The sequence below is a fragment of the Rhinolophus sinicus genome, chromosome 14 (assembly GCF_057876585.1).
Source record: "Rhinolophus sinicus isolate RSI-liver-muscle chromosome 14, RSI-T2T, whole genome shotgun sequence".
Classification (NCBI taxonomy): domain Eukaryota; kingdom Metazoa; phylum Chordata; class Mammalia; order Chiroptera; family Rhinolophidae; genus Rhinolophus; species Rhinolophus sinicus.
The window spans coordinates 65,830,107-65,902,195 of NC_142514.1; the positions used below are offsets into that span (position 1 = coordinate 65,830,107).

Here is a 72,089-nt window from a genome sequence, read left to right on the forward strand (position 1 = left end):
ATTTGAAAGAAGGAATGTTAATGAGTGACGGAAATTTGCAGCTTAATCCAAAAGCAAAGCAAGATCATCCCATAAAAATAGCTATAATAATAATCTGTTGACTCAATAGTTCATCCTTGTTTTTATTTTTCATGCATCAATCTGTAATACCAAATGACATTTTAAAAAATGCCACCATTCCATCTCCTCCTCTCACAGCTGTTACATGCTTGCCTATTTAGAAAGAGCTCATCCGCATTTTTTGATAGCTTTCTGAGTCTTATTATTGTAATAACAATAAAATTAAACAAAACACAAGTACTTCTCATCTTTATATCCATCTCCTGCCACACCACCATGCATACACACAGTGCCTAAGTATTGCTTCTTCGCACATAGGAGGCACTCAGTAAATGCTGTTTGAGTTAATGCAATGAATCAGCACTACAATCTGCTGATAAAAGATCACTCTTCCACCTGAAGTAGAACCTGGCAGTTAAAGTCAATATTTAATTAAAGAACTAACAGTTGTGTTAAACCTAATGAATTGTTGTATCTACAAATGTCATAACGTTTCTCTCTTAAGAGAGCACAGAGGAACTTTGATGGCCAAAGAAGTACATGGATGAGTAAAGTATTTGATGAATGATAAAAATCTTAGTGTGAGTTAGATGAATAAAACACTTTATAAAGTAATAAATGGCTGTAGCCATATTCTTCCACGAAAAATATTCCATTTCATAAATACATTGGGAGGAAAACAATATGATTGTGATAATTCAAATATATTCAAGACAACAATGTGTTCATTTCTTTAGTTTTCTTAGGTGACAAAGTATTCACCAAAATCACTTGTTAGTATACTTAAAACATTGAAATGATAATATTTAAAATATTTACATTACTTATGAACATTTTCCAGAGGAAATATTTTGAGAATTTAGATTTTTTGATCAGGTTTTCTACTTGGATACTTTAGCTCTAGGCCAATTCCACAAAACAGGAAAAGTAAAATAAACCTTTTATATTTTTTTATGAGACAAACAAGCCTGGTTACAAAATGAATAAAACTCATAAAAGAAAATAAAACAACCAAATATCAAATTGAACAAGATAAGAACTATGATGTTATTTCACCTTTTATCATCTTAGATATGAAAATTTAAAAATCCTCCAATTTTCTTTTGAAAGAAAAATAAGCATATAAAATGTCAACAAGGCTTCTCTTAAATTTTTAACAGACTCATAAAAAGTAAACTGCAAAAAAACTTGAAAAACATTTTGCATATGATTTCCATAAAGTTGTTTCACTTCCGGAAAACTCAGAATAGTACCGCACATGTTCTGTACAACACAGTGTAGGGAAGAGTGCCAGTGAAAAGAATTGCAGATTTCAGAGTTCTCTATCAAAAATAATGTGCTTTATATCATTATAATTGAGTAACTCCTTAAATTTTCAAATCACAAGTTTTGTGAACCCCACCACTACATCCTAAAAGAGAATGTGGCATTTTCTAAAACATTTCATGTTCAATTTCCTCTAACGGTTTATCTGTTGTTAACTTCTCTGGTGTCTGAGACACTGGCTGACCCATCAATTTTCCATCTGAAGGAGGAGTGGCACTCAGGCTGACATCACCGACATTATTTTATTCTGGTACAAATGCAATCAATTGATCAAGAGGGAGCAGAATCCCTGGTTTAAAATTATTGTAAGAGGCTGGGGGCTTTTGTTAGACATCTGCAGTAGCCTGTTATTGTATCTAACCCACTCCTAAAAAGCTATTCAGGAATATCTATTTTCACTTTTCTGAGTAGAACAATGAGTGAACAGAGGCAAATGATACGTTTAAAGGCAAAATCAAAGGAAAATACCTTTTCACCCCAGGAAACACTCAATTAACATCCTTTCCTCTCGTCAGGCCCCCCAAATATCTTCACTATGCAGATTAACATGCACCTTTCTTACAAATATTTTGGCTGTGTTGTGCCACTTATCCGTAAATGACTGAAATGGCCACCATGTATTTTGTAAATCTCATGCAATTCACCATAGTTTTAATAAACGTTAAGTATCATTAATCCACCAATAAGGAAATTCTTATGTTTTGGAATAATTATTACAGTTATTTCATCTGCAATTATTTTACTTCTGAAAGTCCAACACAGTGTTATTTCCTTGTGCTGAAAACCAGAATTTTGCTGTGGAAAAATGGCTCCCCCATCTTCTTTGCCCTGCCACCCATTCAGGCTGTGTGATATCTGTTATTCAATGTAAGCTATGTGTCATGTAGGGTGACAGGCGGGGTCTCTTCTGGGGTCTCTAGTCCCGCTCCCCGCATAAGAACACAGGATATGGTGAAGCCAAAAAGGAACACCCACAGGGCCATAGATAGGGGAGTCATATCACTATATTCTCGCTGGAGGCTGGGTTGGAGACACAGAAATCAGGAGCCACATGATCCGTAACCTGCCATCCACTTCTCTGCAATCCGCAACCTGCACTCCACCGCTTGCTAGCTCAGCCACCATCTTCTTGCTAGCCCCTCCCACCCTCCACCCCCCCAACCCCACTCCCACCCCCACCCCCACCCATTTGCTGCTAGCGTAGCCACAGCAGTTATATTAGTGGCCAATGGCTCACTGGTTACAGCTGATGGCTGACTAGCCATAGCTGATGGCCATGCATTCACAGTTGATGGCCATTTACTACCTGAGTGAGCACCTTTCCACGTGAGGGCGAGAGCCTGGAAACTGCACTCCTGGCTCTGTCTCCACACTATGTCTCAGGGATACACACAATCTCTTGGATGCCACTAGTGGGTGAGCATGAATCTATTCAGAGTTCTGAGGGGAGCTATTAAGAGCTATTAATAAACTACCTACTCTCAGATATGGAAAACTTAGAAAAATACAAGAAAATAGTAAAGTCAAGAAACAAGGTATTTTGGTGGAAATTATGGCTCTAGAGAAGAAATGGGATCCAGGATATAAAAACTATTAAAGTAACAGTCTTTGGTAAAACAGGCAAGAGACAGAAGTGGCTGTGAATAACATGACTGGCTATCTCCCTAATGATGACCTCGAATATTAACACTGTAAGAACAATGCTCACCGGTATAGCACATTACATATACAGTACCTACAGCCAATTACTTACTCAGAGCACAATGCCTTTCACATGTGAACTCATGGGTTATGAATCATTTGTTTCCCATTAATGGAGCTCATCTTTGAACAAATCATGGCAAGACGAACACCTGTGTTTCTTACCTCAGAGGTACGACTCTTCATCTCGGTCTCTCGTCTTGAACAGAATCCTATTAGAATAATTTGTTTTTAGTAAGAAGACTACTTTAAAAATTATATGTTCCATAAAGATAAATATAAACCACATTAGCATCCATCCTGCTTTCCCCCATGCAGGCAGAAGATGAAAATAACAGAGCTAAAAGGGTAATGAAAAGTGTATGCTGTATTATTTAAAAATCTGGTTCATATTTCATAATTGGCATCCTCTTTGCATTTATATTTATCATTTTATGGAAACAATCTTTGAGTCTTCCAGCCAATACGGCATGAAAAGGTAATTCTTAAAACTACCTTGGACAATGAGTTCACAGCGGCACTCAGACGTGGGAGCCTCTTTAAACCTTCTGAAATAGTTAAGGTTCATGGCATTGGACTATCATCCTGAGAGAACCTATATATTGTGCAGTATGGGTGGTTTTTTAAAGAAATAGTCATGGCATGAGAGGCAAATTAGTGTGCTCCAGGAACACAGCCTCCAAAAAAATAAAACCAAGGCATGGTTGGAGGAGGAAAGCGCAGGAATTGACACTACCTTCCAACTTCACAACCTTACAATGAGTTGGACCTTAAGTCAAATAAAAAAGGGGGCTCCCACCTGAGATGAGGACAGCTAAAGGGCACCTCTAAAGGAAGCTACATATGTGAACATTTGCAATAGTAGGGGAGTACGATTTTTCTTCTTGGAGAAATATGTTCTTTATATTTCAGTGGAGAAGTTTGAATCATCATAATTTTTTTAAAGTGTATATAAAACCTATCACTTTTTTTTTGGAAATTAAATGTAGTCAAGAGATAAACTTTAGTATTACAAACCATCCTGTGTCATGTAAAGTAGCTATTTTTATTGTAGATATCTTCAAGTCACAATTTATTTTACAATTTAGTTTTTTTGATGATCTTTGAGAACTAAAATTTGTCTTATGAATAGTATTTTTGAATGAGTATTACTGGTTATTATTATGGTTTTTAAATTGAATAATTAAATATTTTGAACCAAACAGCTATATTTTACCTTTGAACATCTGCACATACATGTATGCATACATAAACAAAAGACAAGTTATCCTAGAATGTTTAGAGCCTTTTATAGCACCCCAATAGAAAAGATATCTCCCTCCAGAAATGCTACAATATTAATAGTTTGAGTTCTCATGACTTTGAGCCCACAGTTTTCCATCAGTATATATGTGCACATGACTGGTTGTCACATTAAATCATAACACCTCAGAAGTCTCTTTCTGATGGCCTCTACAGTTTTTAGACCTAAACCACAGAACAGCAATTAATAATGTGTGATGAATGAATAAATAAATGTGGATAATTTTTTTCTTCTTCTAAGAGGTACCGGACTTTTCTCTCATAATTTCCTTAAGTGGCATTTAATTTCAGGATACTAAATTGAGAGTTTCTTTCTTTTTTTTTTTTTTTTTTTTTTAATTAACAGTAGCCAAAATAACCACAGCTGAAATACAGAGGGCTGGTATAACTAAAATCATCACACCAAATGTGAGGCACTTCCAAACTATGTTGAGACTCACTGCTAATTTAAATTTTAGTTATATTTCTATTAAAAACAATAGAACCTAGGTCAATGTCCAAGAACAAGAGAATTGTTCAGAGGATTAAATGTGCTTATATAATTAAATGTCTCACACTAACTAAACACTTTCTTTTGTGGAAGTTTTATTGACCTGGGGAGAAAGTTATCTTAATCCTTGGGAAGAAAAACACAGAATGCAAAATTGATTATATAGCTCAATTTTGTTACAAAGAAGAAGAAATAGAAGGAGAAAGGGGAGAAAACACGTATAATTGAAATCATTGTGGGAGCTTTTGGGGTGGGTTTTATTCTTTATGTATTTCTGTACTTTCTAAAATATCTATAATAAGCATATGATAATTTTATAATTGAAAAGTTACAAAATTGTGGAAGAGAGGGTGAATTTGAATGATAAAGAGAGTAAAAGAAAAATAACAACACATCTAAAAATATCTACTAATTTTATTAGGGAAACTGCAAAGGAGCTAAAATAGTAAATGTCAAGACCACAGCAGTACAGATGTTACAAAAGGTTGAAAATATCATAACTTTTTAATTTTCTCTCTCAAAATCAGCACCATACATTCTCTAGTCTAAGAGGCACATTTTAGCATTCCCATTAAAATCTAAAATTGGAATGTCCTACATTTCTTTTTAAAAATTTAATAGCTATTAGTAAACCTTACAATAGACTCTTATAAAAGATATTATACATCTGAATTACCAGATATAACTCTCAATTCTCTCTTTGCTCACCTGACCAATCACTTTCTTCTTTTCCTTCTTTCCTTTCTCCTTTCCTTCCTTCCTTCCTTCCTTCCTTCCTTCCTTCCTTCCTTCCTTCCTTCCTTCCTTCCTTCCTTCCTTCCCTCCTTGTAATGTGATTAAATACCTACTACGTACTAGGCACTATAGTATAATGTAATGTAATAGTATAATGTAAATGTGACATGGTCCCTTTCCTGCAGGAGCTAACAGTCTAGTGAGGAGCAGACACCATTGGAATGAGTGACTGTTTCAGTACAATGTGAGGAACATTGTATTGGGGTGGACAGACACTGGGTGCTGTGGGGGATATGTCAGAGGCACCAAACCCAGAGAAGTCTTCCCAGACTGACACTTAAGCAGAGAACTGTATTAACCAGGTGAGAGGCAGTAAGCTGAGAGTGTCCCAAGAGTGAGCAGTGAAACAGAAGACAGAGAGAGAGGGTAAGAGAGTCTGAGAAAGAAACAAAAAGAGAGATGGACAGTGACAGGATCACAGAAAAGAAGACACAGACACCAAGGCCTGAGGGAACTGGTGGTAGTTCAGCTTGACATAGGGTGTAAATTTTAAGCTGAAGAAAGTTAAGAGCAGGGGTCTGCAAAGGAAGCAAGGACCAGATTATGTTAATGGCTTAGGCCTTGTGTGCCACAGTAAGGATTTTGAGCTGAATCCTGAAGGGCTGAGGTAGAGAGTAAAAGTTTTAACAATGATGTGGTTTAGTTTCAGAAAGATTACAGTGGATCCTGTGTAAGAAATTAGTTTATGTCTCTAATCATCATGTACCTCTTTCAATTTCAGTCATCCCTTTGTCCTTTTATTCCAACCACGGGAACCCTACTCAGTCTTCCAGTCTACTCCAACTGTCCATCTTCCAGGGAGAATCCGTAATTTCTTTATACACGTCTCCAGGCACTTTGCCTGTCCATGGGGTGTGGCACAGCTTTGTTTTGTCTCTGTCATGGTTGTCTGTCTGACCTGGTGACATCACTATGCCGTAGCAGAGAAAGGACATGGGCTCAGGCAGAACAGACTGCATGCCTGTTCTGCCATCTACTTATTTTGTGACCTTGGGCAAATTCACTCATAAGATCCACTTCCTTCTCAGAATTAATACCCATTTCATATGGGTTTTTCAAGAAGAGGATGAAAAAAATCTACGTAAAATGTTTGCCCTGTGGTGAATGCTCAGGGCTCATGATGGCCCCTTTCCCCTGTGATTGATTGATCTTCACAGCATCTGGTAAAATGTCTGCCCATAATAAGTACTGAAGGCATGGCTGCTAAAAGAATGAAGGATAATGTTTAATGGACTAAAATCTCTCAAGTCAAATATTTGTCATTCATTAAGTTTGGACAAATGTTTGTCTGATTTTGTTTAAATTCTTTTTAATAGTGGAACCTACGAAGTACCTCCCAGGTTGACCTTCAGAATTGAAAGAATTATTTCTTCTGCTATTGGGAGTGCTGTCAGCTATGCCAGGAGATGGTCCTCAGCTGTGGCCTTCCTCTGGAATAGCCTTGATGGCAGGGATTTAGCTCACTCAGATCATGTCCATTCCCAGGGTCAGTCTGCATCCAATGATGGGTCCACCCAGAGGTAAAGGGTGTTTCCTCCCACCTCTGAAGGTTAGCCCAGTTCCAGAGCTCTCAGGAGCTTGGCTGAGGCCTTCTTTGAGACTGCATCATAGCCCAGCCTCTCTGTCTACCTACTCCTGCTTCCTGCCTCCCCTTCCTTCCAAAGTGCTGACCCCATCAATCACTCACATATCCTCGTCTCAGAAAAAACACCCTGGTCAAACATTATCAGTAACACCTCTGAAGTCAGATTTTCAAAATCTACATTTTCTTTTATGAAAATTCCTTCCAAACGCCTTAGAATGCTATGAGTATTTTTAAGTGATTGGCTATATTTATTAAGTGTCTTGTAAAATAGGAACATGTCTATGAATGTTTCATGGTATGCTCCTGTGAAACTGTAGTTTTTCAGTGGATCCCCTATTTCCCAGTTCCCCAGGGACAAATAAAACTTTCCTAGTCAGAGTTAGAAGTAAGCAGACTCCCAGGCAACAGTTTTCTGCTATATTTTAAAATAGTATAATTTATAGCATGAAATTAAAAACAACATAAATTAGTAATTCGATCCCAGCATTCCAATTTAATGAACTAGAGGTTTCATTGCATTATTGTTTTGTTCCACTAGACCAGTATTTTGGAGTATGAATAGAAAGTTCTTCTTTATTAATAAATAAGTATATATATATATATATATATATATATATATATATGTATATGTGTGTATGTGTGTGTGTGTGTATATACACAAAATCAAAGGTGTCCTCTTTGCAATTATGTTGATTATCTCATAGGAGTAAAAATTCAATAATTTAAAAGACTATTTTCTTAGCATATTCACAACCACAGTAGATAAGAAAGTGAAATTTTTGTCTTTTTAGTTTAAACTCCTTTAAAGCGCAGTGCAGCAAAGCAATTGCTCTCTTGTGGCATGTGAGAAGCACTTACCAGGAAAATTGTTATTGGATTACAGTTCTGGTAGCATAAAATGCGGAAAAAAAAAGGACATTTTTGACCTCTAAAAAGTGACCAACAATCAGAGATGTGTAACAACCACATAAGATTCAAGTTCAATGTGAGACTTCTTGTCTACCTTAAACAAACGTGACACCTGGGATCTTAGTTATAGTTCATTCATTGCTATTTTACAATACTTTATCCACTGTAATTTGGGAAACACAACAGATGCAAAAATCCTATTATAGATATTTAAAAACTCTGAAGACTTGGTAAAGGCATTTCCCTAAATGCTCATCCTTATCTAGATATCATGATCCCTTTAAAAGATCTTATTTGGACTTGAAGAATACAGGTGATGCATGGAATGTTACGGCAGTGTGCAAAACTGGTATTTCTTAAATGATTTCCTTAACCTTCTTTTTCTTGAACAGCCATCCCTCTTATAGTCTATGGCTTTCTTGTTAGCTCTCACCAGCTCTTATTTATGTATTAGGTTTTCTCCATTCAGACCCCTTCAGCTTGTCCTATGCACTTAGCCTACTTTGAGACAGACAGTAAACTCTGTGACAGCAGCATCCTGTCTGTCTTGTTCCTAGGTATACCTTTAGCACCTGCCCAATTTCTGACCTAGAGCAAGTACAGAATGTTTATCTATTGACTGGATGAATACATAGGTGAATACCTAGCTTCCACCTTTATTTCTCAGGTTAACCTGTGTTTCTCTTGTCTAACACTGAATATACGCAGACTAATACATTTACAAAGATTTTTTTTTTTTTTCTCATAGACACAGACAATAGTTTAGTGGTTACCAGAGGGTAAGGGGGTGCGGGGTGGGAGCTGAGGGTACAGGGGATCAAATATATGGTGATAGAAGGAGAACTGACTCTGGGTGGTGAACACACAATGGGATTTATAGATGATGTAATACAGAATTGTACACCTGAAATCTATGTAATTTTACTAACAATTGTCACCCCAATAAATTAAAAAAAAAAAAAAGATTATTTTTAATCCCACAATTCACTGACCCTCCCACATCTACAATCTCCTTTGGATAGTTCTTCCATGAATTAGAACTAAAGTTTTATATTTTGATGAACTTTTATATTTTTCAATATTCAAATATAATATAAATGTTTAAAAAAAGACAAGAAACAACTTCCAGATTGATTTAGCAATGTGAGAGATTAGATATCATAAACAATTATCCTGCTATAAGAATTCTACATAAATATATGATCATTTTTAAAAATATTTAACTTGGAAAGATGGTAGAGGAAATCATCAGGAACTAAACATGAGTGAGAGCAAGACTCCAGAGTAATAAAGGTTTTGAAGCCCCAAACATAAACAAACAAAACCAAAATAACAGAGGCAACTGCTCTTTCTTGGGGATCTGAAGTTCAGTCTTGATGAATTTGAAGGGCAAAGATAAGAGGTAAGCCTTAGAGACCACCTAACTGGGGGATTCTGGTAGGAGAACATCACATAAAGTCAAGACCATGAAGGTCTTTATCCATAGGGGTGGGTGATAAAAAGAAACTCAAAATGGATTAAAGACAAATGTAAGACTCAAAACCATAAAACTCCTAGATGAAAACATAGGCAGTAAACTCTCAGACATTTCCCTTAATAATATTTTTCCTGATATTTCTCCTTGGGCAAGGGAAACAAAAGAAAAAATAATCAAATGGGACTACATGAAACTGAAAGATTTTTCACAGCAAAGGAAACCATCAACAAAACAAAAAGACAACCTACTGAATGGGAGAGAAGATATTTGCCAATGATACATCAGATAAAAGGTTGATATCCAAAATTTATAAAGAATTCATACAAGTCTACACCAAACAAACAAGCAATCCAATTTTTAAAAAATGGGCAGAGGACCTGCACAGACATTTCTCCAAAGAGGACATACAGATGGCCAATAGACATGAAAAGATGTTCAGAGTCACTAATCATCAGGGAATTGCAAATTAAAACTACAATAAAATATCACCTCACTCCTATCACAATGTCTATCATCAGTAAATCAGAAAACAGCAAGTGTTGGTGAGGATGTTGAGAAAAGGGAACCTTCCTGCACTCTTGGTGGGATTGTAAATTGGTGCAGCTGCTATGGAAAACAGTTTAGAGGTTCCTCAAAAAATTAAAACTAGAACTACCTTACGACCCAGCAATCCCACTTCTGGGTACTTATCTGAAGAAATCCAAAACACTAATTTAAAAAAAAATGCACCCCATATGTTCACTGCAACACTATTTACAATAGCAAAGACACAGAAGCAACTGAAAGGCCCATCAGTAGATGACTGGATAAAGAAATTGTGGTACATATATACAATGGAACATTATTCTGTCATAAAAAATAATGAAATTTTACCATTTGTCACAACATGGATGGGTATTATGCTAAGTAAGGAAAGTAAGACTGATAAAGACAAATATCATATGATTTCACTTACTCGTATATGTGGAATATAAAGAACAAAATAAATGAACAAACAGAACAGAAACAAACTCATAGATACAGAGAACAAAGTGAGGGTTACCAGATAGGAGGGGGTTTGGGGGCTGAGTAAGAAAGATGAAGGGATCAAGAATCACAAATTGGTACTTACAAAATAGTCATGGGGATGTAAAGTACAGTATGGGGAATATAGTCAATAATATTGTGAAAACTACGTATAGTGTCAGGTGGGTACTAGACTTATTAGGGGGATCACTTTATATATTATATAAATGTCTAACCACTATGCTGTGCACCTGAAATTAATATACAATAATACTGAATGTCAACTATAATTAAAAAAAAGTTACTGGGATTGTAAAGTACACCACAGAGAATATAGTCAATAATATTGTAATAACTATGTACCATGTCAGATGGGTAATGGACTTATTGGGATTATCACTTTGTGAGGTATATAAATATCTAATCACTATGTTTTGTATACCTGAAACTAATATTGTATGTCAACAGTAATTGAAAAATAAAATTTTAAAAATTAAGAAAAGCTAGTTGCATTTCTCTATACCAGTAATAATTAAAAGTATAAATTTTAAAAAGATATTATTTATAATAACAGCACAAAATATAAGGGATCCAGGAACAAATCTAACAGAAGACATGCAAGGACTTCATGGAACAAAATATTCATATTTATTCAAAGATTTTAATCAAGGCAAAAAAAATTTTAGAGGTATATTATATTCAAGGATGGGAACACTCAATTTCATAAAGACATCGTTTGATTTATAGATTCAGTGCAATGCCAACCAAATTTCCAAGGTTGTTTTTGGCCAAGTGTAGAGGATGAGTATGATGATTTTGAAATTTATATGGGAATATAAGGGAACAAAAACAGCCCAAGATATTTCAAAGAATTTGGAGGGATTAGTATTGTCACATATATCGAGTCTTATTAGAACTAAAGTAATGAAGATATTATGGTATTAGTCTGAGTTAGACAAATAAACCAATGCATTCAATAGAAAGCCCAAATATGACCCAAGAATATATAAAATTTGAATTATAAAAAACTGATGATGTAATTCAATGAGAAAAACATGGGGAATTAAATAAATTTATATGGGACTAATGGTTATAGATAAACAAAAATCCAACCTCACAACATACACAATTCTTGGAGGTCTAATAGCTTACATGTGGAAAGAAGAACAAAAGCTTTGGGAAGAAATTTAGGAGAACATTTTTATGAGCTTGGGATAGGAAAGGCTTTCTTAAACTAGACCCTCAAAAGGGCAGATCATAAAAATAAAGATTGATAAATTTCTCTTTATTAAAATTTATAACCTTTCATCAAAAGTTAGCATAAAGAGAATAAAAAGGCAAGCCACAAAATGAGAGGAGATATTTGCAATATATATATATATAGGTTACAAAGGAATGCTATCCAGAACATAAAAACAACAAATCAATAAAAAAGATAAATAACTCAAAATTAAAATGGTCAAAAGATTTGATTAGCATATATAAGAGGAAACACTCACAGATCAGGATATTGACTCTTATTAGTCATCAGATAAATGAAATTAAAGCCATCATATGATACCACTTACTTTCCAACAGATTTTAAATGATATAAAAGTTTGACAATATTAAATGTCTTCAAGGCCATGGGCAATAAGAACTTGTATACACTACTGGTAGGAGTATAAATTGATACAACCACTTTTAAAAACAATTTGACATTATTATGGAAAGCAATTCAACTTCTAGGCAGTGGTTCTCAAAGTGTGATCTGAGAACTTTTTCAGGATGTCTGCCAGGTCTTCTCATTTCTAACGACATATTTGTGCGAGACCAGATGTTTCTTAAATATTTCAACCAAAACAACAAACCCAACAAATTGAATGCAGTGCAGAAATGAGAATTTAGTTTTTTTTTAAGCCAGACTTTAAAAGATTTTAAGAAAATTAAAATAATATAACTGTTCATCAATTTATTTTCATTTAAAAAATAGTTATTTTTTGGTAAAAATGTTAACATGTAATGGGATTATTGTTATTATTTTTAAATACATTAATAAACATTTAAAGTTTCCTGAAGCTTAATTTCTAATACTATAAAAATTGTGTATGTAGTCCACATAAACAAAAGCACTTAGGAGGCCTCAATAATTTCCAAGAGAGAAAAAGAGTAGTAAAACAAGAATGTTTGAGAATTGCTGCACTAAAAACTTTTGCAAACTAAATTAGGAGACATGCACAAAAATGTTCATAGCCATTTGTTTCCAACAGAAAATAAAACAAAAACAACCAAACAAAAAGCACTAGCCAAACTCCTGAGGTCCATTGACAAATGGATAAAAAATTACTCAGTAGAATGCTTATATATCATGAAACATACATATACAGAGGGTGCCAAAAAATGTTACATATTTTAAGAAAGGAAAAAACTGTATGAAAATTGTAGTACAATGAAACATGCTAGCATTCATTTGATTAACACCATCTTTTGAGTGAACATCATCCTACACATTGCTACTGTAATTGAACTTCAAAAAGTAATACATAGATAACATCTCTTAAAATGTGTCCATTTATTTGGCATCCCCAGTGTGTATGTGTATATACATACACACATATGTATATGCATGTATATGTATGTATGTACACAATGTATATATATACATATATATGCTAAAAGTACATAAAATTTATCTACAGGCACAAATACTGATGGGTTTCAGAACATGTTGAGAAAAGCAATTCATGTATATAGTATGAATTACTGAATCTAAACACTACAATACAATTCTTACATTATACAATACATTGTTAGGGAGAAATACATGTGTGGCAAACCTATGAAGAAAATAGGAAAAACAAAACATAAAATTTAGAATAGTGATTAATTCTAGGGAAACGAGTACAGAGGAGCTTAAAAAATGTGTTCTAATCTTTCAGCTGTGTGGTAGGTTACACGGAGTTTGTTGTATTTTTACTTTTTAAACCTCACCCATGTTACAAATATTCCTGTGTTTGATATTTAATTTAGAACATTTTTAATTTTAAAAAAAGGCATTTGCGTGAAGGAGAAAGGGTAACCCAGGAGGGGGGGAAGAAGAAAGAAAGAAGGACTAAGGAAGGCAGGCAATATTTCCTGACCTTTAATGAGAGCTAAGTAAATCTACTAAATCTACCTCCTCCAGTGTTAACCAACTTTTCTGTGCTGAGGGGAGATAACCTTTTAGGGAAAGATATCACCTCTTCAAGCCCTATATTTCCTAGAATGCTGTTAAAGCATCTATTTAAAACTCTTTCAGATAAAGAGACACATTTGTGATGAAAGCAACATTGAGCAGATTTCTCTCTAGGACTGGCCCAATCCCATATACAATTTATAAAGCTATACAGGTTATGGGGATCAAAAGAAATGGTCTCAAAACAAGTTTAGAGCTTTCATTTGAAATCACGGCGTCCTTTCCACAGGAGAGCCTACCTCCTGCCTCCTGACACTTGCTCAAGTCTGAGATGAAGTAAAAAGTCTTCAGCCTTTCACACTAAGCCCAGCGACCTTGCTGCCATATCCTGAAAATACTGACTGGGTGACGATGTCCTCTGAAGAGGAATGCAGGCCAGAGAGAAGAGCAGAGCCTGGGTTGTTGTTTTTTTTTTTTTCATTATTTCCTAATTGGAGCAAGTGAATTTTTTCACCACCCTTTACAAGGCTGCTTTGTACTCTTATAATTATATAATTAGCAACTTTGGCACCTATTTTGCCACATTTTAATTGTGTTCCTAAATATAATTGGAAAAACAAAGAAACACACCTAGGAAAAGGAAAATGGGCAAATAGGGGTGGTGGTGGGGGAGTTTTTACAAATTGCATGACTTCACTTATGCTTGTGCCAGCAGCTCTTCCTGAAAGTAACTCCAGGGACTAGCAGTGCTTCAGACACGCACTTCCCATTACAATGTCATCGTTTTGTATATTAGGAATCGAAGATTTAGTGAAACGCTAGGCCCCTTTCAGACCTTGTGAAATATCAGCAGAGCATCAGCTCACTGTCTGATCTACTTTTTCAAATACCTGTAACACAATGATTTATTGAAAATTTAATGTGGCAGAATAACCTCGCTGAAAATCAACTGTGCCTTATGGCTTTACCATGAAATATTCGAAATCTTTTTTCCAACACTTTTGAAAGAGGGTAGCCAAGGCCTTCCTGTTTGGTGGTTTTAGCTTCCCTTTCCTTGGGGGAGAGCTGAGAGCTCTTTGCTTTGCAAAACTTAAACTCTTGAAGGGTCTGAGAAGAAGGAGAAGAGGAGTAGCCAAATCATAGAGATTCCAACAATCTCAAAGTATAAAGACTGAAGACGGGACAGAAACAATCATGACAGAGGCCTTGGAAGTCAAGGAGAAGTACTCAGGGACAGAGTGTGAGAAAAGTAGAGGTAGAATCTATGAGTAAAGAATTTGCTAGCCTTGGACTGGCATGGATATTACGCACCGTGATGGACTGAAAGCAATGGACTTAAAATCTTGGATTGCATAAACTCCAGGATTCTTACACAATTCAGACACAGAAGGACACTGAACACTAACTGAGGTTGTTTTGAATGGGCAAGGTGGTAAGGAAGAGGGGCAAGTGTTAGATTTAATCTGATTTTAGAAATCACATTTGACAGAACTCACATGCCTTAGAGTCCAAACTGGCTGGGAGTCAGGGGGGTTGAGCTCATTCATTGTCCTAGAACCTTAGAGCCAAATGGGTAGGATTAGGATTATGGCCTTGGAGGCAGACAGTCTGGTCCTGGTTCTGCCTCTTGTCTACTCAATCTCTATAAATCAAAGTATCTTCACCTATAAAAAGGGGACTCTACCAATATGGGTTTCTACTAATAGGATTATTGGGAAGACACCATGTAATGGGTATATAAAATGCTCATTTTAGTGTGTCAAATATTAATGAATGCTCAATAAATATTAGCTGCCATTTTAATTATGATGCTCTATGTGGAAACTCGGTTTTCCTAACCTATAAAATGAAGACTACATAAATGGCCACTTTCCTGTCTGAGGTTCTAAAAAGGCTTATACAATTGAAAAATCGGGTTGTAGAAAAACAAATGTATAAAAGAAAGCGCCCCCCCCCCAATAATCCCAATGGCTACCATTTACTAAGCATTTAAAGTCACCCAGATCTATGTTAATTTCTTTCACACATATGATCCCACCAAATCCTTTTAACAACTTTCAAAAGTGGATTACACAGAATAGGAAATTGAAAGCTCAAAAAAATTTAGATATCTACCCATGTCCACAATGAGTAATGGTTAAGTCTGGCCTCTGAAACATGGTTACTTTGTGCTTCGATCATTTTAGAAGAGTTATAATCTTAAATATAATTCTTCTTCCCTGATTATATTGTTTCATTAATAATAGTTACCAAATAGCTTTTATGTGCCTGGCTCTCGATTGGAAATTTAAATTATATTTAATCATTTGCATCTCAAGAAAACCCAATGTGATAGATACTGTATCTCCATTTTACAGATAAAACAAAATTAAGACTTATTGAGGGAGACCCAGTGTAATGCAAGACTTATAGCTAAAACTGAGAAATGCCTGAATTCAAAGACTTTCCTACTTCCTCCCCCATTATAATTCACTGTCTCATATGACCCCGCTATTACACTCCTAGGTCTCTACCTAAGAGAAATGATAATATACATCTACTCAGACATTTACATTACTCACCATCTTGGTAGCAATAGTACTCATAATAGGCAAAATTGGAAACAACCTGAATCCCCATCGAATGGTAAATGGATACACAAATATAATATATCTACACAATAGAATACTACTCCATAGTAAAAAGGAAGAAACTATTGATGCCTGCTCTGACAGAGACAAACCTCAAAAGCATTATATGAAGTAAAAGAAGTCAACACTGGAAGCTACAAATTATGTAACTCATTTATATCAAATGTCCAAAAGAGTTACATATATAGAGACAGAAAGTACATTCTGATTGCCTGTGGAAGGGGGTGCAAATGGAGATTAACAGGAAATGGGCATGACATATATTACTGGAGTGATGAAAATGTTCTAAAATTGATTGATGGTGATGATTATACAACTTGGTTAATTAGATAAGTCTCATTGTAATTGTGTACTTGGGATAGGTGAACTATATATGTAAAATATGTCTCTTTAAGGTGGTTAAAAATTATGAAAAACATAGAGCATTTAACAGCCCTTAAAATACTTTGCATTTTAGAGTGCTTTTTTCATGTTATTATAGCCTGCTATAGTATTAAATATGTGCAATATTATTTTTAATGCCTTATGAGTTACTTCAATTAATACATTAAAATGTTTTTGGAAGTTATGTGTTCGACTATAATAAATAGTCATTATCTATTATTATTACAATAACTTTATGAATATCTTGTACTGTAGGGATTCTAGGTTACTTCTATTCATTGTCACTTATAGAGAATATCTCAAATAAAGGAGACTTGTATTCTGAAGATATAGGTTAAAAGAAGATATTGAGAACCCCTTTCTCACCTTTAACCTTATCCTGCTCTCACTATCAGGTTGTTGATAATTTTCAAAGGGATCATTGCCAATGAAGGGGAAAAAACCCCACAACTTTCTGTCCCCTGCCCCTCCCCCCTAAATTGTGTCTTCTCCTAGAGTTTTTCTTAGTATTTTGAGCTGCATTTTATAAATGAGGAAAGGAGAGGCAGGAGAGTGGAAGGGAGAGGGTAACAGAGCAAAGACAAACATGTTTGGAAAGAAGGTGTGTGTGTGTGTGTGTGTGTGTGTGTGTGTGTGTGTGTGTGTCTTTCAATCCTAATATTGCCTCTGGCATTGAAAAAATATCTATTGACAGATCTTGAGCTCATTTGTTTAATGAATAGTAATTATAATACATTCCACAGGAATTATGTGAAATCTGCTGGTCACAGTTTGGAATGGGCATTCATGATAGATGGCCAGACTTAGGAACAGAAGAGGACTCAGAGAAACTGTGTGGAGGAGAAAGGGTGGGGATAGCATTGTATATAATTTAGATTATATTTTTCTTTATTATCTCAAGACTTTGTATATCTTTTCAAGAAAACAGATTATAACTTTTTTTTTGTTTCCATCGGGGGGCATAGGAGCAAGGCTGACAACGTAGCATACTTGTACCAATATGGCAAACCATATAGCATTCATTCTGATTTGTTGATATCTGTTCTAATCAGGCAGGGACTTTACTGTTGGCTAAATATTTTGAGCATAATCTCTGACTATGAGCATCGCAGTGATTATTTCTGGCCCTGAAGCTTCATGAGGACAGGTGGCATGGGCTTTATCTTGTTCTATAGCAAATGCCTAGTATACATAGTAGGCATTCCATAAATTTGGGTGGAAAATTGAATGAATCATATGAAGAATCTGAATGCCCATGAGAAAGTGAGTACACAACTCAAGAGTGCAGGGGTGATTTGCTTCGGGGGCCTACTATTATTATGTCATAAATAGTCATGAAACTATTTTCTTAGCTTATAGGCTAGGAATTTTGCTGCTGCTTCTGAGACACTAAAGTCTCAAGATGAGACAGACCTTTCTTTTTTTAAAATTAAAGTTTATTGGGGTGACAGTTGTTAGTAGTTACATAGATTTCAGGTGTACAATTCTGTATTACATCATCTATAAATCCCATTGTGTGTTCACCACCCAGAGTCAGTCTCCTTCCATCACCATATATTTGATCCCCTTTACCCTCATCTATCACCCCCTTCCCCCTTACCCTCTGGTAACCACTAAACTATTGTCGAGACAGACCTTTCTGACACTACCAAAAAGTGACAGTGTGCGATGAGCACTCCGTGGTCAGCCTGTTCAGTTTGAAGGAAGGCATGATGATCCTACTGTGTTTCTTTTCCCTGAAATATGTCATTCAGTTATTGATCAATTGAAGTTAAAGTTCAGGGAATGAAGGACAAAATTTGATTTACTTTTGAACAAAATATCATAGTTACAGTTCAAATTATTTATCTATATTAGGCAAACAAAAAGAGCTAAAAAAGTTAAAAAATCCTATTTCAACAGTTGATTAGAATAAAATAATGTTTCCTTTTGCTTCTTCCAACAAGTTCCTTCCATTCTTTTTGTTACAGAAATAATAGGAAAAATAAAGTATACTAAGGAAAGGAACAGATTTCTGTGTCTTTGGGGTGGGGGAGGGAGTAGCAATGGCTGTATGTGTATTGGTAGGAGTAAGAAATTGCCAAACTTGAAAAGAGAGGGTAAAAGGGATCAAATATATGGTGATGGAAGGAGAACTGACTCTGGGTGGTGGACACACAATGTGTTATATAGATGATGTATTACAGAATTGTATATCTCAAACCTATGTAACTCTACTAATAATTGTCACCCCAATAAACTTAAAAAAGAAAAGAAAAGAGATTCTTTATATTAGTCCAAAAAGAAGCCTAAATTGCATTCCATACCAACTGACATTTACATTCATAGGACAAATTGGATAAAATTAAAGCTAGAACTCAATAGGTATTAAATAACAATAATAAACTAATTGGAGGCTTTAGATTTTAATGAGGGGTCATTAGTTGCTCTTTCTATCAAAATATAATGGGCTATAAAGATGAGCTCTTGCCCAGTTATAGTTATTAAGGACCACTTTTTTCCCCCTAAAAATACAATGCCTGAAGATGCTCTATTGAGACTAATTTAGTTCATGACATTCTGACACCTTGGTCGAGAAAGCCAACAGGGAAATTCTGCACTTTGTGTTTTAACACCTGACCCTCCCCTGGCCTTGCCATGTCACATCTTGAACATTGGTCTCCTTAATCACTTTTCTATAAGCCTCAAAGAAAATTTACCTGGATGAATGCCACATTTTTGTCTTGACATTTAATATGTAGTAAGTGGACAAAAATATTATGGTTGGGGAAAGCAGAGAACATAAAAGTAGAAGTTCAAATCACAAACTGGTATTCTAGGTCAAAGACTGGATGTCTTCTGTTGTTGGTGAAACACATCTGGAGAAACACATGAGCAGACTAAAGTGTTTCAGAGAGGGTGAGAATAATAGTAAGTGGTTTGGCAAACATTCTACAGGAAAAATAAAATTAAAGTCTGGTCATGAACTCAGAAGCCTTATCGGAGCCAAGCAAGTAATACATGTGACACAAACAGGCCAGGTATAAAAAACAGTTTTCTACTCCTTAAGGAATCATTCTTGCCCCTATTTTGCTTGAAAATGTAGACTTCTCAGTCCTTTTTCTCCCCCGTCTATCCTTTGACAGAGAAACGATTCATACAGTATTAATTTTTGTCTTACGAAAAATAAAAGCATAAACAGAATGATGAGTCATTGAGAGGACCCCAAGTAGAGGAAACTTCTTGTTTAATGGAGCTGTGGCTACTCAGTTGACTGAGTCTATGTAGGAAAGTGGGCAACGTACATGAGAGAGTAACATTTGTAAGAGAAGATGGGGATCCAACTTCCCAACTTTTAAGTATTAGCTATATTTTAGTTAAAAAGAAAAGCACGTTTGTAAAGGCCAATGTTATGCATGTGACATAAATTACATCTGTGGGACAAATTGACTCCTCTGACATCAATGCATCAAGGCATCGATGACATCTCTGAAAAGTGGACTATAAAAGAGAAAATTCAGAGCTAGAAATATGAAAGAGGGCCTAGCAAAATAGACTAGACTTATTCTGGATCGCTCTAGAAGAGACAAATAGCCCAATGGATGAAAGTTACCAAAAGGAATATTTCAGTGACTCAGGAAGAAGAAGTCTATAAAAGTCCATTTTTTAATACATAAAATGGGTTGGCTGATGAAGTGACAAACTCTCTGTGATGATCTATTTGATGTATTAAGGTGGCCAGGCTAAGAGTTGCCCAGATAGCTGCTAAAATATTTCTGGATGTATCTGTGAGGGTATCTCTGGGAGAGGGTAGCGTTTGAATCTGTAGACTGAGTAAGGAAGCTCACCCTCACCGAGGTAGATGGGCATCATCCAATCCTTTCTGGGCTTGAATAGAACAAAAAGGCAGGGGAAGGGTGAATTCACTCTCTCTACTTGAACTGTGAAATCTGTCTTCTCCTGCCCGTGGACATTGGCCTTCGGGTTCTCAGGTTTTCAGACTCAGTCCAGTACTTACATCATCTGCCTTGGATTCTCAGGCCTTCGGACTTTGTGCTGAATTACATCACCCGTTTTCCTATTTACAGACAGCAGAGTGTGGGATTTCTTGTCCTCCATAACTATGTAAGCCAATTCCTATATTATATCTCCTCATGTTATATAGATTCCTATTGGTTTTCTTCCTCTGGAGAACCTTAAATAATACACACCTCACCATTGGCTTCAAGCTGAATGATCCTCAGTCAGACATGTTGCTGAAGAAACTATTTTTTGTTCCTCTCTAAGCGCTCGGACATCCCTTTTCACCAGGATAGTCATGGACATTAGCTCTGACTTTCAGGAACTAAGCAAGGGAAACCATATATAAGGGACTTAGTTCAGTTCCTTAATATTTAAAATTTACTTATTTAATGTAGATTCAGTTTGACTGATAATTATATCTTCACCAGTTCTGGGGTAAGACTGCCTGCATTTGAGTCGAGGCTCTATCATTATTAATTACATAACCATGAACAGGTGTCTTAAGTTCTATGATATTAAGTTTACTAGTCTGTCAAATGAGTATGGTAATAGCACCTTTTCCACCATGTTATTGGGTAGATTACATTAAGTGATATGTATAAAATGCTTAAAATAATGCCTGTAACATACTAATTGCTTGATAAATCTGGAGAAGCACATGAACGGAGTGTTTCTGAGAGGGTGAGAACAATAATCCCAAGGGGTTTGGCAAACATGAGTAGTGAGAGACGTAAAGTATGAACAGCAACCATAGTGGCAACTGCACCGGTAGTCATGTGACCTATGGGGGGGGTAGAAACGTGTTTTAAATTTAAGTACTGTAATGTGATTCAATCAGAATGTAAGGTCTGTGAGATTAGGGACAATGTCTGTCTTATTCTTTATGATAGCCCCAATTCCAGCCCAATAGCTTGTTGAAATCAATTTTTAAACAAAGGGTGGTTCAATAGAGTCTCTTTATAAACCTAAGTTTGATGGGGAGAACACTGAAAATAACCATGGTGTGCTCAGGTTTTCACATATGTAAACAGCTTGTGTTTGCCTGATTTTAACTACAGTTTAGCAGATTCTTCACGTTCCCGGTAAATACATCTCAAAACTTAAAAAAAATCCTTATTTTCCTGGACATCAATAAAATAATATGTTTTGTGAAGTCTAGTAGAAAAATATAAGAGCCCCCTTCATACCTGATTAGTTATCCAGCTGGGCCTATTTACTCACAATGAGTGGGACTCAAGAGTACATCTTCACACAATCACAAATCACGGGGATGATACCGAAAATGTGTAAAGCCCAGTGAGGCCCACTTACTGATGACACTGAACACCTCAGCCAATCAGAAAAGGTGCCAGCCATGACCAACCAGCAGAGATAAACTTACGGGTACTGGCTGAATATCAGCCCTGAAAATCAGAGGCCTGGCTCTTTGGGTCATTCGATCATAAAAAAAGCTACAATCTTAAGTGTTAAGTTCTCAAATGTCAACGTTCTCTTGTTAATCATACATACATGAGTAGAGAGTTCTATGGTAACACTTTAAATGCAATACCCCATGAACACGCTGCCATTATTGTGTTTTTATCTGAGCAGGTTATAGGGCTGAGCTAATGTCCTTGCCAAAGAGTTGTTCCAAGATCTGAAAATGTAGACTATGTTTTTTTGGGGGCACACTCGTGATCCTGAGCTGGGGTTCTCCATGTCCAGTCCAAGAGACACTAGTTTAGAAGAGCACAGCCTTCTATTTTCCCTCAGCAGGTCCAGAGTGTCCTGTACCTTTTTAAGTACTTTGTAAGGACTTAAATCAACGCTCTAATTACAGGCAAGAGGAAAGAACATTAGAAACCAATGCCAAGACTGCATGGAGAAAGCTGCTTCTTCTGAGCAAAGAGAGTTATATAAACTGCTCAGATCTGCTGCCTTCACTAATATTGAGGCACTTAAGGAAAATGAGAGCCTCACCCCACCCTCTACTCCCCTTAATATTTGAGTTAACACATTTTTTAAAAAAATTTTGGAAAACCAGCAGGAGGTTCATGGGTGACATATAGAGGAAAAGATCTGTGACACTAGGATAGCTAAGGTGGAGAATTCTTATCACTAACAGATGATTCACTTGGGACCATTAATATCAATTGAGATATTGCCAACATATGCTCTCTGTTTACTAAAAACCTTCACCAACTGGGCTCAAGATCTGTGTGGCAGACAGGACTAGACATAAGAATTAAAGGGCATTTGACATTCTCTATTTTCATCTATTTTGAAAATACTTTTAGGTTTTAGAAAATTGAATCATTCCTAAACAGAGTCTCATAAAATCTGGTCCTCAGACCACCTGAGAATCCTCTGATTGTTAAAAATACAGATTCAAATTATCAGCCAAGAGCTATTGATCTACCAGGGACTGTATTCTTATCAATGTTTGTATCTCTAACTCCCAGCACATTGCTTAGCCTATAGTAAGTGCTCAGTAAGTTTGTCGAATAACATGACTTATTAATTAATGAGATCCTGGGATAGATGAGTTGGATGGGATTAAATTAACCAGGGATTTGCTTTTATCTTTCTTCCCACTGATCTCCAGTTGGCAGAACTAAAATAGTTGGAAAAATACAAGTCAAAACATTTTCCACAGTTCCCTTTAGGCTTCCAAATTTCCATCAAGTCAGTAATCTTTAAGCGATGAAGTTAGTCTTGGAGCAGTTTTCTGCTGGCTAAGACTCAAAAGAACCTAAATGGTCTAAAGTTAAAGCTTAAATCTCAGACAAATATTCAACATCTGATGAAGCATCAGGGAAGCAAATCTGGGGGAAATGCAGAAGTAAAGACGCAAGACGAAGAGGAGAGACAGAAGTGTGCTTGTCACAGGTGTGCACACAGATGTTGTGGGTAGCAGGCTAGGGCTGGCCTGACCAGAGAAAGAGGAGATAGTATCTGACATGGTATGCTTTGGGTGTCAAAACTCCTCAGAAAATGCAAAGCCTCTCTCCCACCAGCCATTATTCCTCAAGCACGAAGAATCAGAATATTATCAGAATTCCTAACCAGTGATTCCCATTCTGGGTCCCTGAGAACAGGAGCTTACTCAATGAACAGGAAATGCTGGGTTAAATCAAGTTTTTATTGCATGCCATCTCAGAATCTTCACTACTTCCATGAATTAACAGATTGCGAAGAGCCAGCTCGTGATACATTTTGTGTGTGTGGAGACAAACAGGTTGGTTTGCTCAATTACGAAGCGTAAGAAGGGGGCCTGCCAACAAGGTTGATAAGGGAGTAAAGTGAGGAAGCATCAGGCACCCTAAAACACCACTTAGCCAACTGCTGCGATCATCAATGTTAATGTCACTGATTTTATCAAAGCAGTGCTTATGAATGAAATTGCTGACACTCCTGAGAGGCAACACACTGGACTAAGCCCTTATTCTGTGCTTCTTAATTTGAACAAACCAACACCTGTTTGTCACCTAAGGGGGAAAAAATGGAAAAAGGAAAAAGAAAGGAGAGTTACTGGCTCTTCGTGGTGTGTTGACAACAAATCCCACTAAAGACAATAGTGGACTGTGAAGGAACTGAACACGTGTTACCTGGAAAAAGATTATTTAATAGGTCCCTTTCCCTATGGGGCAGCTTGTGCTGGTTTTTCTCTCCTACATTTTCTTTCTCTTGCAGAGCTCCACAGTGTGACTCCTCAGGTCATTATATATGTGAAGAGAGCCAAGAAAGCTTGACATTTGCTGTGGGCCATAATGTATTTGGAGGGATTGGAACACACCCTTGGTGGGTCCTCTCCCCTACACATACACAGAGTCACATGCCAAATACAGAAAGGCCCAAGGGCAGGTCATGTTCAGGAGCACCGACTTAAAAGCTCTTTCATTTTTTGAAAAAGAAAAGCCAAAATTTATCTGTTTGAGCTCTGTGTCCCATCTGATCAAAGTCCAAGAACATGAACTGGACCATAAAACAAGTGAAACACTCTAGCATTGGAGGATGAGAGGACTAGAGAAACACTATGAGGAAATGTGTGCACTGATATGGCTGAAAAACCATCTTCCAGTCCCTAGTTCTGGTGCTCTATTAGCTGGGGGGATGACGGTGGGGATGGTTGTCCCTCCATCCTGAAGTCTTCTACACCATGTATGAGTGTTTTTACTTCCTCCTCAGCACTGCTCAGCCTTCTTCTGGCTTGGCCTGGCCTGGGCTGCCTTCAGTCTCAGCGAACCCCCTGAGCTCTGCTTTTCTTACTAATTTCACCTGTAGTACGTATATCTACCATGTAAGGAAAGGCTCTGTAGATGGTTCCAAACTAGGTTTAAAAGGGAAGAAGCAGGATTTTGTTTATTTGAATAATGGTTGTCATCATCCAAAGTCTTTTATGAAAACTCTTCTCTCAGTACAGCTCCTAACAATTTGCTCCTCTCCTAAAGTCTTATTTTTCTTTTAAAGTATTTATTGGGCTGACCTATTTTGACTGCAGTGCATGCAATAAGTGGGCTATGTAAGACAGTGTTTTGGAAACCGCTTAAGTTCATTAGAAACTATGGAATTGAACTTCAGTTAATTTTCCCCTTAAAATTCTTACTGATTCAGGTCCTCTGCCCATTTTTTAATTATATTGTTGTGTTTTTTTGTTGAGTTGTATGAGTTCCGTATATGTTTTGGATATTAGCCCCTTATCGGAGACCTTGTTTGCCAATATCTTCTCCCACTCGGTTGGATCCCTCTTTGTATTGTCGATGGTTTCTTTTGCTGTGCAGAACTTTTTAGTTTGATATAGTCACATTCATGTATTTTAGCTTTTACTTCCCTTGCCTTTGAGGTCAAATTCATAAAATTCTCTTTGAACCCAAGGTCCATAAGTTTAATACCTATGTTTTCTTCTATGTAGTTTATTGTTTCAGGTGTTATGTTTAGAGCATTTCTCCAAAGAGGACATACAGATGGCCAATAGACATATGAAAAGATGCTCAACATCACTAATCATCAGATAAATGTAATAAAAACCCACAGTGAAATATCACCTCACACCAGTTAGAATGGCTATGATCAACAAGATAAGTAATGACAAGTGTTGGAGAGGCTGTGGAGAAAAAGGAACCCTAACACACTGTTTGGTGGGAATGCAGATTGGTGTAGCCACTATGGAAGGCAGTGTGGAGGTTCCTCAAAAAATTAAGAATAGAATTACCATATGACTCAGCAATCCCTCTTCTGGGTATATACCCAAAAAATCTTTAAAAATTTATCTGTAAAGATATATATGCTCCAATGTTCATTGCAGCTTTTTTCATAGTGGCCAAGACATGGAAACAACCAGTGTCCTTCGACAGATGATTGGATAAAGAAGACGTGGCATATGTACACAATGGAATACTAGTCTGCCATAAGATGAAATAGTGCCAATCACAACAACATGGAAGGATCTTGAGATTATTATGCTAAGTGAAAGAAGTCACTCAGAAAAAGTCGAGAACCATATGACTTCACTGTAAGTGGGATATAAAACTGAAAGCAACAACGGAACAAGACAAACAAAGAAACAAAAACTCGTAGACACAAACAATAGTTTAGTGGTTACCAGAGGGTAAGAGGGGAGGGGGTTGGTAGAAGGGGGTAAATGGGGTCAAATATATGGTGATGGAAAGAGAACTGACTCTGGATGGTGAACACACAATGTAATACATAGATGATGTATTACAGAGTTGTACACTTGAAACCTGTAATTTTACTAACCATTATCACCCCAATAAATTTTAATTAAAAAAAAAGATAACCTCAAACAAAATTCTTACTGAATGGGGTCAGCACCCTGACTTATAAAAAAAATAACACGCATTTGAAAATTGAAGTTCTCTGCAACAAATCCCTGGTGAACTAGGAATTATACAAGCAAATGAAAGTAACAGTTATTAAGCATCTACTACATGCCAGACACTTTTATATACCTTATCACTGTCTATTTACTGAAACTCTCAGGGAGGTATTGAGTGGTAAGTGGAATTAAGATTCAGACACAGGTCCACATCATCCCCGTTACTGCAATCTGGGCATCTAGTAAAGGGTGAATCTGTTATCCAGACTGTCTCTGAATCTACAGCTTATGCTCCCCACACTTTAATGACTTATTTAAGCTCCCTCTGTGGATTCCCATCACTCGCATGATGAAGTCCCTTTTTGACTTGGCCTTCGCCTGCGTCTCAGACCTTTCTGCACACCATTCACCCAATCCAGACCCACACCCAACTATGTGTAATTATCTGATCAGGAAATGCTGCTTCATAGCTCCATAGCTTTCAGCATCAATTATGTCTACCAAAACAACTTTTCTCCATATACACCCAGAAAATCCCTGTTCTTCTTCAACAGTCAGTTCACTGGGTCAAGATCTACCCTGACCTCTTCGCCATCAGGCAATTCCTTTATTGCACCTCCATAGTCACATGGGTACCTATATCATTCATGAGCTTATGACTCTTCCTGGTTATTTTCCCAATGATAGTATCCACGGGGCCTGGTGCAGTCTGATCCATAGTAAGACCTCAATAGAAAATTGTTGAATGAATATGTGATTCTATACTATAGGGCCCAAAGAATTGGCTTGAATCAGCCTTTAAACTTCAAGAAGGGGTATCATATCATGCTTCATAACTATTGATTATTTATTTAGTTTTCTTATTCTTCCCAACTCTGTTTTCCTATTTTGCCAATTTTGTCATCAGCCAGCAATCCCAGTGAATCCTGACCTCATTATTTTTGTTTATGTGGCCTAAGTACACTTTTGACATGCTTCTATCATTCCCTCTGCTCCGTTTGCAGCTATCCTGACATCTGCCATTTCAGGTCTTCACCCTTACTTTCATGGCAGATGTGAACTCCCAACACTGGTGTGGCAACAATTTAAATTCTCTCCTTAACTCCCCAGTTTTAACAATGCCAGGGAAAACCAATCCAACAGGAAAAAAAAAAAAGGAAAAAAAAGCTGTTCATGCAGATGCAACAAGAGATACAAGAAAAGCCATTCCCAGCTGGAAACAAGTGTTCCCAGCTTTGGGTCCCTCACCTTCTGGCCCCAGGTTAACAGGGACTCTGGGTGAGCAATCAGGTTCTCCAGTCACAAAGTGCAGCCGAGCATCACAGCCCATCTCATCTCCTTCCCGGCAGATAATACATGCTTTTGCCTCTAATTAAAAAGATTAATAAAGGAATAGGACACATCAGGTTCACATCAATCATTGCCCATGTGGTTCTTATTACTATAATTAAAAGTGATCTTCCCCAAATTTCAGGATGAAAGTGCCATGATCTACAATTGAAAACACATTGTAAGTTTTACATCCTCCAACTTCATTCATTTTCCTTTTTTACAAAAAAGAATATGGCTGATAGGTTTAGAGGTGTCCTTAATAGCAATCTAGCAGCAAAAATGCACATTTTTTTTATTTCTTGAAACACCTGAAAGAAGTGCATTTCCCTTTTGTATTCAAAAATGTATGATTGCTCATTTTTATAGTTCCCGTGCTTGTCTTTTCTTTTTGCTCGGTTATCAGTGCCCTTGAAAATTCTGATATGAAAGACATTTTTAATGACAAGTTAAAAACTTACTAAAGGTTCTCCACTATCATTCCACTATCATGCTTGGGCAAGAACAAGACAAACTAAATGCCTGAAGAATTTATATTTCCCAGAATGCATCAGTTTCCCAAAACAGACACAAAGCAATATGCCCCGGCCCCTGGCTTCACCTGGAAATGTGTGTGATTCTGGGGACACTGAATCCTTTTATGCAATCTGAAGGAGTGGAGTCAACCCTGGGTCAGTTTCTGGGGGTTTAGCAATTCAATTTCAATGCAATCAAATTTTATTAAGAACCCACAGGTCAACCAGGCACCAGGGGCTTACAAGTTTATTAGGCTGCAGCCAGGGTGGAAATGGCTGGAGATATAGAAGGCAGTTCAGAAAGTTCTTAGTTTATATCCTCTTTGTGGGTATGAGGTCTCTAGGTAAACATGATTCTCCCGAGAAGGCCAGTCGATTCTCAAGGTTCCTGGCTTTGCCTGTGCCAGTATATATCCCTCTCCCTTCTCTGAAATGACAGTTCTTACGGTATTGTTCCTCTCCCCAACTCTCCCACATCCTGGTTGCTAGAAACCTTCACTGGTTGAAATGCATGAGCTTTTTCTCTTGTAGAGGCTCTCAGCCTTCCGACCCAGGGCTCTATCTTCTCTGTTTCTCTTATCTGTGTCAAAGCAGGGGGCTTATAACATTTTTTGCACATCTCACATCTGCACAGTTCAAAGCAAGAGCTGGCAGCCTCGGTGTTTTTTCTTATCTATCAAGGCTTTCCTGTACAAACAAGGGCCTCGGCAGCTACATCTACAGGGCTCTCTCATAGCTTAACTTCATACACTTTGAGAGTGGGCTGACGGCCTCTAAAGTCCAGTTTCTTACTTCAATGAAAAAGTACATACAACCCCAACTTGCAGGCAATTCACTACTTACAAACCTTATTGTTTTTAGCTTATTGAAATCGAACCACACCAGGGACCATTGGACCAAAGACCTTGCTTGTCCTCAAGAACTTCTGGCCTCTTCCAAGACATTCAAATCTGCACAGAGCCGTTCCCAAATCTGCACAGAGACTGAAGCACTTTCCTAAAATCTCATGCACATATAATTTCCATCATTCTCAGGGACTCAACACAGTGCTCTTTGTATCTTGGCCATTTTGTTCCATTCTTTCTCACCTAGACTGTGAGTCTCTAGATGCTGGGAGAGTGCCGTCTTTTGGTTCCCAACACTGCTCTTAATGTTCTCACATTACAAGTGCTCCAAGAATATTCGTAAGGATTATGCCTTTCAGAGATTCCCACAGTGGCTAAAGTCAGTGTCAGGGTTAGGCCCAGCAGGTGGAAAGCGTGCATGTGGAAATGCTTGTATTTATAGATAATTAATACCCTTCTGCCAAGCCTGCCTGTGTCAGAGGCTGTCATCTTGGCCCCCATTGGATTTCTCAAAAGCTGATCAGCTGTGCTCAGAGCCTCTCTTGCCTGCGCCAGTGTATACTCAGGCAATGGGACAAAGGATGGGGTCGGTATTTCTCTGCCGGAGAAAGGATCTTCATTTACCAAAACAAAGCTTAGAAAACTGCACTACCGACAGCAGACAGCTGCACTTACAGAATGGAATCTTAAAGGACCAAATTCCAGTGTTCATGAGGGCAGTCAAACTTTGCAGGTTTCTGAAGAAATACCTGAGGGTAGAGCCTGTCCTGGATGCTGGTCCTTCTGCCAAACAGGTCTGAACGCCAGGATGGTCTGAATACCAGGATGGAGAGCCAAACATTGGGATAGAGGATATCTTTTCAGCTCAGCACTGGGGTTCCTAGTTTGTGTCCAGGACTCTACGGAAGGACTGATCTACATATTGAATGCAGAGGCAGAAGCCAAATATACAGAAAGGAAGAGAGAGAGAGCGAGAGTGAGAGCGAGAGCGAGAGAGAGAGAGAGAGAGAGAGAGAGAGAGAGAGAGAGAGAGAGGAAGAGAGAGAGAGGAAGAGAGAGAGAGAGAGAGAGAGAGAGAGACTCTAGTGCTGAGAAACGTTGAAGGGACTCTATAGTGTCAAATATTAAAAATGCTTGGAGTGCATTCTCAAAAACAGTTTGTGTTAACTTGTCACCTGCTTTTACCCCTATAGTTCTTCCGCTTGCCTATATTAAAAGTTAAATATTCCAAGGGAGAGCCGTACATTTCAAATACTGTAGCTCTGCAAACAGTTTCAATGAAAACATATCATTTGAGACCACAGATATTTTCCACACTTTCCTTTGTTCCTCTTGGATACTTTTCTAACTTATGTTTGATTTCATCACTCTTTAAGACCAGAAAACATTATCAGTGGGACAGCGAGAGCCCCAGCCCAACAGAACTCTCGGAAACAAGCAACAGAAGCACATTGTTTGGGCTGCAGATCCTTTTTTTACTTTTCCATATGTTGGTCTACATGGAGCTAGTGATAAGGCAGAGTGTCTGTCACCCCGACAGCTAGTCTGGAGGCTCTGGTAGGGAAAAACATACAGCACAACACATTGGTTGGAAATGGAAATGGACGTTTGGATGAAATGTTTTGTAGGTAAGGAGCTTGCTTTCCAACTAGTCTGCAAAATCCTGAGACAGTGCCATGTACCTATCATCCATAATGCATGGTTTATTTTTAGTATACATTTACATACAAAGTTGATGCTAAGTCCTTGATGAACACTTCTTTCCAAAAAAAGTTTACTGGCTGCTGCAGAGATACAATCTCCATTTAAACGACATCCGTCGTGCTTTGCCTTGGTGGCTGGCCATGCATTTTAAAGACAGCTTCTTCTTCCCTGTTTGAAACAGGAGACCCACCCTCAAAAACCAAGAGCAACGTTATGATGCTTCGTCCTGTGTTATGTCTGTCCCAAGTTCGCTTCTTATCCCTTTGATCATCAAATAAGTGACATCTATAGCTATGTATAACTTTCTATGTTATATAATAAAAGCAGATACATATTGAAGACATGCTATAGTTCAAGATTCAAAGAAAGCAATATAGGTAGTGGAGGCAAAAGCAATGAAAATTTTAAGTGGAACCCACAAGAAATCCCTCCTCCTGAAGGGATAGTAATAATAAATAAGGAGATGAGTAATTACTGGTCTATTGCCATAACCTGCCATGTTATAAAATGAGTTTAGCTCTACGATAGGTCTAGAGTAGACTCAGAAGTCAGTAGAAGTCCAGTAAAATCTAGGCTTACTATTGACCAAAGCAAAAGATACCTACTGGATTCCAGGACCACGTCAGAAATCCAACACCATGCCAAAATTGTGGAGAGGTCAGAGAACTCTGGGCCAGCCTGAGCACACACTCTCCATATGGGGACAAGATTTTACTGGGAAAACCTTCCACGTCTGCTCTGATCAACTCAAGCCTGGTTTTCTGGAGCTGAGCTAGAATAGATGGGCCTCCAGGGTGTGAGAGAAATAGGGAGAAATGTTTCATAGAATCATACTTCATCTTGGCCATTTAAAGTAACCTCTGAATTGTTAAGCCAATGTTTAGAGAGATGGATGGGATGGCCTACCCAGGGTTTAGTACTTAAAGAAATGTTACATAATCTATGTGGTGAATACAGCTAAGTATTCAGATTTTTGAGGTAGCTTTCCTAAACTTTACAATCGCCCAGAATTTGGTCTTAAGTTAGAACAAGAAAGCCACATAGGAACAATATTTCTTTTAAATTACTCCACACTATGAGATTACATGGGGAGCAGATGAAGGTGGAATAATAGAGTTCGAAATATTGTATTTCAAGAAGAAGAAATAGAGTTTAGTAAGACTTCTGAACATTTTGAACATGTCTAGAAGCAAAAAACAAGAGCCTCGCCTAAACATTAAACATTAGGGGAAGATTATTTGTTCAGACCCGTTTTATGTTGCACAAAGAAATAATAAACAAGGGTGCTGAATTTGCAATATAGAATGTACCCTGCTTTATGAATATAGATGCAAATGTGTGGTGGTAATCGTCAGTGATTACCATTTTACCATCATGATATAGTCTGTAGCTTGGAGGCAAACTGTTAGAAAAACGGGCCTCTCCAGGTTCTCCATTCTCCCCAAGAGGAACCCCAGGACCAAACCAGGCTTTTTCCTTGAGCTCTCTAGTCAGAGCATCAATAACCAAGTGCTGAACAGTGAAGGGCCCCCAAAGCAAACTCACCATGGCCTGGACAATGTGAACTCGCGTCACTTTAGTGATGCTGTTTGGAGAGGGACTTGCTAGGTGCTGCCCATGTTTCATTTCCAGTTGATCTTCTGTGACTCATTTAAATTGACCGGGGACAATAGTCAGCTCCTGAAATGCAAGTATTTCACTTCGTTCATTGAAATGGACCTTCAAGGGCTAGAAATTGTACCCGTTTCATCACTTCCTGGCTGATAGTGGTAGTTGGATAATGTGGAAGGTAGAAGAATGCCGAGGAAACTGGAAGCTGGTTTAGATAATATTGCCTTTTCCACTCCTGCTTGTCTCTTTCCTTGTTCAATTCCTGAGCAAAGATTTTTCTTATGGTTCAAACAAACCATAACTACAAAAATGCTATTTAGTGAGCACTGTTCTAAATACTTGATCACGCATCAACTAATTTAAACATGACATAGACCCTTTATGGTAACTACTTTATAAATAAAACTGGCACACTCAGAGAGGTTAAGTAATTTGCCTGAGGTCACACAGCCAATGAATGAAATCCAAGCCTTCATCAATCAAAAGCTGTTGACCACTATGCTATAATTTTCATGAGCCACACTGATATTAACATCCAAATTCTTGATTCTCAAATTTATCCTCTTATTCTTGCTTCTGCTTATCTATCATCCAACCTTTCTTACCTGCATACCACTTTTATCTTTTTATTGTGTTAAATGATTTTTAAAAATTAAATTTGTTTTGCTTTCAGAATTATTCTTGATGTCTTGGTTAGACAATTTCTATTGGAAACTGACAGAAAGCTGTTCAGTGGGCAGGGGTTGACTTTCCATCCCCAGAAGCCCTTTCATAATTTTGCATTACAATTTTGAATTGTTTTTTTTCAAAGTGGCACCCCTAATTCTATTCCAGGCTCAGGAGACCCAGATCCACCTTCAGGATGGAAAGCAACTGCTTGGAAACTATAGAAAGGTAGACAATTATGAGAGGAAAATGTGTTATGATGTTTCTGAAATTGAAAGTCAACAAAAAAAGAGAAAAAGAAAATAAAAGACAAGACAAGACTGAGTGGAGGTCAGGATACACTACAACTCTGAGAATAAAGAGAGGAGAAAAAACAGCTAGAACAAAAGACATATAAAACAGAGAAAGTCCACATTGAAGATCAATGACTAGTGAAGAGAATAAGGTGAAATTCATTCATTATTCCTGCAACAAATATGTATTGAGCATCTACTATTGTCTAGAATTGGACTACAGCAATAAACAAGCAGATAAACTCTTTGTCCTCCTTGTGGAGTTCATAGTTTCGGGGGAAGATAGATGTGGACTAAATAACTATGAAGTTTGAAAAGTGTTGTAAAGCTCTGCAAAGCACTTTAGAATCTGAAATCTGAAGGGCTAATAGAAGTTATATAGGCAAAGATTAGGGAGATAAGTGATAAAAGCACTGCATAAAGAATGTCAAAAAAAGATTATAATAATTCCCTTTATCTCATGTTCAGGCTAGCCCAGTTTATCAAGAAGTTCATTGAGTTTCCAACATTTTTGATTGTTCTATTTTTACAACCATCTTCTGCAGAGAACTCTGAAGTTTGTTTAGGGATCATACTTTATGATAATTTAGAAAATAAGATGATGATGTGTCTATATATGTATTTTTTGCCATTGAAATATCTGACAGATTTGGGTGCACAGTAAGTAAACACAGATGTGAATGAAGCAAAATAACGGAAGGAAGTAATGATGGAAAACTGAAAGTGAAAAGGCCATGTAGCAGATTTCACAGATGATTTGAACACCAAAGGTCAGAGCGTATCAACCCTACGTTTAGGCTCCTACACAAATATCATATTACAGGAAATATGTACTGGAGAAGAATTAAAAAGGTGCACAAGAGGGTAACCAAGATCAAAATGTCTTGGTATGAGGCAGGGTTAGTAAATAAGCTTTATGGAAGGAAGAGAAAAATGCTGGGCGTAACGTAGCCTTCCTCATCCTGAGCCTCCGAAGACCTGCAGTTAGTTACGTGGCTGGGGAAAAAGATAAATGCAAGACCGGAAACTTAATGAACTATAGAGGCGTTGGAACCAATGTGGTTACACATGGAGTAGTTTGGGAGGTGATTAGCAAAGTCAGCAGGAGGTGTGTACGTGTACATAAACTCACCAAGAAATTTGGCTAGATACAGATTTGAAAGTGCATGACTGAGATGAGTATCAACAGTGAGAAAGAAAAGAGAGCTCATCTGCTTTGATTCCTTACAGTGAGCCTTTTTTTCTTCTATTTTGCAGAGTAAAATAAAAGACATATAGAAGGCTGTTAGTAACATTATTAACTCTTCAGGGCTAATGAAAAACGTCAACCAATTGACAAGCAGGTATGAAAGCTGGAAAGGGCAGGGAAAGTGATTCTGGGCAGTTCCTCTTATAAGATCAACACAAAATTTATAACTGAAATCAACAGAAATATTTGGCAACTTAGCAAACACTTGTTTTCCTGTACTATGCAAAGATGAATTTTTCTATGGTACAGCTAAGAAAATCACATGAAAGTCCCAGGAACGCCTGTTCATTTACCGACTGACCCCATTACCTCTGTGCCGTCCTCTGTATGAACTGTTCTACTCCTTAGATAATGATTGGGAGCTTTTTCCAACAGCTGTCTACTAGGGAATCATCCTCAGAATTCTCTTTCTGGACCACAGGAGTGGGTGTTTCGGCATCACTGCTCTGGAGGCTATTCCTTAATATAAAACATCCCTTGCTATTCATGCCTTCATTCACTCACCAAATATGGTTTGTGTACTGTCTGCATGCCATGTACTGTGTTTAGAACTGGACATAAAATAATAAATGATATTAAGAAGAAACTTTTTTTTTTCAGTTTCTCCTTAATATCGTTTATTATTGATTAAGGAATGAGGCAGACCTGAAAAAGATAACACCCCTCCAGAACCAAGGACTTTCTGATTATTTCAAGGACAATTTAACGACTGTCAAAAGAAAAAGAAAAAAACAAACAAAAAAAAACCTTTTTTCAATTTTCAACATGTGCTCATACCAGACTGCCCTTTAAAGGGAGGGCGTAGGTGAGGTCATAAATGAATATTGTAGGGTGTTCTAAATTTGCACACAACTTAAGTGCAGGCCAATTCTTATTCCAGTCTTAGTGGCTTTGTTTTTAACTATGTCAATCTGGCTGGTTACCAAAGCTCTGCTCTTGACAGATGGACACAGGACAAACCCCAGGGTTGGAAGTCTGAACAGAGCATATAGCCCCCCCCAAAAAAAAATGTAGGGGGAAAAAAGCATTATCAATGTATGTCATGCAATTAATAAAACCTAATGTTGTTATCATTTTTTTTTCACATTCTAAATAAATATTTACTTCCTAATTTTGTATTTGTAATTCTGTCTTCCTTTTTGGAAGAGGCTTCCCCACCCAAACTGTATATGAGTTAGGCCCCACAAAACCCAGAACTGCCGCTGATGGACATATGTGTATTCTTCTTTCTTAGCTCTGATGAGCTCTAGCTATGAAAACTTGGACCAGTCACTTTACTTACCTATTTATTGTTGTGGTTAAAATAATAACCAGTTTTTCCTTAGAGTATGTATAATAATACTTTCCAGGCATGGCAGGGGTGATTATTAGAGAAGGTTATCTATGGAAATGTACTTGGCAAGTTAAAAAATAAAATATATTATTTAAGGCATTATTTAAAAAGCTACTAACCCTCCTTACTTCAGTCTGGAATTCCATCTATTGCTTCAGCCTCAAAAGTTGCTTGTGGGATTTATATTGTTGTTTATGTCTGGAATTTATGTTGTTTGTTTTCTTTCTTTCTTTCTTTCTTTCTTTCTTTCTTTCTTTCTTTCTTTCTTTCTTTCTTTTGTTTTAAATGTATTTAAACCCTGTATCACTATCTAATCCCAAATTCCTTCATGTGGACATTGAATTATTTACTTCTTTATAGATGTCATTGGACTTAACACTGAAACAGTGTATATAAGTGAATATTTGTGGATTTGTTCAGTTGGCTGGAATACTAAGATGTTGTATCCTAATCATCCATCCATCCATCCATCCATCCATCCATCCATCCATCCATCCACCCATCCATCTATTCATCCACCGACCCACCCATCTATCTGTCCACCCATCCCTTTAGTAAACATCTAATAAATGCCTAATGTGTGCCTCCTTAGAAGCCCAGACTGTGAACAGAAGTGAGGCCACTCTGGTGAAAGTGGGTTGGAGGACCCAGAGCCAGCCTGACTGGCTCCCTCTGCTCAGGGTAGGGGACTTACAACCATGGAGGGAAATGGGTGATATGTTTAGAGCATGACTCTGCCAGGTGCTGGCGCTATAATAATTAATGCTCTACAGTGCCTCCCCTCTAAAAGCTTACATTGTCATGAGGAAGACCATGAGATAAAGAGACAAATCATAATAACCTTGCCTAAGGGAGGTAAGGGAAGCTATGTGCAGAGCGGTTATCTTTTGAGGTAGGCCTTGAAGAATGAAGAGCCCTTCTACTATAGATATCACCTTCCACTGAGGCACAGAGATATGCAAATGTGTGCCAATGAGGAAGAGAGGGGCCTTCTGTGGATGTGATACAGCAAACATGGAGATACAGCAGAGGCATCCTTTAGTAATGAGATCCTGCAAGCTTGGTTGACTCTTTATTCTGAATTTTGTTCTTCTGAATGCAGTGAGCAGCCGCTGAAAGTTTTAAATGGGGTGACGTGACCAGCCTTGCATTTGAAAAACAATATAGAAACACCCCATTGGTTCTGAGCTTCTAGCACTGCAATCCTATATCCAGATTCCAAAATAATTTGCCACTTGATGTATGATGAGTGTGGATTTCTTCAGGATGATTCATAGAAACCACTATCACAGACTCAGCCATCTGATATTAACTGAATTTAATCTGAAATGGGGAGTTTCAACAGTATTGAGGAAAGAGAAAGAAACCATATTTGAAACATAACTCTTATTTTAAAAGTGTTTAGAAAGTAAGAATTCTGGAACTATAACATTTTGCTCTCTTCTCTAACTGTGCATTTCTTCTAAACAATTTTCTGAGATTTCTCCATTGATTAAAGTTAGGACTTCACTGTGGGATCTCTTGAGTTTTAGCCAAACATAGATTACTCTTTTGATAATACTGTGCACAGTAAGATGGAATATGCCTACTTTTGTGTATCTAAAAATGATTAAGAAGTTCTGTCCTGAATGTGAAAACCAGAATGAAATGATACACATTAGGCACAAAGCAAAGAAGTAAAGTACCACCCGGAAAGCAAAAAATATGGGTTTCAACATGGGCATATCTGTAGGTCTATCAAAAATATGGTAAAGCAGAAAAACCTGCTTGCATTTAGATCCATGTTTCTGAATTTTCCAGAACGCAGGCACCAGTCAAATGTGGGGAGATGGAACACTTTCCTGGGTAGGTCCTCAGGGTAGAGTGAGGTCCCGAAAGAGCAGAAATGTCAATTATTAACCTCAATGTGGGGGCCCCCACATTAAGAGTTCATATCTGTAAATGCTTTTTGATTCTCAGATAAGCTGTTTTCTCTATCAGCACTCCCTCAGTAACTCCAAACTTCTTTTTTTTTTTTTTTTTTTTTTTTTTCAGTTGAGACATGGGGTGGGTACGGTGGGGGTTGTGTTTGGGGAAGAAGAGAGTTAGAGCTCCTCTATACCTGGGAAAATGCTAATTCCTGTTTTTAAGAAAATAGGCTAAGAAAAGGCTCAAGGGAGTCTAGGACATCAAAGAACTCTTTTTAAACAACTTTTTTGACGATTTAAATGAAAATGAGGCAGACATATATGGATTAAATTTTCCCCTTAAAGCAGCCTGAGGTTTAAAGATTAAGGGGGAGAGAGATGGTGGTAAAACGTATTGGGGGGTTATTATCAGAGTTTCAACTAACCTGAAACGGAGTGCATTAACCCATGAAGTGTCCATGTGCATTCCAACATGCACTTTTGTGCGCACACACACACACACACACACACACACCACGTGCCCGTGAAACAGTCCCTTCACAGTTGATGATTTATGCAGCTTGCCAGGAGAGAAGTAGGCCACACCAGCCTTGAAAGCACTTTAGTTTGGTTGTTTTTACTCATGAAGGACATGTTGTCCTGTAATTATTCTGTCATTTCTTAAAAGGTGAAATCCTTAACAGGTTTGTGCTTTCTGTGTTTCTCTAAGTGTTCTTGTCAGAGCATGTCTAACTAAGTTGGAATCCTCATTCCACAACTCCTTTATGGGGAACAAAGAGGAACTGGACATTTTAAAATGTGTGAAAGAATCTAGGAGAAAGAATATTAGTCAGGGAGGACACAGATAAGATAGAGAAAAATTGCAAACAACATTCCTGCTTCTTCTTTGAGCTATCAAAACACCTACAAAATACTTTCTGTCATTAACTTTTTTTTTTCCTTCCTCACTCTGTCAACAAACAAGTATAATTTTGTATCTGTATGTGATAACAGAATAGGGTAGGGTAAAAATAGCTAATGTTTAACTCAGAGAGAAAATGAAAAACATACAACTCCAACCAATGTAAATGTTAAAGTTATGTTTTAATACTTAGGAGAATGTAAAGGAGATTCTGGCATTGATCAGGTTAGTTATTTGTTCTTTGTCCTACTGATAAAACGTACAAGGTTAGTGAATTAAAAAAAAAAAAAAAGGAAAAAATTTAAAACATTGAATAATCAGGAATTCTACCATTTCAAAGATGAAATGCAATAGGAATGCAACTTATTTTTTCATATCAAAATTAATTTCTCAATTTGAAAGGTCTAACACTATGAAATGTTATAGGGCATTTCTGGGCCAAGTCAGAATGAACAGTTACAGGCTTATTATCTACCTAAGAATGATGTTCTAATTTCATGAATTGTAAAAAGTCACGCCTTCTCTAAGTCCACAGGAAAGTCAGATCAATAAGTGAAATGTCTGTGTGCTAAAAGGCTTTGTATGATTATAAAAACAGAAGTCTAGCTGCTCTGTATGATATAGGCAGTTACTTTCTGATACATTCGCAAGGGTAGGTATCCTCCACCATACATAGCTAGCTATCCATTTGTTTAGACCCAGCCCACAGAAACACAGCCACTCATCATTCTATCAGCTACCTGACCTGTGCCAGGGCAATTTAATAGTCCCGTTCCCCCTTCTTATCTTCTAACCTCCACACTATTGCTCAGAAATCTGTTAACTTGGTCTTTTGATAATCTGACCCAAAACAATCATGGATGTCAACGCTGAGATTCAGCCAGTACACAATGGCTTGCAGCTACAGTGTTGTTTGTGTTGGTCTTTTCTGATTGTGACACCAGGTTGTGGGTCAGTGTTCTTGCCATATTGGTTGTTTTATACATTGTCTATTACCCTTGAGTGGATGCATAGTGACTCCTGTTTCGAATTCCCCAGGTTATCGTCATTACCTCTCAATTAACACTGCCACTGACTTGATTCCGGCCTTTGTCATATGTTGCCAAGATTGTTGCAATAGGCCCTGTTATGGCACAAGATCAGCTGTGCTCCCCATAGGATACAGACGTGTTGAGAAAGGTCCAGATAAGCAAAGCTGCCCACCAGGGCTCTATTATTATGAGAGATTTAGAACCTTCCAGAAGAACAAAAAACAAAAGATTTAGGGAAAATAGCAACAAAGAAGGGAGTTTTGGTTCAAGAAAAATGGGCTAACGTGAGAGAAAAGAGGCGATGATGAAGATGACACATATCTGTACTCAGAGTGTCCTCCACCGAGCCTCACAGACGTTTGACTGAGTCTCAGTGGGCTGTAGGTGAAAACCAAAAGATAATTTCACCTCAGTCTCAGCAGGACATTGGAAGGGTAGCCCTTGGCAACATTGATTTCAGCACCTTCTGCAGCCAGGGAAACAGGTATCCTCAGCAGAGACCTCAGTTCCATCTGCAGTCTTTGGGTGGCCACAGGAATAGCATCTAATATTTATTAAGCATTTACTATGTGAGGCATTGTCTTAAGTGTTTTACATATAGTAGCTTATTCAGTCCTCACAACTTGGCCGAATTCACTTAGCTAGTATGTGGAGGAGACAGGATTTAGTTCTAGGCAGTCTTGCTCCAGCTCTTATGCACTTAAACAGGGAGGCAGGAAATAGTGAGTTTCACAGAATAACCAAAGGAACTAGACCTTATATGCGATGCCTTTGAGGACTCTCAGATCTACTTAGGAAAAATAAATTAGTGGGAGTGGTCTGTGAATAGCCAGGGAAATTATGCCGTGTGACTATTCATGCAAACCTATTTTTACCTTCAAGCTATCGTGGCCTAGAAAACACAAGTGATACCTCATCCCATCTTTACTTCTGCAATAATTAAATGCTTTCAATGCAAATTTGCTGTTTTCATCCTCTGACTTCAGAACTTTCAGTGGATCTCCAGGGCCCACTTGTTAAATCCACTTGCCGTAGAATGAAGTGTGTGTTCCTTTCTGCCCTACCCCTGACTACCAAATTGGTAGCCTCAATTCCCATCACTCCCCAACAAGTAGCTGCACTACAACCGGGCCTTAGTATGTGACAATCACCAAATATACCACGGCTTTCCCTGCCTCTGTGTGTTTGTTTATGTTCTTGGTCTTTGCATATGCTTTTCATCCTCCCTAGGATTCCCTTCTCATCTTCATTTACTGTGAAGTTAGTTCCTTGATCAGAAGCAAAGCTATAAGAAATACCATGACAGTGGATAATGTGCTCTGTACATCCATGGATGGTAGTTTTAGCAGAAACACTGTGTGCAGGGAAGGCAAATCCATGCTCAGAACACATGCCCATCCCACTAAGAACATAGCTTCCATGATGAAAGCTAGCCAATGCAATCAACCCGGTGGCTGGCTGCTCACCGTAGAGAATGATGCTATATCAGGGACTCTGAGTTCGCCTCTGATACTGGCATTTTGGGTACTCTGCTGTGGCTGAAGCCAGGTTGGTGTTGGTGAGTAAAAGTCCTTGCTGTTGAGCCCATGTATAGCCTCCAACCCTGCCACCATGACCAAAGGAACTAGAGATTATATGAGACGCCTTTGAGGTTCATGAGCCTTTTGGGAGACAAAAGAGGTGGCTGGGGAAAGAGACTGATTGGTATCCACAGGATGGGTCATCCTACCCACTTGATTATTAAAATCCTCCTCTGCTACACTCACCTTTTGGTAAAAATTCACATGGGACACAAGTATTTTCACATTGTTTGCCTGTCAAAGAGCTCTATCTATATACCTCTTCCCCAAATTTCCTTGTTGCCAATTTTCCAATTGTGATTCTTCCAGATCCCTAAACACCAGCCAACCTATTGGCACCAGCCTATGAATCTATATAGACTCTCACTTCTTGCCATTTCTCCCTTTAGTGCATATCCAAGTGTCCTGGTTAAAGTTCTAGGATTTCCCTTTACCACTGTCCTTCAAGGATGTCCCACTATGGCTGTTCACTTTGGGGTGGTGCCTGAATATTGTGCAGAAACATCTGTAAACCAGGCATGAGCTACCTCTTCCTCAGGTAACAAGTCATAGGAAACATATATGTATGTATACTTGCATGTAAGTATTTTTTTATTCAATCTCACTTGCAAATAAATTAATGTAAAATATAACAAAAATGTTTTTGAGCAGTCAAGTTCGATCTTAGGAGGCAGCTAAAGCTAGTATATAAATTAAAACCCGTGTATTATCAAAACCCTTAGATTTCAAAAAATACAGTGAGTAGCATATCATTTTTCAGTACATTCAACACAGTCATTTTTGCCTGTACCACTGGACTAGATAGTTTCTTTGGTTGAGCATCAGATAGTGTAGTTAGCTTGCCAGACAAGTAGCAGAGACCATGCTACAAGATTTACATACTACAACTTTAAACACCAGAGAAACAACAGCAGAGCAAGATGCTCACCATATGAGAGGCATGTGGGAACTGAGACCTTAAGACAGAAGAGCAAATTCACACCTCTCCTCTCATACTCTAAATAAATAAATAAGCACGCTGACTAGACAGTCAGCCCAGGGTAGGGATTATTTTCAAGTCAATATTAAACTCTACTTCAACAATAAAAACTGTTTGTTGAACACTTATTCTCTTTCAGAAACATACTAGGTTCTGGGAATATATGGCTGAACATATCTTGTCATTACTGATATTCAATATGAAAGACAAAACAAATCGCTTTGCCCTTAAAGGGGTTTGCATTGAGAAGATATGAAAAATAATTACTGACAATATTTACAGAAACTCATTTAAAATCTCTCTCTCTCTCTCTTATATATATATATATATATATATATATATATATATATATATATATGTATATATATGTATATATATAACATTGTTTATATCTTGCTGATAATATAACACAGAATAATAAAATGGTAACAGTTATTTAAATACCCATTGTTGATTGTGTGACAAACAATGAGATACACACTTTGTTTTTCATATACTAGTGACTTAATAGTGTGGACCTGGGAAAAAAGATACCTACCTACCAAGAAGGGTTCCTGGTGACTAACTGAGCTCAAATTGAAAACAAACAAACAAACAAAATAAACAAATAAAAAACAGAGCCTAGCAGCCATTTCAGGGACCTCTCATGCAAACCAGGCTTCAGAGAAAAGACTGCACTGGACTGCCTGCCTGCCCTGTGTTCCTGCCTTCTGAGCCAGTCTTTATAAAGGAATTTCTGCATCCAGTCAGAGCTTTGCAGCTGTATCCCCATCAGTATCTTCACGAGGCAAATATGACCACTCAGGACAGTGCTTTTCAGACCAATCAAACTGCAAGCATTTGGGATCCTCATTTACATGAGGATGGACCAATCAGGTACCAGAGGCAGGGACTTCTTTCTATATAAGCCAGCTCCCTTCTGGCTCTGGAAGTCCACTTTCCCTTTCTACCGGGGACTGAAGAATGTGTTTCCCCATCTAGAGCTGAAACATCAAATAAGTCTTGCCAGATTAGAATGGAATAGAGAAGAACACAGCATGGCAGGTAGAGCTAAGAAGGTGGAGTAGACCAGAGCAGAGTCACCTCTCCCCAGGGCCACCTCACGCCAGGGCCACTTCACAACTCTATTGCTTCATAATTGAGCTACAGCACTGTTGAGCTGTTCAACAACCATGCTGTTCTCACAGCCGTGCTGTACTACAATTGTATTGCACTGAATAAAGTTTCCTTCTTTACCACAACCCAAATTGGGGATTACTGTTGGCATTGAATTTGTGACAATGACAATGGTTATAGAAAACCTGTGGTTATTATTACCACCATTAAACAGATGAGACAATTGAAACTTAAAGAGATCTCTTAACCGATGTTTCCAACCTCGTATAAGGTAGAGGTGGTCTTTCTGTTTGAGTCTAAATCTCATATCTTAGCCACCAAGTGAAGTTCTTACAGGAACATGCAAATGAGCATTTCAATTCCCCCTCAGTAAGAACTTTGCGAGTTGACCCCTTTACCTTAGTTATCTATCTACAATTTACAGGGTATAAACAATAAAAAGTGTTGGGTTCAAGTGCTAACGGCTTTCTTGCCTGGTTGTATAACCTGGGCAAAATCAATTAACCTTGATTATCCTCAATAACTTATCTGTAAGTGGGTTAAATATTAAGTAGCTTACGCTATTGGCAAGTCTTAGATATTCAAATGTTTTCTAAATTGAAAAGTTGAACCCAAATGTAAAATGCTATCTGCCTTCCTTACAATGTCACAAGAGGTCAAATGAAAGTTAAAAATAGTAAGGTACAATTTTGAAAATTACATCAGTATTTTACCCAAGAATTATTATCATCCCCATTACAAAATATAAAATCAAAAGAAACCAACTCAAGAAAATCATTAATTCCTGAAAGAATGTGTTGGTAGAGTTAAAAAAATCTCTCTCTGAAAGACAGCGAGCACCTATACAGACCAGCTGAGTGGTGTTAGCCAGTTGTTTAATCTCTTCAAGCCTCAAATTCCTCCTTTATAGAACTGCGTGGTTGTGCTAAATAATTTCCGAGTGCCCTTACCAGTCTAACGTTCTATCAGTCGAGACCTTCAGGACCCTCGGCTGTGACCACTGCCTTCCACTTAACTCTGATCAGACTGGAGAATTTTACAAAATCTTTCGCCCAATTGATCTGGCTGTATTTCAACCACAGAAACTCTAAAGATAGTGTGCCGTTCACTTTTCTGAATTCAATTGACCTCTCAGCTTTGTAAAATGTATCTTTCATTGACTTCAGTACCAACCACTTAATCCCTGGAAATTTAATGGAGGGAATTTGAGTTTGAATTTCCCTGGTGTTACTGGCCTATAGAAAATCTTGTTACTTAAATCTCACTTTTATGTGTTATGTTGTAATTTTTAAGAGATCATCATCGCCATCTCCTATTTCTGTTAACTCTCTCTGAAAATCCAAATGGGTTTATTTCTTAAATTGCTAATAACCTTACCCACTCAGACAAATTATCAAGTATATGGACTATAGTTGAACATAAACTCATTTTATTTGATGAAGGCAAAAAAAAATACAAAGATTTCCATTTTGAGAGTAAAACTACCAGGATAAGTTACTTGGAATGCAGTTCAACATGAAGAAATGCCATAAATTATCCTGAAAATTTCTTTGTGTAGGTATTCAGCTCTGTGTGCTTTTATTGATAAAACAGCACCACCACCACCCCCTTTTTTTACGGGGACTAACAATTACATTACCCGGGAAAAGAATTTGACTTCTATTAGCTGCTACAGAACGTGCACAAAAAACTCTTATGGTCTTATGCTAATTTTAGCAGAAAAAAAAAAAAAATACACCCCCTGATAAGGTCTGCCTGGTACTTCAGCATAATGCCACCTGCTTTGTGGCCTTTTGCTCTCTCCTGTAAGAGTAGCTCAAGAGAAGTCATCCCACTCAAGTTAAAAGCAAGAACCAAGGTGAAAGAAAAGTGTTCTCAGATACAAAGTAACAAATGTACTGCTTCATAAAGATGCTTTTGCAAACAAAAGTCTGGCAGAGCTCAGGAATCAGAACAGAAGGCAATACAGAGTTCTACCAGGCTGCACTTGAAGCTCTCAATGTATGCTGGATGAGTCCCCATTCACTTCTCCCCAACTGGGCATGCGTTTTGGCAGTCAGTCTTCTGCTTAGGTTCTGCTATTTGATTTTCAAGAACTTGCTAGAGTATACAAAAGTTAAGGGGGGAAAAAAAAATCAAGGTTTCTAATTTCCATATGTTTGAGTAGAGTCTTCAGGAGTGACCAGCTGCATTCCAGAGACCTGTTTGAAAGCTTGGGCAAAACCTCCGCTGAGTCAAAGAGGAAGGGGCCTCGTTCCCTTTGCATTAGTCACTCTGTAAAAGATTAATCCTAATGAGCTACTTTTTACAGGCAGGCACACCCAGGCTTTGCATTACATACCGACGATTTCTCAATATTTAGGCCAAAATGTGTACACTCAGATGCTGATAGATATCGTCTTTCCAGAAACCATTAACCACGGTATTAACTGTAATAACTTAGTGAGGTTAAGGAATGAGGCCAAGTTGGGGGTTGTTGGAGTTGCTGGGGAAGTAGCTGTTCAAAGCAGTGTAAAAGAACACACCGATGGAACTATGTTTTAAAAACAGAACGCAAAGAAAACCCAGTCGGCTGTTTTCTTGTTTCTTCTGTGTCACACTGCCATCCCCTCCTCTGTGTCTTCGCTAGGTCAGTTTTCAGCAGGTAGTGCTGCTTGCTTAATTGATTTCATCAGTTAATGGCAGCCACTGAGATTGAATTTGAAGTTTTATACTCAAGAAATCAGCATGGAGACAAGACTTCCTGATACATTTGCCAGATCCTGGGAGGAGAACCACACACGGGACGGCTGCGCTGATCTGAGCAATTGTAGCAGTTCACTACCTTTGCACCATGACACGACTCCACACTGCTGCTGAGCTGGTGGAGGGGCCTGTTACCGTGACTACATTTCTAGGAGTTAGGAGTTAATGTCTTTATTCCAATGCCGTTCTGAAATTAAATTCCATTTATAGTCCACGACTACTTTGCCTTATGAACAGGGTTTTTGAATCTTATTTTTCTCACCTATCTCTTGGGACTTTCATGACTATAAGACAGAAAACAAAAAGGTAAAGAAACCAGAAGAGATTAGAAAAAAAATTGAGATAAAACAAAGAGGGGAAGGGAAGCAGAGAGAAGCTATCAAGTCAGTGATAGGGATTCAATTTGAATGTAAACTTAATGAATTTAAGAATAAATGTTAATTTTATTACGTATATATATACATTCATAAGTATATCACAGTGTTAAGTGATGTCGATTTAACAAGCCAACTAATTACTTTCGTCCTTTGTGCCAAGCTGTGAGTGAAACACATCCAGGCTACATCACTTTTAATTCTCTGTGTTATGTGATTAAGGACTCTTAGTATTCCCATTTTGTGGATTCGGTATCTGAAGCTCAGAGAAATTAGTAACCCTGCCCAAGATCACACAACCAATAAAGAAGAAACCCAGGAATCAAGCATAGATCTTCTAAACTCAGGAATCAGTTCTTTAGGGTTATAATACAGTGGCTCACCGAGAATACCATGAATGATACCAGCAGATTGGAATAAAGACTAAAACAGAGGTAGGGAAAAGTTCTCTGGGAGGACAACGGAAGGGATAATTAATTTTAAATAGCTTCATTAGGAAGTTACTTGTTGATCCACGGTTGTTTCAATGCCTTCAAGATGTTACCAAGAGTTTTGAATGTCAGTTTAAGGTATTCGGGTGCTATTTTAGGAACCGAGATGCCCTATCACATTTCTGATTCAGGGTAAAAGCCTCAGGATCTGTGAACATAATACCTAGCACACTTTGTTTTGTGGGAAGAGAGCAATAGACGGGTACGTGCACCTGACGTGCCAACCTCTAAAATCAAAGAACAGGAACCAACATAATGTGGTGCTGGGACCACAAGAATTTGCCAAAGAAGGAGAGGAGCCAGCTTGTGGGCACACAGCCTTCCTTTTGCCATGAGAATGTAAATTCCATAAAGTCTGGAATATCCTTTGCTTTGCACATTGTTACAACATCAGCAACTAAGACAGTGCTCTTTAAATGTTACCAAATAAATTACTGGGCTTAAGAAACTTTAGTGGACTGGGAAAGAGCTGGCCCTCATCTGAGATTTTACCGGGTAATATTACCCATTTCTTTGCTCACCATTCAATCTTCCATCTCAGACCTTCCTTCTAAGATTATGTTTCTTTGATTTGAAGTATATCCTTTAGTTATTCCTTCACTGAGATTCTACTTATGATAAACTCAGTTTTTATTTTTAAGACTATTTTACTTTACCCCCATTCTTGAATAATAGTTAATTAATCATATATGCAATAGTCCGGGTCCATATTTGATATTTCACTGCTGACCCCTTTCAAGCCTCACCACTTGTCCCTATCCTTCTGCTACACATCTAAGAAAGCTGGTAAGAAAACCTGGGTGCTCCCACTTTTAGAGCCAACAGGTTCAAACCATTCAAACCCTGGTCCTCATGAGAGAACTCTCACCTCATATGCAGGCCCTAACCAAATGGCCCCAAGCCATTTGCCCCTCCCTGATCTCAAAACATAGATTGAATCTGCTTGGAAACCTGTCCTCTATCCCCAGAAATCTTCATTATGTGAGTAATAAAACTTTCTATATTATTTTGGTGCATGCGTGACATTATTCGTTTCAACATTTGAACCAAATTTGGGTGAGGGCAGATCCATGCCATCTTTGAGGAGTGACCACAACAACTGGTGCAATGAGCAAGGTATCCAGGCAATGACTGTAGCACCGGGGGTATTTCTTCTGTTGCTTTGGCTTGATAATTGGCAATACTGCCTGCTCACTAGCATGTGCTTTGCATTGTGTTGCTGCCTCTTGGAAAGTTTGTGCTTTGAACTGTGCTTCTTTGTACTTAATTCTCTGAGTCCACTGCTCTTAAGTTGAAAGCTTTGGTAATTGGCATTCAAGGACAGGCATATGGGATTGGGCCTTACAATGGCCTTGGGCTGTGTGCTTAGCACAGACTTATCTGTATGTGTCAGAATGAATTGTTGGTCTTGGTTTCAGCAAAAGCCGTGACCTATGCTAAGATAAGGAGAATGACTCTTACCTTGTGACTGTTGGTTTTGCATCTCAACCGGATATTGGTTCCCATCCTACAAAACTTTCAGATGGATATCCTATGCAATATACAGGCCTATTGGGTGGTCATTCATATGGAGCAGAAACACCCAACCATGTAGCACGCTGAGGTCTACAGTCCTAAAGTCAGATTTCTCACTAGGATCCTACCAAATGCCTTTGTTGCTGATATTGCTAACTATGCCTCTGTCACCGAAGAAGACCCTGATGCTCAGGATTTTAGGGATAACACCCATGGCACCTCTGAGGCACAGCCAAGTGGTTATTTCTGTCATCACCATGGGGGAGGACCCTAACACTGATGATACTAATATGAAACTCTGGAGGAAAAAACATAAATATGAGCAAGGTGGAAAGGACCTCCCCAAAGTGTATCCAGTCACCACAGGAACAAACAAAACCTCTGAATTTTAGAAACCCTGACTATAGGGTAAGGAAGCAAACAAAAACAAACTGACAAAACTGACACAGAGTTTCATATGTGACCCAACTGGAAATCCAAGTTTGCTAAATGAAACAGTACAAAAAGGCAAAAGGATGTTCATTGGTTTCTGTGCCTCTATATCATAGATTCTGAATTAACTTTAACATCTACTGAGATACATCAATGGGTAAAAGTTCGTGGCCTTAATCAATACTCTGGGTCTCGAATCACAGTTATATTTGGAGATTCCACTAAATTTAAATGAGATACCACCTGTAATTTTAGGAGAGTTATTGAATGTAAAGTAGGACACAAACAGGTATGACACACCTTAACCATTGGAACTATTGCCTTCCTTAAATCTCACATAGCCATATCATCCAATGTCCTAAGGTACCCCAATAATGAGCACATATACTCTGACCCAATGATAAATAAATTAAAATTAAATTAAGACTTTGACACTTAAACTAATTGGCTTGACAAAAAGATCTGATGGACATCCTCACCTCCCAGCCCCAAGTTAAAATAGGTAACATACCCAATATAAATTAAATAGGGCTTTGAATGATTGAAATCTATTATACAAGACCTATTTAGAAAAGGGGTGGTTAGCTCCACTTTTTTCTATTTAAAAATCCAATTTGGTTTGTTTTCAACCTGGAATGGATGAATAGTATCTAGTGGGGGATTACTGCACCTATAATGCTGTGGTCCTCATATTCAATATTATTGAAATTACTGGCTCCATAGAATCAGCACTGGTAAGTTCTATTCAGTCATGGATTCAGCTAAATTTATTCTGTCCCTGTTTCAACATCTTCTAAGTCACAGTTTACCTTCATTTTCAAAGGGACACAATATACTTTTACCTCGCTATCCATGTACCCTCCTTTGGTGGTGGCAGAGAATTCAAACCATACAAACTAGATCATGTAAGGAAACCTTCACTTCAGCCCTTAACTGTTTAACCAGCATAAGACGGTCTCTTCTCTATACTCTCTCAAGCCATTTCCAGAACTTCTTGGGAGTCTGCTCTCTCCATAAAGCCTCATTCTGTGATTAATAAAACTTTTTGTACTCTTTTGGTATTTGTGTGGCACCATCACTCATCACATCTGAGCTAAATTTTGGGTGAAGAGTCCATCCATATCTGCAACTGATCACAGGAACATACAGTTTTAGTTGCTGGCTATTTGGTTTCAACATACTGAAAGCATTACTCCACTCTCCTTTTATTTCTAGTGTTGCTATTGATAATTTGTTGTCAGTATAATTTTATTCTTTCAAAGGTGTTATTTTCTTTCCTTTGGCTGCTTTTAGAAGCTTTACAAACAAACTGGTGTTCTGAAGTTCCACTATGATGTGTCTAAGTGTGGATTCAATTGTATTTATCACGTTTGAGTTTACTTGTGCTTCTTGAATCTGATTATTCATGTTCAATACCAATCTTGGAACACTTTCTCAATTACCATTTCAATATTATCTCTTATCCATTCTTTCTGCTATTTTCTTCTAGATTCCTTTGGAATATGTGTTTGACTTTCTTATTTGATTCTCTACGTCTCTTAAACTCACTTCCATATTATCCTTCACTTTATCTTTGTATGCTACATTATAAGAATAATTTCCAGAGATCTACCTTCCTGTTTCCCAATTCTCTCTTTAGCTAGATCTAATCTTTTGTTTAAATAGATCATTAGTTTTATATTTTCAATGACTATATCTAAAAATTTTATATATTCTACTTCCTTCTTTTCAATAATGGACTAGTCTTTTTATAGTATCTTATTCTTGTATCATGTTTTCACTGTCTTTTAAAGTATTTAGTCATTTTAAATATAATAATCTTATAGTTTCTATACTTCTTATGTATTCAGAACACTGTCTTACATGTACAACTTTCTCTTTCTGGTATGTGATCACTTGTGTTTATGGTGATTTGTTTTCTAGTGTGTTTTGTAAATTCTGAATGTGAGGTGATTTGGAATAGAAGTTTGTCTCTGAGAATCATATTTAGCCTATTGAGGATCTACCCTTCCATAAATGTTTTATGTTTGCTTTTACATAGTATCATAACTTAGGCCTATGAGTGTAATTTTTTAGTTTGAGGGGGTCCTTGCTCTTAACAATAGTATAAATTTAAATTTAAAAGCACACGTGCCTAAAGGAAATCATGAGGTATAAATTCTCAAGTGTGTAATTTCGCCCCCCCCCCCCCCCCCACTTAGAGCTTATGTTTATACAGAAAAGCATCCTTGTCATTTTCCTAAACAAGTAGGCAGGGTTTTTTAAATTTATGCTTCTGGTTCCAGATTTATGAATGGGGTCCCAGTTATAACTTTCTCCCTTATTAGGGCTTCTAGGCATTGCCTCTTATTGTTTGCTTGCTGAGATAGGTAACCCCTTTTTACTAGCTCTGAAGTATCAGCTCTAGTTTACTGCACTGCTTGTTAATTTCCGATTTATTTTTGAACCATGCTGTTTTTCCTGACTTTCTCATAAGCTGGCCTATACATTTAAAAGTATGTGTCATATATATATCACATATATATATATATATATATATATATTATATATATATATATATAATATATATATATATATAATATATATGTGATATATATATCATATATCTATCTATCTTTATATATATATATATATATATATATATATATATATATCAAACTAAAATTGGAAGGAAATGAAGAAGCAGTGTTTCATTGCTGGGAGAATTTTTCAGCTTTCTAGTCTGTCATTGGAAGTCCTCACAAAATAGCTTCCTCCTCCTCTTCTCTAGTATGTACCTAATGTAGTTTGAAACTGGAGAGCACTAGAATGTGGAACACATCAAATTTCACAGGTGTCTGGATGCATTTGGAATAAATAAAAGTGTGGTATTTTTCACATTAGCGTAGACCCTTTATATCACAAGTTTCTCTGATGCAAGATGGAGAATAGCTGTGGTTTGTTGGTATATGTGAATATTTATTCATAAATGCATATTTATTTGTGTACATAAATGGATACATATATAGACATAGATGTTTCACTTCGGAAATCATTGCTTGTCAGATTCTGATTCTGTCTTACCCAGCTGTGTTTCTTAATTACTTCTCCTGAGGGGTGACACTCATCAGAGTTCCCAGAGCAGTCTGGATTCAGAGTAGGCAATATTTCTTTATCTCACAGCCCCAATGTAGTGGAATGCGATCACTCCAGCCATAACCACTGTGCTCTTATATTTTGTGTGCTACCGATAAGACCAAGAGCCCAGTGCTCCTAGAGTGACCACTGGGCTCCTGAGTTAATGCTTTTCCTCAAGTGTCTTATTTCCTCGACTGAGTTTTTTATTATTTGCTGCCCATGTCTTGAAAATTTATTCTGAGAAGAGCTAACCCTGAATCTGATTCTGCTCCACCTTATTCTGGCTAGTGTCTTATTTGGGATAGAACACCTGCCTCAATTGTTGATAAAGATGATGGAGGTACTACAAGCATCATCAAACCTCTTGAAGAACTCTCTCAAGTATAGTTCACCTTGGATTCTCTACCTACACAAGTTCCCGATTGACCTTGGGGCCCTGGTGCCTTCTCTTGGGAAACCATATATTCTAAGTTGTTTGTGCTGGCTCTGTTCTTTAGATAACATGCCTTACATATCTTTTCCTGTTCATGAGAGGTATAATTAATGCTTATCACCAAATTTCCAGAGAAGTCACTATCAACTATTTGTACAAGGTAAATACAAAATTTAATCCCTATGAGGTGTAAAATACATATATATATATATATATATATATATATATATATATATATATATTCTTTTCATTTTATATACAAAACACATAAATAGAAAATGAGCTGCCAAAACATTCATCCAGGTTAATCATTTCGATATTTATTTATAAACTTGCTCTAGCTATCAATCATTAAAATAAAGATAAGACCTCCTATATCTTGGAATTTTTATCTTTACAATAATATAATAGATCTCTTTTCCATGATTGCTCTTATTACGAGTACTCAGTTCCTACTCTCTAACCAATAAACTTAAAGTAATTCTGCAAACGCTATAATATATAATCAATTGGCCACTTGAAATGTACAACCTCAAAACAGATATTTCAGTATTTTAGTTATAGGACAAAACCCTTATTTCAGTCCTCTATGAGTGCGGTACAACGTGAGAGAGAAACACACACACACACACACACACACACACACACACCCATAAAATTAGTGGATGAGGGAATAGGGCTAATTAGAATAAGAATGTGGTGCCAGCAGGGTTTTAAAGAGAATGAGGGATGAGTTGTGAGAGAGCAGAGGGATGAGAACAAAATTGGAAGGAAATGAAGAAGCAGCTAGTCCAAGAAAGGGAAAACATGGTCTGCAAAGAATGCCTAAAAAGGATTGGGAAGCATTTTCAATTATCAAGACAAAGAAACTGGGCAAACACTTCTAAAATGATAGAAAAGAACAAAGCTATGCTGTAGAGAATGAGGGCCCTTTTCTGGGGGATGGGGGAGGGGTGGCTGGTGTTTGGAAGTACGATTTGGTGGAGTCCTTTGGCAGACATTTGTTCAACTGAATCTTGTAAAATTTATTTCTGGAATTTAGAGTTGGAAAGTTGGATGTAACAGAATATTTAAGTAAAAAAAAAAATTCTATGTAAAATATACCAATAGCAAAAATATGAAGTCAAGTCTTATATAACTTTTAAAACATTAATCTTATTTTTCCTCAGGAAATGATTATAATTCCATCCATAACTAAAAGAAAGATTAATTTGAAATTTAAAAAACCTTCACATGCTTAAATTATTCTTAATAATCTAGAGATAGATGTGTTTTGTGGGAATCAGAAATAAAAATAAAATATATAAAAGTGTGCCATCAAGGAGAAAACCAGCTGAGGCCTATTTTTTTTTTTTTTTAAGTCTTAATATCTACTAAGCTGCCCACATAAAAGAAACATGCATCTTACATATTTGTCATATTCAAACACATTAATCATATTCAATGCATTTTAAAATATCACCATATATATATACTTCATAGATGTAATTCAGAAAATCTTTGCTAATTTTCACTTCCCTAATCTGCAAACCCCCAGTTCTCACAAAGAACCCCGCAGTCTCACTTCACTTCTCAGCAAAGATTTAATAGCTGAGAGCTCTATCATGTTCTCATATTACTAAGACTTCATTATTTTTACATGCCACGCTACAAGACACTTACTAATATACTATTAAGTATTATCATAAATAATTAAAATGCAACTACACTTGACAAAATGAAAGAACAAAATGTATTCTGTGTTGCAGTCAACTTATGTGTATGTTGGCCGGAGTGAGCTAAGCACATATTTTAAAAATAGAAAATCAATTACTAATAACCTCAGTTGGACGGCAGTGGGCCTACCTCTCATTAGTGTGAGTTAGTGAGGTCTTTTACTGGCTTCTACCTTTCAATTAAATCATATAGTCATTATATCATTATCACTGTTAAATTCAAAAAATTTTGAGTACCAGTAAAGCTTTATCTTTGTGCCAACCTTTTCCACATAGCCATGTTTTTCATTCCTCGTTGATTTAGTATATTCAGCACTTTTTAGCACTCTCGTTCTTGCCCCACACACTTCGAGGTAAGAATTTAATATCCTATTCATTGGTCAACATATATTTAGAAGCACATACCATGTGGACAATAGCACCATATGGACAATGTATAAATGTATGTAATAGTCTTTGCCTTTAAGGAGTTAATGATATCATTTGGGAAATGAGATTGGCATAAAAGCAAAGAAAGAAAAAAAAAACAGAAAAACGAGTGTATCAGAGCACATATCAAGTTTCAAACTGTGTGGTCTTCACTCCTGAAGCTACATGTTCAGTGACACTGAATCCAGAAAAACTTCCTGGTTTCTATGAGCAAGTGCTGGGAGTAAGTGCTGGTCATATGTGTTCTCTTGACATCCTGCATTTACTCTGTCAAACATTGCCCATTTTCATAGCAACAATGATATCCATGGAACGTAATGTACCAGCTCTCATCAGACTATAACGTGTCTTGAAGACAGGGCTGAATCTTGCTGACATAATAGTTTGCCCTCCCGTGGAGGGCTAGGTACAGAAAGCATTGGGGAGAAAAGGGTACGACCAGGTTAGAGATAGAGGTGGGGCCAAACCACACAGGGCCCCGTCCTGTTACACAGTTTGGCCTCCAGCCTCAGAGCAACAGGAAGCAAGCAAAGGCTTTGAAGCAGGCAAAGATGGCAGGAGCAGATTCAAGTTTGGGAAAAAGCCCTCCATCCCCAATGTATTGAAGAGGACAGTAAAGAATGAATGCAGAGAGCTCAGATAATTTGAAATAAACATTTTGTTAAGTGAGGAGGGGCAGCCAAAATTAACATGTGTTTGTGGTGTGATTTACCCAAATTTGGGTAATAGCCAGGTTTTCTTGGCCAGTAACATAGAAGTGCGGTTATTGCTCTGTTGTTATGAGTCACCTCATTATTTCTGAAGGTAAACAACTTAAATTACATTACTATCACTTTTAATAATATTTGATAGACTGGAGTATGTACTACGTTAAAAGTTAGTTATAGAAATTGAAACAAATTAAAGGTAAGACAGAAATATGCGTATATTCAAAAAGTTGTACTTACCCTCTTAGCAGGTGGCTCTGCTGAGATTTCAAAGGAATCATTTTGTTTTCTAAATCTATTCTTAGCTGCTAATCTTGCTAGGTGTGCCGTCCAGATTGACTTTTTAAATAATGATTTGCCATCCCCTTTGCTGAGGAATATGAAATTGCCCAATCACTGTACAAGAAAATAAAATTAAAGTTTGAGCCTTTAGGATTCCTATGGTAAACTGGGATTACGTTGGGTTTCTCGGAGGTGTGGCTCTGGGTAGGGAGCGGAGTAAGGGGGTAGCATGAAGTTTTTGTGGGTTGCAGCTAATTCCACTTGATCCTGGCAGGAACAATGGTTTTCTCCTCATGTTACTTTTCCTGCTTTAAACCTTTAAATGGCTCCCCAATGCTATCTGGATCACTTCCAAAGCTTTAATAGGGTCTGCCAAGCCCTGCATGGACTGGCTGCCTCCTACCAGTCACTCCAGCTTCATTTCACACCTTTCCCCCCAGGTGTTCAGGTATACAGTTCTTCTTTACGTTCCTTGAATGTGCCTTTCTTCCTTTGACAAGGATGCTTGACCTCTTTCTAAACTCTACCTGGAATGCTCCCTACCCGATGCCCATCCCCACCTCCAACTTTGGCTGTTTAATTGATTCCCACAGTTTCCTTAAATCTTAAGTTCAATGATTACTTTTTCAGAAAGCAAGCCTTCCCTGAGACCTCCACCCCAGATTAGGCAAGACGGGCTCATTTTATGCCCACATAGCACTGTATAATTATCCTTCATAGCACTCACATGTGTACTTTTAATTGATTTATTTACATCATCATTTGATGGATGCCTTCCTCTCATCAAACAGAGCTTTGTGGGGATACGTAGTAAGCATGTCTATTTTTGTGCAATGTTATATCCCTGGGGTTAACACAGTACGAGACGCATAGTAGATGTTCAGTAAATATCTTTAAATAAATAAATGACTAAGTGAATGAATAATATGTTCTATCTAATAATAATATGTTCCTTAATTTTTTTCTCTGTGTATGGTTTCATAACCCTTTATCTGAGCTTGGGTTTTTCTTTGTGCTTCACTTTGGGTCACTTAACTCTCTGGGTGCCCTTACAGATGCTCCCACTGCCTTAAATAGACTGGTTTGTGAGAAGATGGTACCCACCATGGCACAGGCTTAATTCCGGGAAGTCCTATATGAACCCACAAAGAGAAAAATTTCAGCTTCTTGTTGTGCTTGCTCTCTTGAAGCTGAGAAAAGACAATAAAACAAAAATGCTAAAGGGCCAAGAGACCCTAAAGAGATCTCAAATGTAGTAGACCTCTGGCTCATTCTCTGCCATTTAAAAGGGATACTCTGTACATTATGAGCCTATATTTTATTTTTCTAGATAAAAAGGTGAGGTTTTAAGGGAGTTGGCTTCTTGTAAAAAATGGCAACTGCACTGAAAACCATGGATAATAAGCCCTTCATAAATTCACTTAGAAGTTCATCTTCCAGGCTTTTCCAGTGGGATTTCTAGAAACATAAATAGCGTTTCTATTTCGGAGAAACGCTGTTTCTTTCTCTCCTCCCCTGTAGTGCATTCCGTGGGACTCCTATCATCCGCATAAAGAAAAATTACTGAAGGGTAAATATAACCTTTGCTCTCTTTTGTATTCCTTTTAAATTCATTCTTACTGTTCTTTGCATGAAAGTGGCTGCTGTGGCAGTGGGGACAGAAGATTGGGGGCAGACTGTCACGGGTAAACGGAGAACGGCAACAGGTAATTATGAACCAGGACAATTTAAGTCATGTCTCACCCCGTGGTTGGTTCCGTGGGCCAGACTTCCCGGAACTCCTCTGGCTTCTGGTTGTCACAGACACAGCCCTGGAAGCTGTGACCGAGTGGTCCCAGAGAGCGTGGAGAGGGACTGACTCCAGCAGCATCAGCTGTAGGAACACAAACATGCTCCTGGGGGTGGAAGCAGCAAAGCCAGCCAGGGGCCTACTGAGGGACTTGTTTTTAGTTCTTTTTAAAATTGCAATAAAATGGCAGAAAGTCATTTTGAAGCCTCCTTTGAACAATTGTATTATTGTCTGTTCCCTTTGCCACAGGAGGGTAAAGTTGATAAACTGCTAAATAACCAACTTTTGTATATTTTATTTGAAAACTTTAAAATTTTAAATACTCACTTTATGGCCCTGATAAAGCATGACAGGGGCTCAGTGCGGGGCTCCACACACTCCTCTGGTGGGTGGATTTGAGATGCTTGGTTTGATAGCATGCTAAGGGACTGCCCCTGGCCTGCATTCCACCCCCTGGCCCATGACTCACTGATTGGAGAGAGTTACTACTCCCGGGAAGCAAGAGTTTCACATATTTCCAGGGAAGAGGCTGGGCCCAAGCTAGAAGCAGAATCTCATTGTTCAGTGTCAACTGGGGGAATAAATCATATTTATTGGGAAAGAACCACAAAGATGGAAGTGGATCCCAGATGAAGGTGGGAGGAACCCCACAACTTAATTATTTAACACTTTGGAATATTCATGTATTTTTCAAAGATAGGAATTGGGTCTCATTCACCTTTGTGTTCCCAATCTTTTGGGCAGTGTTTGGCACATAGTAGGTGCTCAATAAATACTTGTTTGATGGAAAAATGAATGAAAGCAAAGTGAGTAAACCTCAGATGGAATTGCCCTCTATATTAGTTTCATAGGATTCTTGTAAGGAAGTACCACAAACTGCATGACTTAAACCACATAAATTTATTGTCTCATGGCTCTGGAGGCTAAAAGTCTGAGATCAAGGTGTCCACAAGTTCATGCTCCCTTTGAAGGTGCTGTTCGAGCCCTCTGTCTTAGCTTCTGGTAGTTCCTTGGTTTATGACAGTGTAACTCCAGTTTTTACATAGCATTCTCACTGTGTGCATGTCAGGCTCCAAACTTCTCCTTTTTACAAGGACACAGCCATAGCAAATTAGGGGCCCACCCTATGCAAGTATGATTTCATCTTACTTTAACTAATTGCATCTGTAATGACTCTATTTCCAAATAAGGTCACATTCTAAGCCACTGGAGTTTGGTATTTCAGCATGTGAATTTTGGAGGGAGGCAAACACAATTCAACCTATAACACATTTTCTTATGTGTGTGTGTGTGTATTATAAATATACTTAGAAGTTGGATTTTACAAAAAAAAAAAAGAAAAAACATTCAAAAAGCATTCTCATTTATTAGCTGCTTTCCTGGACGTCAAGAGAAGTATGTTCTGGATTCAGGTCAGCCATTAACTGCTGTGTGAATATAAACAAGGGTTTCATTTGAGTTAATAAGGAGGCTGGGATAAAAGTTCTTTTAGGTGCTTTTTAACTCAAACATTCTATGATTTTCTTAGCCATCCATTCTTATATGGCCTTTCTTTAGTGTCCTTTGCTCACTTCTGTGCATTTAGGTTAGACTTTCAGATTTCTACAGCAATTGAGCCCAGTGATGTTTCTTTAAAGAATTCAAGAGCTTGGTGCTCCTGCTTCAAAGATGCCGATGCTCTGAATTCATAAAGTCAGTGACCATGTCTGTTGCTCTTATTGCTGAATTTCAGTAGCTACTATAATGGCTGGCGCTTAATACTCAATAATAGTACACTCAATAAATATGTACTACATAAATATTGAATGAATGAATGTACTTATTCCAATATTATCTCCATAAATTTGTCAGCTGTGTTCAACGCCATATATGTTTAAATGTTTCTTTCTCACTATTTACATTTACCTGTAAATACCAATCTCAGTATGACTTAGAGCTGAAAAGTCTCATGTTCAATGTCTACAAATCATCGGTTATCTATAAATAAAATCATTTCAAGGTATCTAAGGGATTACATGGAATATTTTGGGCATTGTGAAGAAATCAAGCCTGGAAACATAGTCATTGTATGAAAAGTGACAGGAAATGACATTTGTAAATATTTTTCAGTACAATCTGGTGAAGAAAATTCGTACCTTTCCATGGACTTTTCTTAATAAATCTTGAGTCTATATTTCTATACATATTTTAGATTATTTTAGGTAATGGGAGACCTATGTACACATGAAATAAAAAGCATAATAGATAGGTGAGAGTACAGGAAGCATTAATTTCTGGGTTACCTCAATGTGAGGGTACAATGGATCATGTATGGAACTTAATGGGAGGTACATGTAAAGAGTCAAGAATAGCTTACTCTATGGATAGTAAAAATTATAAAAATTTTATTGAGTTATTATTATTTAAGACCCTAAAGAGAGTTGATCTTTTACATCATTTGGGGGGCATTGACATTATTTCTTTATTTTCAAGGCTTCAGATTTAAACTCATCTTAGCAAAATGGAGTAAGACATGTTATTTCTGAAACTGCTATGTCACATCTGGCTAAACCAAGAGGTCTCTGTACTGCCTCACCAACCCCACCGCCAACAATGGGACTTTCAGAGGAGGACATCACCTGCTAACAGCAATAAGAAGCAAAATTTATGAAGTAACCTAATTCTAAAAGCATTTTAATTATTTGAGAGAGAATTTTAAGTTAGGGGAATAGAATCCAAGGAGTATTTCATTCCTTCTATTTCCACCTGACCCAAGTAACCCCTTGCTAGTCAAACTGCAACAAGCCATTAGCCTGGAAGGCGGAACTGTTTGAAAAATCTTACAGGGTACAGAGGTTCCTTCATCTTAGGGAACAGTAAATGGAACAGGACTCTTCCAATGACAATGTTAGAAAATTATATCAAGTTTAATTTTTCTCCTACATCCTGGTTTCATTTATGAGACTGTTCAGTTCTCCAGGCGTGCAGTCAAAATCAGGAAAGCCTTTCTACCAAAGAAGAAAAGGTTTCCGTTTGACAGAAATACTGTTCAGAATGATTGATTTAAAAGTGCTGAACTCATATTCAGAGTCTGAAATCCAGGAACCGCCAGCTGGGCTGGGATTCAAAATTGTAAGGATGGAGTGAGTTTCTGAGTTGTGATGCATTAAGCAGTGGGGGCAATTGCTTTTCTCACCTATCTCACAAGGGATGAAGGAAGGGAAACATTTAAGAATTAAGAAAAGAAATCTTAGGACTATTGAGTTACTACATCTTTCTCGGCTAGAGGCAGAATCACAGTTTGCATTTAGTAGGGAAACTTTGGTGAGGAATTGAATACATCTTTGGTAACTATGAATTGTTTAAAAGGGGAGCTGGAGAAGACAAAAATAAATAAGAGAAGAACAAAACCATATAGACCAGTCACTTTACAACAGCTAGACTTACTAAATATGTAGGTGTCTGGAAGCATAATAGACCAATATAAAACAAGCAAAGCATTTCCAGGGTGTCAACTTAAAGGAGTTGGTCTACTGGAAAAAAAAAAATCTTTTGACTATTCTGCAAGAAACAATAAGCACAAACAATGGTGCTAGGAGATTAAGACATATAATGTTAACTTACTCTCTCAATTTGTGTACTGTGGTTTTTAACAGATGGATTTATCAGTGGTTTGCTGTTTCTTCTTTTTTTGTCCTAATGCATGCTGAGCCATTTCCTTGCATGCCATTTTAAATACAAATATTTTAAAGGGGAAACAATGTTAAGGGAGATGTATAAATAAGACAAGTGCTAATTACGATGTCTAAAAAGAATGTTTTAATCCTGTAAATCACATTACGACTGCTTACACAGGGACTGAGAGTGCTCCATTCTAAAGTCGCACTCTCCATCAAGTCATGGAGTGTAAATCTGGGCAATAAATGATCAGAAGGTACTGTACTGTGTAACTTGTACAATGTTCATAAAAGAAATTAATGAACAAATACATTTTCTATGATGGATGAGCTGGCAAAAATATTTCTCACAAATGCCTCCCTCTTTAGTTGGGGAGAATGGCACCGAAGTGACATCTCTCTGAACAGTGTGCCTGGTCTCAAAGAGATTAATGCTTGGAAAGTAATCTTCGTGCCTGATCTGAGAGCCCTGACATAGGCCACATCCTGGTGGCTGTCAGGGGGGATCTGCCTGTGGCAAGGATGCAGGATCAAGCTATTCTCTCACCTCTGGTCACAAAGCTACCAACCCACTTGCAATTCTCAGAGACCTAAGTATTGATTTGTATCCACAGACAGAATTTTGTGGGTCTTCATTCTGAACAGAAGTAACCTTATAAGCTCGAAAATCTGTAAAGAAAGATGACTTTTTAGAAAGAAGTGCTCAAAGAATGATAATGTCAGTTGCTGTCCTGAGTTTTGGTTGGCTGGTATTGAAGTGTTCTGAGTCAGTTTGGACGAGCTGACTGAACAATGAACACCATCGGAAATACCACTCTCGTGATGATGCCCATTTCTTGGGCAGGCATGTAATGATGGCTCTATAGCCCATGACAGCGAGTCTACAGTCTATGGTGAGGACTTTAAGATCCTGACTAATAAGGTTATGTTTCCCATTCATGATCTTGTCACATTTCCAAATGGAAATATTTCTCCTTTTTTCTTGCTTTCTATGTCATCTCTGGCTTCTGCTACCCTCATTCTTATTTTTCTGTCCAAAGTTTTGTGCACACTGCTTCTTCCTTGACCTTACCTTGACCCTCTTCTCCAAGCATATGTTCCCAACTCATCCTATACGGAACAAATTAAGCCCCCATTTCTCCGTGAATCTTTCCCAACTGCTCTATCGCCTGATGGTTTCTCAATTCTTTGAATTTTTGGCTTTAGAACTTGATAGCACACTGAATACATTTTCTTGTAATTGTTTTACTTCTGTTCAAATTACTTCCCAAAGTAGGCCTAAGCCTTTTCAGGTCAGAGACAGTTTTATACAAAGCCACAGCATTTCATGTGATTATTTATTATTTAAAGGAGGCAACTTGAAATGGCACAACTTTAAATATTAATAACTTTCCACTTTATACACAAAATTTAAAACAATCATTTGAAAATCAATTTACAATTTAAAACATTATCAAGAATCTTATAATTTCAAAGTTTTATGCTTTAGTCTTATACCAGCATCTCTTGAGCTGCTAAACAGAAATATTCTCCTTCTTTTGTCAGTATCATTTGAGCCATGTTTCAATTTATGTGAAAAAAATTTTTTGTAAGTTTTTTTGGTAACTATTTTATGGTTATTCTAATTATATTATAATTATAATATTTAAATTATAATCTATTAAAAGTGAATCTAATCATTTGTGAGCATTAATGCTAATGATTAATACTAAAGAAATGTGCCCCAAATAAATAACATTGAACTGGAAGTTAGATATGATAAGGAGACACTAAGAAAGCCAAATAACCACCATGATATTCAGTGAGTCATTTAGGCCAAAGTCTTCTGTGAAATTCTAGAGAGTATGGCAAACACGAAAAGCAACATTAAAACAAATACATTTTAGAATTCTCAAAAACTGTGAAATAATGCAGTCAAAAGTGATTTACAAATGAAAAAAACAAAACAAAAACAAAAAACAAAAAACACCTGCTGTTATGGCTGTAAGATCAATAAACCCAATCTTCCCCAAAGCTACAATGGCCATAAATTTATGAAGGAATTCTGGCATGACATTCCCCTTCTTTACATTTATTACATTAATTATGTAAATTCTGAGTTTTAAAGACTCACACACACATACACTTTTATTTTGTTATGTTGCTCCCTATAGCATAAGTTTGCCAGATAAAATACAGGACGCCCAGTTAAATTTGAATTTCAGATAAACAACAAAGAAATTGTTCGTATAAGTTTTCCCTAAATATTGTCAGAGACCTACTTATAATAAAAAATAAAATGCATTGTTTAACTGGGTGTCCTCTATTTTAGAAACTAACTGGATGATTGATAATAATTAAAACCAATGAGTGCGTGTGTGTGTGTGTGTGTGTGTGTGTGTGTGTATGTGTGTGTGTGCGCGCATGTGTGTGTAAAACCTAGTTTGGAAGATACTTAATTATGAGTATCTGATAAAACTTCCCACCTAAAACAGGAATCTCGTTTACAAAATCTCTCTCAGATTATTTCTGATTTAACACAGCAATGGAGTTTACTCCACTATAGGACAGCTCCAATGGTTAACATTTTAAAACAAAATTATCAAAATTTCCCAAAACTTTCTGTCTTCTGTACAAGAGAAAATCAGTTTACTTATTATTTCAGAGGAAATCTCTGGGATATTGAAAGCTGACTATATTGTTCCATCCTCTAACCTCTATTCCTATCTTTTCTATGCTTTGTTTTATTTTCTTTAGGCTGAGAAAAACCATTTCCTTAAGCTAGCCCTCATAATGATCTAGTTTTCAAAGGCTTTTCTAATTGTAGTAGTTGTTCTGAGATATCATTATGGTTTGACATTGTATAACCTTAGAAGAGCGCTATTGGATAAGAATCTCCCTTTCTCCCTCCTTTTTTCTCTCCCTCCTTCCCTCCCTTCCTCCTTTTATGCTGACCCCTACCCTCCACCACCACCACTGAGCTGAGCACATACCTTGTTTCCCTGAAAATAAGACCTAGCCAGACAATCAGCTCTAATGCGTCTTTTGGAGCAAAAATTAATATAAGACCAGGTATTATATTGTATTGTATCATATTATATTATATTATATTATATTATATTATATTATATTATATTATATTATATTATATTATATTATATTATATTATATTATATTATATTATATTATTACATTAGACCCAGTCTTATATTAATTTTTGCTCCAAAAGATGCATTAGAGCTGATTGTCTGCCTAGGTTTTATTTTCGGGGAAACACGGTAGTAGATACACACTATGTTCCCTAAGCTCTTCATGATTATGCCAACTAGAATCACTCTACTTTTCATCTGTGGTTCAAGTGCATTTTGTGCTTTTACTTGGGGACTAATTCATATATTCAACAAATATTTATTGAGCACCTACTATGAGCCAGCCACCGTTCTCAGCTTGGGAGACCAGAATGAACAAAATAGACAAAGACCCATCTTTCATGGAGTTTGCATTCAAGTTGCAGAGGAAAAGAAATAACCTAAAAATCACATAGTTTATCTGGTGATGATAAATAATCTGAAAACAAATAAAGTAGGATAAAGGTGGCAGTGGGGGAGTGCAGAAGGTGGTTGGGGAAAGCCACTTTGATGAAGTCACATTTTAGCAGACACCTGAGGAAGTGAGAGAGTAAGCCAGGCAGACATCTAAGGTAAGAATATTCCAGCAAAAGGAACCACAGAGAGAACAGCCTGAGCTAGAGCATCCCTTGTGTGTTCTATGAGGGACAAGAAAGCCAATGAGCTTTGAATGGAGAGAGCAAAGCTTGGATGAAGGAAGAGGGGAACAAAGAGATAGCTTGGGGTTGCATTCAGATTAGTTCCGAGCAGATCATACCTGAAATGCCAAACAATGAACTCTTTTAGGACAAGGACCAGGTCCCAGGGAATCTGGGCAATACTATTTTGGATGTGAGAGCGATCTGGCTGGGACATTTATCTCTCCATGACGACAGCTCTGATATGGCAGGAGGAAGGGCTGGGAGTTGTCCTGCTTCCCTCACTAATCCACTTGATTTCCTCCTAAAAATGAAAGCTGGAATGAGTACAGCAGACTTCTTACATCTAGGAGAGATGGACTTTGGCTGAAGCCTCTTCAGCAAGTGCAGTTTTTGGCTAGAATAGCCAAGGGAGTTCTTGCTTGAATGTCACTGGGAGTCTTTGTTTCTTTTACAGCACCCCTAAAACAGTGCTGCCTAACACACAGTAAATTAGAATTAAATGTTTCGTAAACTTAGTTGTTGAACCACTCAGTCCACGTTTCTTTACCTCTGTTCATTAGGTCAATGCTATTTGGTAACTTCCAAAAGTCTCATTCATTCAGTCAGGATGGACGTCTTCTAACTCACCTGGTTTTACCAGGTTTGTTTGTTGACATCCCAGATGTGACATTTTCCAAAAGATTCTTCCAAACTTTTAATTCAAATTGCATCACGTGGTCATCATGAACGGTCACTAGTGATACATTCTTTAATTTAGTTCCTTTCTTACTACACTGGTCTCACTGTAGATGATAATGCTTTAATAGATAATCCCACTGTATTCATTTGTTCTGGTATCTTCTGCTCATTACCAACAGGTACATTTTGACCGCAGAAACAAATAAGATTTTGGCCGCATCTGGTATTTATTTTGTGCATGGTTGCAAAATTCAAAGTCCTGAATGCCCAGAACAAGATAACTGTCCTTGACCTATTGGTGACCTTTTCCTTCTCTCTTCAAGATACCGCTTGAATTCTCATGTTCTTTATTGTAAACTCCAATGTCCTAACCTTTGAACTGGAAGTCTCTAGAGTACCCCCAAAACTTTTCTGTTACCCCACCCACTCTTATCCAGGTAAACTTCTTTCAATTTCTCCCTCCTACAGGATTCTCTACAGGATTGAGGGAGCTCAATAAATACAGATTGAGTGACTAGTTTGTATGTGTCACACTGTCTCACTTTCTTTGTTTAAAATTTCCTCAAGCACCACTTCCTTGCAGACACCTATGTTGATGAACTATCTCTCCGAAGCCATCATCAACACACTTACTCATATTTGTCAAATGTGCTCAAAGTTACAAACAAAGAGATGAGGTGGAGTAGAGTGATGAGAGAGTTAATTAAAATGCTCCATTAAATGAAGCCAATGAATGTCCCATTTAAATGTGAATTCACATTATGAGTCACAAAATCTCTACTTCCTAAAAGTTTACTGGTTTGTCCCACATGACAGATGTTCAGCAGATAGATTTTTAAAAGCCACCATGTCTATATTCTATAAAGTTCTTTCTCTTTTGGTAACATTAGTAAAAGAAAAACACATTTATTCTCCTTGCTAAGCTAAAAATAACAGCATACAAAGCAATCTAAGGTTCATTCCTGCCCTGATCTGCCTTTCTTTTACTTTCAGCTGAATTATAGTCTTATTCTTACTCTGAATCAAAATTAGGATGAAGAGACAGTTACCTTCAAGTATAAAATGGAGAGGGCCACATTGGGACCTGGGGGGCTCACAACTTTTTCCCAGTGGCCAGTTCTTTCATTTCTGGAAACATGGTTTTCATATGTATTTATTCTTCTGCCTCACATGGATGTTCCCAAAAAGTATTCCATGGTTCTCCTTTCTGTGTTTTTCCCTAAATTCTACTATGGCAGTCTGGGCACACATCCAACCTCAGTAAATGAAAACCTCTTCATGCAGCCCAGTTTCAGCATTGCATACCAGCAGTTAAATGCTGTCTTTCCTGTCCCACATCTAAACGTTAGCATATACAATATCAATAAGCTGTTCCTTTCATCTTCCCAACACTGTGGAGGTGTTTATATTTGCATGGGACATTTAAGCAATTCCAGCCAATGGGCTTTTACATCGGGCTAGGCCCCAGGCAGGGAGCAGCCTCAATTGGAAACAGGAGCTGAAAGTGTTCTTGGTAAAACTCTGCCTCTGCCCAAATCTAGCTGTCTAACTCAATGCCTGACCTTCCTTAAAGGGGTCGCCCTCAGAATTATGGGGCAGTATGATAAGCTGGAATATACTAATTTATTGGCCATTAAAAAAAAGAGGAAATTTTATTATGGATTGCTCTGCTTTCTTGAAAACTTCTTTTTTATAATTAAAAACATCTGGAAGGCGTTTTAATATATCATAAACAAGAGGAAATCCAAAGCACGTGACTTCTAAGAAAATGATGCAAATAGATTTCCTTGCCAAAATTTACTGTAATCTGTTTTTCTTTTTTTCCGGGGTGGGTGTTTGGAGGTGGGGGATTCAAAAAAGGAGGGAAAATGAGAATAGCATCGGGAATTCTGCAGAGAAAACAGTTATTTCAGAATTAGCCTACTGCTATTTTTGGCCAGTGTTACAAGACATTACACCGTTGGCAGAGCCTCTGAAATATATTTGGTTTCTTTTTAAAAATTAGTCATTTTACTGGTAATTTTCTTTCTGAAATGGACAAATAATTAAATAAAGACAAACTAAATTAGGAGGTTATACTAAGAAGTACAACCAGAAAGGAGACATCTTCCAGAGTGAACTTAGGTAAAGAACAAGCTATTTACTTTGTATTTTATTCTTTCTATACCCATGTTTTATTTGGATAATATCATAATAAGATTATATGCAGTTCTAATAAATATCACCCCAAAATTGATACCTATGACATTTTGAATATTTCCCAATTCATCTTTCATCATATAGGACATAAACTAGCTTACAATATAAATAATGTATTTTGAGGAATTTCTTTTTTAGATAACCCAGGAGAAAAGAAGGAAAATCATCATTAATCTCAAATTCTCTTAATATTGTGGATAACACACCATACACACACAAACATATCCACCCCTCGATAACATAGACCTAACAATAACAAAGTGGCCAATGGGTACCTTATTTGGCTTCCAGTTCTTGGATAGACACATAATAATTCCATGAAAATAACAATGTGCTTTGTTTGGGGCAGTGTATATTTAAGTTATGTGAACAATTTAGAAAACCTAATTGAAGTGCTGTAAATCCGTAATTACATAAAATACGTGAAAGAATCAGTGGTATTTTATATAGTGACTTTCCTGAATTTCAAGTTCTTGACCCATAAAATAGGAAAATAATATTCGTATTTCTTAAGAATTAAATGAGATGATATATAGAAAGAATCTGACACAGTTTCTGGGATATAATGGGACATTGAGTGATAGTTATGACTAATATTAGTATTATTGGTATTAATTTCATTATTATCCAAACAATTCCATGAAGAACCAGCTGGTGGCAAGACTTTTTGCTTATTATTCTCATTCTCTTTCAAGGGGCCTACTATTCTGCTTTGCCTCTTTCTGCTCAAGAAGTTGATCAATTTATTGAATGATTAACTCATCCCTTCCTCACATTTCACCATGGGGGTGTGGGCTCTGACTCTACCCCTCTAAGCCCTGAGGTGAGGCACACAGATTAGAAGCCTTAGATGCGGTTCTAACATTCAAGTATCTAGAGGTCTATGTAGGGAAACAATTAACTATAAAACATCCATTCATTTAATGCCAGACATTGTGAGAGATGTTGAAGATAAGAAATGAGTGAGGCAAGCTTTCTGCTTGACTAGAGGAGATAGAGGCTGCATTTAGCTCTCTAAGCACAGGTACAGGTAACAGTTGGCCAACTGAGAAGGAGGTTGACTGTGAGAATTGATGGGTGGATCAGAGGTGAAAGTATACTTTGATGCAATGTGGAAGACTGAAATATATAACCATAAAAATCAGTATTTAGGTTCTATTTATTAATATGTGTAAGAGAAAAAAACTGTCATAGAAAAATGTTATGAATCAAGTCTTTTAATGAGCATATAAATCCCATTTAGGAAGTTTACATTTTCCAAATTGTTGGAGCGATCTGTAAGGAGTTTGGAGGTGAGAAGCAAGATATCTAAAGGGGATGGGCACTGAATCCAGAGAGACATAGATCTATATTCCAACTCTGTAATTTTCCAATATGAAGCATATCACCTTTCTTAGCTTAGATTTCCTCACCTGCAAAATTGGTATAATATATATTCAGAATTGTGAGGATTAGTGTTAATTTATGTTAAGAATTTGGCAGATGGATAACACTTAATAAATGGTATCTATTATTATTGGCTATTGTTTTTATCACCATTAACAAGGCCAAAGGACTTATTTAAATTACAAATCACTTTCCCTGCAATGAAAATATAAATCGTATCATTTGTAAATTTACACGTGTTTCTCCTAGTGTTTGGTCATTAGACTTGGAGATAAATTTCCACAATATTAAAAAAAAAATAATAACATCTTACATACCATGATATGAATTTGAAGTTATCATTATTTACAATTTTTCTAGGAAATTGATTAAAATAAACATAGTGTAGCTCTTTCAAAGATGAAGTCCGGTGTTTTATAAAATTTATGTTAAACTAATGTAAAAGAAAACAAACAATTTAAAACCCGTATCTGAAGGAGATGATAGTGGATTATAATTAGCGCTCTTTTGACTCCTCTGACCTTAATAGGAACACAAAGCAACAGCCTGAATAATACTCAACCACAGATTAGGTGAGGAGAGCAGACTATTACTACAAAGGAAATTACGAGGCTAATTTGCACTGACTGGTTTAAACAAGTCTACTGATAGCACTAATCTGAGAAAATAATACACAGAGACAAAAATGAAAGGGTCTAGACTAAGGTAATCCTTTTTTTTATATTCAAATTTCAGAATCATGACACCTTGAAATAGGTTGTCAGATGAGTTAGTGGGCGTTACTATTTTATTTTAACTGTCTCTCTCTCTCTCTCTCTCTCTCTCTCTCTCTCTCTCTCTCTCTCTATATATATATATATATATATATATATATATATATATATATATATATATATAATCTACACTTTGAAACAGGCTTCCATAAACACAAATCCAATAATTATTAGCTACAGAAGAGAGAGGGAGAACATTAAAACCTTCCATGAGAGATATATGGTTTAGTAGACCAGGGATTTCATCTTAAATATTGCTATGAGGAATACGGTATAACAAAAATTAAAACAATCAACTGTAGAAAAAATATTAATATTATAAAAACATATACTGTATTGAGAGAAGGATATGTGGAAGCAAAATAATATGTACTAAATACATATTATATAATTATTATATGTATTATATAATATATAATATATATAATATATAATTAAAATATATATTGTATAATTATATATTGTATATATAATTATATAATTAATAGCTGGTTTACCAGTTCTCTTTAAGCCTGGCATGTTATCTATTACCTTCCTGGGTTTCAGAAATGTCTTTTTCTCATTTTGGATCTTGGCCTATGGTGATATTTTTTAGACTGCAACATATACTCATATGGTTTACCAATTTGTATTGTCAACCAGTCTGTGTATATACATTTTGAAGAGACATTTAGCTTTTGCCAGTGGAGCCATTTCCAGACCAGGGAATAAAACAAAGGGGAGACCTCTCAGTCTACTGCTAAGAAATAAACAAACAAAACACAAACAAACAAAAACCACTCCAGGATTTAGAACACAATAAACACGCTCAGTTGATCATTAACTTTAACCTTATGCACTTAAGGATGTCAGCCATCATCTAACAGATAAATAAGGGTAAAAAAGTGTTTCGAGATGTTACTCACACTGCCCATGTTAACGTATTACTGCTGTAAGAGGTCATCAGTAAATTTTAAAACAGTGCCCAATTACTCTTTCTCTGTGCTCAGTCACTGATGCTATCTGCCAAGCTATAGTCAAACTCTGTAAATAGATAAAGCAATAAAGGCCTTGGGGAAAAGTCCTTAATCTACAACACAGTGATTTTGCAGCTCGGAAAAAAACAACAAAAAACAACAACAACAACAAAAAAAAACTTTGGAAAATAAACTTTTGCAAATAACACTAGGAACAGTATTCATTTTTCTACTTATGGTGTTGAAAAAACACAAGCAATGTGGTTCATTAATTTAACAGAATAATGTAGAGCCCAACTGGGTGCTGGTGTTGTTCTGGAGAATAAAACAGACTTGGTATCTGTTCTCCTGCAGGTTACAGTCCAATGTAATCCCTTAATATCCTTTTTTTTTTTTTTTTCACAACCAGGGAAGACGGATATTAACCAAACAATCATCCAACCATATACACTCTGCCTAGAATGTAAAGGGCAAGGGTGTACAGTGTACATGGTAGGAAATACTGCTGGGAAGGTAGGACATCTGAAGTCTCAGACATAAACCTCATCTTAGTAACTGCCCTCAATTTCCCAATGAGAAATATTACAAATGAGACAAAATTCTGAGTTCTTCCTGCATTATAACGAGTTATGAAAAATGAAAATGTACTAGATAATTTTTAAGAAAACATATGTCATGTAAATCCTAGGTGTTTTCATTCATATCAAATTACTCACCACATTTTGGTTATATGCCCACTATACTCAAGAAAAATCTCATCATGGGCCTGCCCACTTTTTAAAAATAAAAGATAGTATATTCACTAGGAATCTTAATAAAAGGCAGAGAATGATAATGATAATGTGACTATGAAAGTAAAATGCTCTGAGGTTTGTCCCTCAGATGATGGGAAATGATCATTTCAGCTGGAGAAGTAGGCATTGAACTGAACCTTGACATATAGGTAAGATTTAGGTATGTGGAAATGACA

General features: G+C 37.2%; 1 long non-coding RNA gene across 1 annotated transcript; it reads right to left on the minus strand.

The window, feature by feature from the left end:
• Positions 1-2,635: 2,635 nt before the first annotated feature.
• Positions 2,636-56,022, minus strand: LOC148755707 (uncharacterized). The gene is made up of 4 exons (XR_016018476.1): positions 55,893-56,022; positions 32,574-32,708; positions 27,884-28,003; positions 2,636-3,299 (listed from the first exon to the last, which is right to left on the minus strand). It is a non-coding gene; the product is annotated as an uncharacterized LOC148755707 (long non-coding RNA).
• Between the last annotated feature and the right edge of the window lie 16,067 nt (positions 56,023-72,089).